We start from the raw sequence: 72,089 nt of genomic DNA, 5'->3' as shown, positions 1-72,089 counted from the left end.
GTCAATGTCATGTCAATCACAAATGTAACAATCCAATCAGAGAACAGATGGGTTTGGCTGCCGAGGGGCGCTTTTTTTGAACTGCAGGTCTTTGAAGGGAATAAATGCCCTTTTACATGCCAACCCAGCGTTTTCTTTCATCACCACGAAGGAAAACAGTCTGTGGTCGTCCGAGTTTGGTGATTTTTATGTCACAGGTCTACGTGTTTAATACAGGGACTTCCACAGCCTTTTCAACAGCGCTGCGGACCGCGGGGTGGGGGCGGGCAGTGTTTTGGAAATGACAGTCTTCATTACAAAGCTTTCTTTGTTATGAATTAGCATACATGTTTTTATTGAACATTTGAAGAACTAGCAAAAAAAACAAACTCTTGTAGAGGACATAAAGTCAGAGATAGAAAAGACAAGGAGCAGGTGCATCTAGTACAGGTAGAGCTGCTGCAAAAACCCATAGAGCCCAGCAGCCAGCGTAACAAATTCTGGATCCTTTGCTTTTAGTTAGCAGTTAGCATTAGCAGTTAGCATTAGCAGCGTATCCTGCATCCGATGTGAAAGGACTTTTATGCTGCGCACTGTGACTCACAGCAATGGTCCTGGGTCAGCCCTGACTTTGTGTTAAACTAATCCTAAAGTAATAATGTTATTTCTAACCACTGATATACCACAACTTTTTCCTTTCAACAGCTACTGAAAGTTAGGGGACCTAGCTGCTATCGGATATTTATATAGCGATCCTCCAGCTTCAAATGGTATCACCCTTCAAGGACCTGCAGTTCAAAAAAGCGCCCCTCCGACAGCCAAACCCATCTGTTCTCTGATTGGATTGTTACATTTGTGATTGACATGACATTGACCAATCAGATGAAGGGAAGAAAAATAGGGTCAAAAATCCGTACTTGTAACTTGCAGGGTTTTTTTTTCTAAGTCCACACACAAATCTTTTTTGCGCACACACAAATCTTTTTTACACATACAAATCTTTTTTACGCACACACAAATCTTTTTTACACATACAAATCTTTTTTACAAGTACAAAATATTTATGACCACATTTTGAGCCCATAATTATGGTCAGCATGCCTCCTGTTCTGTCTCACATTGGAGCACACACACTGGGAACTATTACCCAAGTCCCCGCTGACCGACCCCTTTCCTGGAGAGACAAAAAGGTAAGTCAGATATCTGCAGGACAGCTTTCAGAAGAAGCCAATAGGCTTCACCTCATCAAGAATAAACAAACATTCAAGTCTGCACTGGGCCATAACTGATTATCTGTCATTGTCACACAGAGGTCACATTTAATGGGATATTGGCATGCAGCAGCCCTGATGTCTATGCCCAATAAGGAGAGAGCATTATGCATTATAAAAATGCTACAGAGCTGGGAGGTATGGCATGTCACAGTATAGACTATTGCTCCTATTACAGTGTGTAGTGACAAATGATTCAGTATTGTTTTACAAGTGTGCCAGTGTCATGCAACTGGCCAACATCCAAGTATAGTGCCAAGTATGCATTCACAACTTCAATTATAATCATCATTTGAAGAGAGCACACATGTTACTGCACATGTTACTACTTTTCATATTGTTGAATGGATATACTTTTATTACTGCAGATTTATATATCTGAATTCCACTGCCTGTGTATATAGATAAATATACTGAATATGTGTTGTCCATGGTGTGTGTACACATCCAGTTGTAGAAATTGCAGAGGCCAATGACATCCACCAACCTTTCTGCCATTGTTATGAGACCAATTATGAGACCCATTCCCTTAGATTTCTATTTTTGCCTCTGTGCTCAGCACAGTTGTTGCTGTAGTCTTTCCTGATAGAGAATTAAAGCTCTTGGTAATGTTGTATGGGACAGTTGAATTCCTTTCAGAATAGTAAATGTGTCTTTATAGGTCTAATTGCTTCACATGATAACCAGGTGTCATGTGATCAAGCTGAACACATGAGACACATTCATTTTCAACTCATTCGGTGTAAAATTAAGCTTTACATTCAAGCAGTCATGGGCACTCCTCTCTATTTTCAGTGTTTGCATATTAAGTTTATGCATATACGTATACTTTATGTATTTTAAAGAAAAACTGCAACATTTTTAGCATTTCCATACATCAGATGGTTATTTGATCCAACTCTATGTATATTGTAAATTATGATGATTTTCTCCCTCTGCAGCTATCTGTAGGAAAACTGAGAGGCAGCAGCACTTCAGCAGGCTTTGTTTAAATGAACTGTTGGCCTATTGCAAGAGTAAATATGCAGTAATGTTGAATCAGAACACTGAGTCCAGAGAAGCTACTATAACTTGACTGCAGTTTCTCCACTGGTAGACGCAGTGCAGGGACCTGCCACAGACACTCATGAGAACGTCCATACTGCCCCCTCCTGGTGACTCTTTATATAGCACCACCAACAAAATTCTTGCAGTAAGATAATTCTAATGAATTTGTTGAAGATTTTTCTGTCATTGAATTCAATATTTTTAATGTGGCGCTGTCTTAGACCAGGGATAACCTCTGACTGCAGCAGATCTTAACTAACCATAGATTTTAGATTAACTGGCATTGCTTTTATCAACTTCTAATAGATTTTGGGATCATATCGGAGACTGAATTTCAAACAAAATCCTTGACATGGTAACACATCATGAATCATCTCACCAAGATGATTCATGAAGTCTGACACTGCTCAAACACCTTTGGAAAGCAGATTCTCCATATATAGATGTTCTATTAAGAAGAATATATCTATTATTCCAGACTGGTGTATTATATGTTGTGAAATTATGTTTCTAAGTCAATTTTCAGTAGAGAAGAACCTGTTGATGAACGTTTAATGGACAACCTATTACAGTCACAGCATCATAAAAAGTCCATTCATAACAGCTTTAATAAAATCAGGTGACATGGGCAATTTAGCAGTTTAGCAGCTTCAGTGAACTAGTGAAAAACAGTTCCAAGTGCCTTCATCTGGTTGCCCCCTTGTGGGCAGGCTGGCAACAAATTGGGGTTCAATAGATTAGGAACTGCCAAATCAGATGAAACATAGCTCAAGGGCTTTGAGCTAAGAATGCCTTCAATCTCAACCAGCACTTCTTTGATGACTTGCAAACACAGGGCTGCAGTCAGGGCAGCTTTGACAGACCTGTTTTCATATTTCTGGGAGCCTCCAAAATGAGGAACGCTAGGTGAGTTACAGTGGAATTTTATTTGATCTTCTGCTAGCTGGGTATTTAGGGTAAGATGGAGGGCTTTGAAAGCTTCTTGTAACTCCTGGTCCCCAGCTCTGAAACTGGTGCCCTGGTCGTATAGTAACTTCGATGACTTTCCAGGGCGGGACAAAAATCTCCTCGGGGCTAGGAAACAATGTGGTAAATTAAGGAAGAAAAAGCAGATGAACGCATACTAGGAATTAAAAATGAAACACAATTTAACTAAGAAAAAAACCCCCAAGGGGTTACAATTCAATTTGAATAAATTCACTTTCCTTTTAGCAACAACAATCAAATGACCTCTTATGAGCAAGCACTTGGTGACAGTGGGAAGGACAAACTCCCTTTTAACAGGAAGAAACCTGTTTCTCAGGCTCAGGGGCAGCCATCTGCCATTACTAAATGGCCTGCATTTGTATAGCGCTTTTCTAGTCCATAGGACCCCAAAGCGCTTTACACTACATTCAGTCATCCACCCATTCACACACACATTCACACACTGGCGATAGCAAGCTACATTGTAGCCACAGCTGCCCTGGGGCGCACTGACAGAGGCGAGGCTGCCAGACACAGGTGCCACCGGGCCCTCTGACCACCACCAGTAGGCAAACACGGGGTTAGTATCTTGCCCAAGGATATTTGGCATGCAGCCAGGATGCAGCCTGGGATCGAACCACCGACCTTCTGATTAGTGGCTGACCTGCTCTGCCACCTGAGCTACAGCCACCCCCTAGCAGGGGTTGAGGGGAGGAAGGCAGGACAAAAGACACACTGTGGAAGAGAGATTAACAATGACTAATGACTAAATGCAAAATGGTGTATGAACACAAAGAAAGTGAAAAAAGGTGAGTGAAGAAGAAACACTCAGTGCAGGGAGCCAATAAAAAGAAGCTAGCATGGGAGAAACTTCTCACATTTTTCCTTTTCTCCTATAGGTTCAAATAGTGACGCTGCTTTTGAATTGAATTCTCTCTATCTGTGTTTATGTTTGAATGTGCTGCTGATAAGAGAAGCCAACGGTCAGCATAATTACCCAGGTAACACTGATCCAGGTAATAGCTCTTGCATAACTTCAGCTAATGATTAGAGAGTGCCTCCACAAACAAAATTCTCAACACTCAGTCTTTAACCATTTGTGAATGGTGTACTTTTATAATGGTGTAATTTATCATTTTAACTGAGTTCATTTTTTGCGTCCTTTTTTCCAAATTGATTTTTTTTTCTGGGGTGGGGGGGTGGGTGGGGGGGATTGCTAGAGACATATCAGTTTCCAAAGTCAGCACATTCTCAATCCCAACTCTTGATATACTGATGAATGGTCAGGATGTAGAGTAACAACCAACAAAAGGTGGGATTGTCACAGCCACAAGATTTTCACCTGGAGATCCTTGTTTTGGGCTTTTGTTTAAATTTTAACTTTGATTTTATTTTTTTACCAGTTAGGTAGTTTCAGGATCCAAAACTGGATTTTGGTTCAAATAAACTCCTTCATAACATTTATTGCATTAGAAGGGATTCTTTATCTGTCTCCCTAAGATCTCATTATGTCTATCAGACAGCCCTTCATAGTGAAAAATAAATGACCCAACTCACAGTCTTTTCCTAAACGTAATAATAAAGTGAAAAAACCTCCAGTATCCTGGCTGATAAACTAATGCCACCACTATGCACAGCTACTTTATAAAAAGAGGCCATTAGCTCTTAGTGACCAATAATGTTGTGTCTGGTCCATTAAGCACTGCCAAAAAGAGCACCTTATTCACTTAGAATTAGGCAGTAATTGAGAAAACAGCATCATGTACTAAGTCTGCACTGCAGAACAAGTTGGGAGTAAGACTGCCCTCTGGCTGAGGCTGTTGCAATAAGCTGCTAACTTAATGTTTTTGATCAAAGATATATTAAAATAAAATCTATCAGTTTGAACTCTGTCCTAAATTCTTTTAATTATGACAGCCAAGTAAAATAGACTATTTCTATACAAATAAAAATAAAATTAAGCAATTAAGTGTTTATTTAGAAAAAGTTGTGACTTTTTGAAAGTATCCCACTCTAGTGTATTTGCCCTTACCATTCATTCAAAACCACAGAAATATTTTGATTACAGTATTGTTGGTGGGAACTATGTTTAAATGTCCAGTTACATCCATGGCAGTTAGAAATGAAGGATGACAATGCCACTTACAAAGGTCTGCAAAAAATGTTTTTTCAGAATTATACTGAAGTATGACAGACATTCAAACCCTTTCTGTGATAAACAGCAAAGAGGAGATACAAAGTATGAAAGGAAAAGTAGTAGTGGAAGCTAGGAAAAGAGAGTGTAACATTAGGAATAAGTAGTCCCAGAAAAGAGAAGTGAGCAGGAGGTAAACTGTAAGGTGAGCCAGGTGAAGTGCTTACTGGAGCATTCCAACAGCTCTCCAGCAGGCAGGGATACAGACAAATGTGTGGAGTAGCATTTACTCAAGATAAGATACTGATAGCTGGAACATGAAGCCCTGCCTCTCTGTTTGCCTGGTACGCACTTAAGTCCACGCAGGTGAGGAATATTCACCTATGCTCCTTTAAAGTGTCTGAAGAGCATCTTGCTTTGGCTCCACAGGCATAACTAAATCATATGTAAAATTCTATTAAACAGGATCACTTGGTTCATTTCACTTGATTTTAAAAGGCATACATTTTAAAATGCCTGTCCTGCCCAGCACTTAGAATTATTGTCTGAAGGCCAAGAGAAATGTTCAGCAGATTTATTTTCTCAAGTGGACCATTACGGCTTTCACCATACTGGTCCACTTACTCAGCAGCACACAAGACCAACAATGCAAAATATGTTTAGAGGCAGCAGCCAACCAAAATAGCGTGTGTCTGTGAGTACCCATACAAACAGGTACTCAGGTATGAACACTTGTGTGAGCACCTGTGTGCACACCTGTGGGTGTAAGCTCGCTTGTATTCGCAAGGTTTCTTCATGTAACTGTCTAATAGTAGGTAGGTGTGGGGAGCCATAGCATGAAGCAGGCATGGAGGAGATCCAGGCCCCAGACATCTAGAGGCCCTGAAGAGCACAAGAGCCCAAGCAGGACCACTGGAGGGGCAGTTGTGCCACCTACAAAAAAGCTGAGGAGAGCCAAGGATGGGGGGTCACCTAGCAGCCACTGTGCAAAAGCCACAGGGGACTGCAGCATTGAGTCTGCAGGCTCCACCGGCAGCCAGTTAGAGCAGACTGAGCCCCAGGACCAGAAACCTGAGCCCTCCACAATCGAGAAGGGGCGCGACCGACCCATGGGGGTCTGACCATGCCAAGCAGCCGCTGGGAGTGAGCTAGTACATACCTGAGCACAGAAACAAACATGCATTCCCACCCTCAGGCACACATATACAAATACTCAGCACTCGCCCAACATAGAGACACACAGAAATTGGACTGGTTCTTATATAGTGCTTTTCTACTCTCCTGGAGTACTCAAAGCGCTCTATACAACACGCCACATTCACCCCATTCACACAAGCACTACCATCTACACGGTGAGTGCTTTCTAACTATCATTCATACTCATTCATACTCCGATGGATGCATTGGAGAGTGAGTCAGGGTTAGTATCTTGCACAAGGATATTTGGCATGCAAACTGGGGAGCCAGGGATCGAACCACCAACCTTCCGATCAGCAGCTGACCTGTCAGCTGAAGAGGCCCCCAGTTCCATCGATGCACCAGAGGCCTCCCCCGCCAGGGCTGGGCCCCCGTGCATGCACCCACCCAGGAGCAGTGCAGCTACCAGCCCATGGGTTGAGCCCCCTGAGAAACCTGTCCCTAGGGAATCCCCAGACACCCCAAGCCTTTACCCACCCCCCACATCAACTACGATAATGAAGATGGGACAAAACGCCCCAACCCCACTGGGTGATGGAGCCAATCAAAGGAGCCCAGAGAGATTGGAGAGATGGCACAGAGGCTGTATCAAAACTAATTTAATCTATCAGACGGTCTCTATATTGGATGGAATAAAGATGTTTTTTTCCAGTTCATGAAGACAGTTGGCAATGCATAGGGAGGTGAGAACCATGTGGATTGTATACATCTCTGTAGTGACGTCATCCAAGTCGCCCAACAAGCAATCTAAACGGGAGGCTGGAATGTTACATTTCAGAAACTTTGTCAGAAGGTCTTCACATATCAGGCGCCAAAACCACTGAACAGGTGGACAGGACCAAAGAGATATAATTGTCAGGTGTGTTGCCTTGTCAGTGTGAGCAGTTGTTAGAAGACGTAAAACACATCCTGAACATCAATTGATCAGTGCACTCTGTGTAGTATTTTGTATTGTATTAATTACAGACTGGGATTTCTAATCAATTTAAAGGTTTTAAACATATCTGAGACCAGAAGTTTTGGTCTAAGATAGACAGTGTTGGGCAAGTTACTTTGAAAACGTAATTAATTATAGTTACTAATTACTTCTTCAAAAAAGTAACTGAGTTAGTAACTGTGTTACAAGATTCTAAAAGTAATTAATTACTTGAGAAGTAACTATTGCGTTACTTTAAAAAAATATGTTTAACCCTCTGGGGTCCAGGGTATAATTGGCTTATTTTAATGTTTCCTCTACATTTCACCTTTAAAAACTATTTACTTTGCCTTGTTTGGTATCATTGTTTTCAGCACAATCTCACGTGTCTGAATTCAAAGTAATGTTTTCAGTTTGACATACTGTATTAACACAATTGATCTAAACTAAAAAAAAAAAAAAAAGACAAAAAAACATAAAATTCGAGTAGAAAAAAGTTCTATTTTTTACTCTAACAACCATAAACATGAAAATAAACATTTTATAACTTTAAATGCAAATATAAATTGTCAATTTTAAAATCATATGCATAAGTTTTGCAAACAAAGTTATTTGCAGCCATTTTCCTTTTACCCTTTTTTTATAACCATTTCAAACTATTTACATAACAATCAGCTGTTCTGCATTCAATAGGATGCTACCTAAATTATTTGTGCCACTCCCAAAAACTAATTTCTGTCCTCTATAAAGGAGAACATCACAACCTGATACCTGCAGGTCTGACAGCAGTTGTATCATTGCTCCTGTTTCTACCTGGAGACAGCAGTCGCCTCATTGTTCTGACAAACAACACAAAACTATCCACAACATTACACACTAACTACACAAGACAACACATTAACTACACACTCCAAACACGCTAAACGTCACAAATCTCTCACATCTCAAAACTCGCTCTCTCTTTTTTTGCTTTCTCTCTCTCTCTCTCTCTCTCTCTCTCTCTCTCTCTCCCGTCACTCCTAAAACTTCCCCCTCTTCCAAAACAACCAAATGTTATGTTGCCATATTATTTTTTGATTGGTCGACATGGTGCATTTTTCCACCAACACAAAAGGGCATTTTTTTTGTTTTTTTGTTTTTTATTTTTACTCATAAAGCTGGGCTTACACTGTATGGTTTTCGGCCCATTTTGAGACGATTTTTCAGTCGTGCGACTGTTTTGGTGATCGGACGAGTTTGGCCTTCATCGTGCATCGTGTAGTATACGTGGGGGTAACGAGAAGCGATTAACACCTCACAACCAGCTCCTGATCATCAATCACTTGGTCTTGAGGATGGTTGAAATCCTCACGACCGTTGTGAGGGTGTCACCGCAGCTTCTCACACTGAGCACGCGCAAACACATAAATGTCGGTGAAAAAGACTGAGCAGCACGGCAGTGCAGCGTGTGATCTGGACACAAGCGATGGAGGCACAACTTGTAGAACTTTGGCAAGCTCATCCGAGCCTTTTCGATGTGGCCTCACAAAATTATCACGACCACAACAACCATGAAAATAGTTGGATTTACATTGCTGCTCAATCACAGCTGCCTGATCAGTGTTTTTCATTAGAAATTTAGCAAAGTTGATGGTGGTGGTGTGTCTGTGTGAGTGAAAGACAGAGAGGGAGAACGAGCGACAGAATTTCTGTTATAACCTTCATTTTATGGACGCACAGTGTGAGCACTCAGGTCGCATCAGAGCATCGGGCCGTATAGTGTGAGACCCTGCATCGTGACCTACGAACTTATAACCCCTGCGAGTCAATCGTGCAGTTTGAGCAGAAGCTGAATGCAGAGAGTGCTTGGTAGTGCTGTCCTTAGACACTAAACGTGACGAAACTATTGAGGAAAAAACGCCGCAAATATATTGTTTATCATGACTCTGGTTTTACTTGGCCTATCAACACAATTTAAAAACTGGTATACATCACCTTGTTGCTTTGTCATCTTGAAGGGGTCATGTGATTGGCTTACCACGACTACTTTATTCTTCCTCAGTCAATCAGCAGCACTCATGCAATTGTTTTGCCCCTGAGCTCCAGGTGTTGTGCAAAAAAGTGATCGTCTACCAGACAGTGATTGCCACCCGCGGGAGCGCACGCAGCTGCTGAAAGCTGTAGCGCCCAGATTAGACAGCTACTTCCGTGCAACTGATATAAGATGCGGTAAGTTGAAGACAGCTTCAACCGACTGTTTGTTGAAAAATAGTAACGCGACCGCACCGCATTTTCTTGTTAGTAATGGTAACGCCGTTGTAACAATAGAAATAGTAATTAGTTAGATTACTCATTACTGAAAAAGTAACGCCATAAGGAAATAAGGAGCCTGATGACAACAGTCGTCAGAAACAGTTGCTGGTTGATTTAGACAGCATGACAGTGGTCAAAGAAGTTCTGCTATGGAGAAATGATCAACCCACCTACTAATTCAGCTAGCCCTGAAAACCGATGAAGCATTGGGCTCCTATCTAGCCATCACCAGCAAGAAGAGCCAAAATGGCTATGCCAGGAAAAGGAGTGCTGCTGCAATGAAAACAGAAGTCTAGTGTCTGAGCCCAGATGGAGTTGCCACAGGTATAAAAACACAAACTAATCCTTTACTGCTTCCATAAGGAAAGCAGTAAATCTTGGCTGAAATTGCATTATGCAACAGGACAATGATCACAAGCACACCAAATCTTTAAGTGAATGGCTGAAAAAGAAAAGATTAAAAGTGTTGCAATCGCCCAAAGTCCAGAAAACCTGACTAATCTGCTTTGGTGGGACCTTTGGAGAGCTGTGCATAAACAAATACCTGAAAACCTCAATGAACTGAAGCAATATTGTAAAGAATAGTGCGCCAAAATTTCTATACAAAGATGTCCGAGGTTGTCAAAGTCATACAGAAAATGATTACTTGAAGTTAGTGCTGCTGTGGGTGGTTCGACAGGCTGTTGAATCAAGAGGTGTAATTAGTTTTTCACACACAGGTTCTGAAGTGAGTGGTTTGATTCACAGTAGTGTTTATTAAGTAAATAATGACACTGTGTTATGTGTCTGAGAGTATATTGTGCTTGTTTAGTTGTGCATGTCTATACGGCGGTAGCTTAGGAGGTAGAGCTGCTGATCGGAAGATTGTTGGTTTGATCCCTGGCTCCCCCAGTCTGCATGCTAAATATCCTTCAGCAGGATACTAACCCCAAGTTGCTCTCTGATGCATCTGTCAGAGTGTGAATGTCAGTATAATATATCTATGTTCACAGCGGTTGTCTTTAGGAAATGTGCAACGTACAGAGTGTTTATGGTTTATATAACTACTGTAGTCAGCTACCAAGTCTTGCTGTTGCTGGAAGAAACTAAACATTGAAGTGTGTACCACTTAACTTTTATGTAAGGTCCATCAAACAGGACTTTCCTGTTTCCTATAGGTGGCAAGTCATCACTATTGGTTCACACCCTCAGTGGTTACATGTTGTTAAGTACATCAGTGTAAGCTGTAAAAGATAGCAAAACACATTCTTGACACTTTTATTATGATCTCTTTCTACAGTATTACAGTACAATATCCCTACTGTCATGTTTATGTAAGCACACTGGAGCTTAGAGGGGTAGCAGACGGATACAGAAAATGGGCATCGTATCTCAGTCCCACTTGGGTAAATTGTCCCACCTGTGCAAGTCTTAGGCCACAACAAATCTGTGACTGATTTTTGGTATATGAATTTATTACATTAATACAAACCCAATTCTATACAACTGGCATCCCATTTTTTGCCAATTGTAGATAAAAATAGAATTCACAATAAAGTATAAAACAGATCCAAATTTTAAACTGGTAAAAGTTAGGATGAGCCCTTTTTAGTTATCTCTTTTAGCACCCATTCATAAACAACTGGGAACTAAGGAGAGCAGCTGCTGGACTTTTTGGAGAGGAATGTTGTCCCATTCTTGTGTGATATAGGACTTTAACTGCTGTGTTTTTTATTTTATGGTGGACTCAGTGTTTTTAATTGGTGGAAGGAAGGAATTGCTGGTAGGCTGGACTCTTTTACTATGATGTTGTTGTAACAGATGCAATATGTGATATAGTATTTTCTTTCTGAAATATGAAATATGGAAATGTATCACTGCCAGAAAAAGACATCTGAATGAAGCATATGTTGTTCTTAAAACTTGTATATATATTTTTACCGTATGTACAATTTTTTCATGTGCTACAGATTTGTAGCCCAGTTTATAGTGGATGATTTAGAATTGAGATTCCAAACATTACTACAAAGTGACTGACTCGTTCTATAGACAACTAAAGTTTTCATATTCACTATCCTGTAAGTTGCTGTCCTGTTAACCACAACATCAACATCAAAGAAATATTCATTAGTGACCTTTAGATTCTGCCCACACTGACTGTATAAGAGCTAAAGATTAAACTTCCATTAGTACATGATACAGAAATTCTCTTTTAGCACATACACTCAGAATGGTAATAAATATTTAGTCTTTAAATAGATTTAGAAATTTGATAAACCTGAGAACTAAAATCCACAAAACCTTGAAAGGGGTGTTCGCATTTGTGTAAACTGCAGTAGCTGTTAATGGACAGATGCAAGGATGTGTCCTAGAAGGTATGTTTTATAATAAGACGCAAACTGTTTGATCCTGAAGTTGTGGAGCTGTTTTGCGTATTCTCTTAAAGAATCATGCCATGCCACTCAGAAGCCATCTTAGCAATGCCCCCAGGCACTTGATTCATCTGTTACTTTTGCTTTGTATGATGCATTACCATCACTCAATTATTGGGTTTAATTCCTGTACAGGAGGAAATAATTTGAAAATTTCACTTAATTCTCAACATTCCCACGTTTGTCTCAAAATGCATAATTAAAAAAACATCCTATTATTAGAATTTCTAAATGTAATTCTTATATTATTTTTTTACCTGGGAATGTAAGCAGCTAGAAAAAAAGGGTTTATTTCATTGTCATCTTCCATAGTATTAATTAACTGTTCTCAGCATTTTAACTTTTGTTGTTTCTTTAAAGCAAGTTTTATTCACTCCACTATTTATGAGTAAACAAATTTTATGAGAGCACTGTCTGCTGAGTACTCACAGGCTCATCTGTACATAGACATAAATCAATAACTGTGTTCTCCAACATACGCACTAGCACACATAATCACCATTCAATGCTTGTTTAGCTCATCTCATGTGGCCTGTGTTTGTGCTGTTTGACCTTTGAGATGGGAAAGACAGCCCATGTGGATCAATTCCTCCATTCTGGAGACTACGAGAGCTAATTGTGGGCATAGAAATCCTCACAAATACACGAGCAGAACTGCATTAGCAGCAAAACACCAACACATATCCACACACAAGCCCTGAAAAGCATGTTTTCATTGGATATATGTTTGCCTGCAGCCTGGGTGACAGCTGGCTGGGAGACTCCGTGTTATGCGATTGAACCACAAGTAAATGGTCTGTGTAAATTGGCCTTTTATGGGACTATAGAGGAAGATGTTTCACACCCTATTTAACTCTTCATCATTGTTTGGACAAAAAAGATTCAATCTGCAGGAGATTAAGTAGAGTAATGGCAAGTAACAGCAATTTGTTCAGCATTACAAGGTACCACAGTACTCAGCACAGAGCAGGCAAGCAGCTCTGGAGTTGCGTGAAGTTGAGCAAGCCTTCTAATAGTACAAGGAAATTTAACTTCCTTAACATAAATAAATCTTCTTCTTCCAGTTTATTGAAAACCTTAAAACTGCACATTTACCTGAGAAGGCTTTTTAGTCCACACAACATAGTGAACACTATTGTTGGATGTCAGATAAGGGGAAAGTCAAAGTCCACAATGTTGGAAGAAAAAAAAAGAGGAATACAATATGACAGACACATGCAATACAGGTCACACTAATATATAAATTTCTCATAGGAGGAAAAAAAAATCTTAGCAATAACCAGGACTTCATGATGAAGAGAAGAGGGACTACCAGGTAGGTAGAAAACATTAGAATTATGCTATAAACAAAAGCTAAGAAAGGGATATCCAAGGAAATAATAGCATCCAAAAGAAAACAGAAACCATTTAAAATGGAATAATCCAGCAAGGGAAAACTATACAAGCAAAGATTCAGAACAGCACAAAAATTCTGTCATGGCTGTGTGCAGGCAGGCAGGATGAAGGACCCAAGTGCAGGACTCATGGAGGCAAAAGTAAACTTAAAGAACTCAGCTTTATTGCTGGCAACTCAAAACAGACAACTAACTGGTAAGACTAGGAACAGAACTTGAAACAGAAGACATAGGCAATTTTGAGGGTCCAACATGACAACGAGCAGGGGAAGACGAAGAACATAGGAGACATTTGAAAAAGGGTAAGACAAATTCAAATTCAAATTCAAATTCAAATTTTATTTGTCACGTACACAGTCATACACAGTACGATATGCAGTGAAATGCTTAGACAACTGCTCGTGACCTAAAGAAAAAAAAAAAAGGAAAAGGCTATGAATAAGATAGGAAATAAATATGAAAAATTAAAAAGGGTAAATTTAACTAGGAAGGAATAAAATATAAATTAAGGTTAAAAATGAAATAACTGTACAACAACAAATTAGAATGAAGGGTAAATTTAACTGGGAAAGAATAAGATAAAATATATAAATTAAAGTTGAAAATAAAATAACTGTACAACAAAATACACAATACACAGTATAGAACTATATAAGAATGTATGAAGAAATATAAATAAATATATACACAATAACAGCAGCTGTACAAGTATTAACTGGAAATTAAGAATATAGTGACCAGTGTTGTGCAATCCACATTATGTCTTCTGCAGTGCAAATATGCTTAAAGTGATTTAAGTGATGAAGTGAAAACAATGTCCAGAATGTCCAGTGTGTGTGTAAGAACTGTATGTGTGGGTCAGTACTGTGTGGTGGTGTGATTGAGAGACCGTATCGCCTGCGGGAAGAAGCTCCTCCTCAGTCTCTCTGTGTTGGTCTTCAGGGAGCGGAATCACTTTCCTGACCTCAACAGAGAGAACAGTCTGTTGTTGGGATAGGATGGCAAGGATGATAATAAAAATCAATATTTAAAAGATAAAAAGAAAGAAAACTAAGCATTCTAATCACAGATAATGAACAAAGTGACAAAGTTTTATCTTAACCATTTTACATGTCATTAAAATCAGCAGGCGCTTTGTATATAAGTGATGTTTCTTTGTTGTTCATTACAATTCCCAAGCAAATATTTACTGTAAAACTAAAACCATTAACATGATTTAATTAAATAGCATTGCAATGACAGATTATAATATACCATTACAAGTACTGTCCAGTCTTACTTCTGAGCTTGTTTATTCTACCCCACTGTCCCTGGGCCTGAACCCAGAAGTAGCAGAGTTAGGGTTAGCCAGATAGGGCCTGACAGGCTGTAATGCAACACACAGATAAAGAAGTGGCAGACAGGCAGATAGAAGCCAGTCTCTCATAAGCGCTGGAGATTAGGCTGACTCCTGCTTTACATTCCCCAGTGAGCAGAGCACCAGGAACATGGGCCATCCAGCCCACTAAATCCTTTCTTCCCACTCTGTCTGTGCTCTGGTGGAAATGTTCTGAATCTGAATTGGTAAGAGAAGAGAGCTCACATATTTGTGATGATCTGACCACTGCATAGAACAGATGGAAAGAGAGGAAGTGGCCTGCTGCCAGCAGTCATGCAGAAGGTCTGGCAAATTTTCGTGCCTTGAAACAATGATTAATTTGAAAAGAAAACAACCACGGTGGGAATACACGATTACATACAAATTCAGCTTCTGTGTGACTTATCTGCCATGACACCCTGGCGATCAGAGAATTAATTTCTTGACAGTGAGCATACATTATGCACATATCACATTATAACACCAGGAAAAGTCTTGCTTGTGATCATAGTATCTGTTTTAAAGCTGACTGAATAAGAATTTTCAGCAACATTCGTTCCTGCCAAGACTTCAAAATTATGCATTTTGGAGTACGAATCTCATTATCAAGCAACATCGTCAAGAGATGTAGCACTGAAAGAACTATATTAACAAAGTTACCTTAAGCCTGGTTTAATTATTTTTACTGTCATTAGAAGAAACAATCCCAAGATGAAGGTTGCAAAGTGGCTTGCAGCTAGTCAATTATGTAGAAGGGTATCAGCAAAGCTATCAGTTGCTGGGATTAAGATCAATTTATTTCTGTGTGGGCTGCCTGAACTAATGCTATGGTTAATTAATGAAATGGTGAAGGGGTAATTAGGAGGTTTCAGCCTTTTATTACCCATGTGGTTGCCACTTGCATACATTAGACATTCAATCATTAAATATGAATTAATTATTGGATTTTAGCAGATCATTTGCATTCACTGACCTTAGATTTTCATTCAGTATATATGTGTTTTTATATAAATAGACAGTAGATGCAGTATCAGAACTGGGCAACTTCAATACACATCGGCATGCATTTATGCATCAGCATCAAAGTTTCTACAACTCTACCAAAGAGGAAGAGTACCTACATCTATTAAAGGATTTACTAAAGTATATTTCCTCATTTGGTGTCTTCATGATTGTGGTGGAGAGTACAGTCTAAGATACTGTATCTGTTCAAATTCTCCTAGATGTACGACACATACGCAACTGTCCACTTACTGAGAATGTGGTCAGTGATGACTCATCTGACATATCACTTCATGATGATCAATGCTGCATCATTAACTCTCAAATGTGCATTCACATTTGTAATGAGTGGTTTATGCGGTGCAGTTGCTACTATAATATAAAATGCATCAATATGAAATTGACAAAGAACTATTTCTTCTTGATAGATGGACTCCATTCCTACAAGAAGTACTTCTCTAAACTATACGTTTAAGGAGATAATTCTTCTACACTTATCTCCTTCACTGCAATTCAGAGACACTTGACTTGCAGGTATAATTCACAAATGCACACCTTGTGAACTGGAGAGGAACTGACATTTCACTAATTCAGAAGACCTTTAATTGGCCAGTTATTCTATTTACAAAAAAAAAAAAAAAACACTATGTAAAGATAACTTAATATGTATCACTGATAGAGGAAAACAGAAACAACCCCAGGTCTCATGTCAGCTCTCTAACCAGACTGACAGAGAATCAGATCTCAGTTGAAACAAGTATTCCATTAACTCGTAATGACTTTTTTCTGTATTAATGTTTATGTTTACTTCCTCCAAATGATCAGTATGTTGATTAGAGGCTATTTCTACAACACTGTTCAAAGAAGTCTTACCAATAAATAATGATTCATTTTTAAGTATGATCAATCTATCTTTATTATTGCCTGTGGATTAAACACCACAGGTTTTTATGATAGTGGTAATTAAACCACTACTTTAAAATTCTAACTTAATACTTGATCCAGGCGTCTTAGCTAGTTATAAGCCAGTTTCTAACCAGTCATTATAAAACACCGGAGTGACCATCTGCAGAACAATGGCTTATTTGAAGAGCTTCAGCATTAGTAATAGCATTAGTAAAGGTTACAAATGACCTTCTCACACCTATTAGACCTCAGTGCATCATTCAATACAATATTATTATACAGAATATTACAATATTACACAATATTGTACTACAGAAATCGGAACATACAGTAGATATTAAAGGAACTCTGATGGTTTGAATCATATGAAGCTGGTAGACCTGAGTTCCACAGGCCTTTGACCAATGCTTTTTATGTTATGCACTTCCTTTCCTCATACAACACTTTCAGAGGTTTAAACAAGCGTTAGTAATAATTCAAATTTGGCTGTCTCCCATAGTGTGCCTTTTGTCCTCTCTACCTCTGCTCTCTTTTCGTTCCCCTCACCCCCAGCCGGTCACAACAGTTGTCTGTCCCTCCCGGAACCTCATGGAGGTTTCATCTTCCCACTGGTCTCAAGTGCTTGCATATACGGATTTGATTGCTAACTACTATAAATGCCTTGCAGCAACTGTTATTGTGAAATGGCACTACATGAATCAAATTTAATTAGTGCTGTCAGCATTAATCTCGTTAAAATAACGTTAACGTCATAACCACATTAACACAGCAAATCTCTGTTAGCGAGTTAGCGCGGATCGCCCCGAGCATGGGGCTGCACAGCGTCAACACATTAGCGCGGTTAGCTGTTAACGCGTTAGTGCTGTATGGCATTAATGTCATTTTAACGAGATTAACGTTGAGAGCACTAAATTTAATTTAATTATTCTTGCTGATAGTTTGATCACATCATGTTTTGGCATTCTCCTCCACCAAAAGGAATGTTACCTGGATGTTCTTTGTTGCAGACTATTGCATGAGTATTCCACTCATCAAAGGTGTGCTGTCAGCCATAATTTCTGACCTTATTTTCTAAAGTTTGTCCCTTACCTTAAAGATGAGACTTTAATCAGCAGTGTTGGGACTAACGCGTTATTAAGTAACGCGTTACAGTAACTACGTTATTATTGTGATAACGAGCACGGTAACTAGTTATTATGCCAAAACCGGGAACGCGTTACTCCTTACTGGGATTTAGATAGGCTCGTTATTCGTTACTTGGTGTGGTGGCTATCGCGGAGCTTCCACAGATTCAATAACATTAGCAAGTGGTGGAAGCCAGCAGGTGGATGAAGGAAAAGGGAGGCCACTGGTCCGAGTGTCAGGTGAACTGAACTTCAGGTAAGAAGTTATAACCTGCAGTCCATCTGGGTCAGATATGAACCAAGTTTAGCTGGAGTTTATTTTCGTTATGCTGACTTTTTCGTACTGCGTGCTAGCTAGCATGACGGAGTTTCTATACAGCTGGGTGGGTGCTATGTTACTGATGTTGAACTTTATTTTGTTCATAAGGTTAATTATTAGAGTTGCCAACCATCCTGTAAAAAACAGAATCGTCTCGTATTCAGAGAAAATATTACGCGTTTCGTATTGAGGTGAAAAGGAACACAGTTTGTCCCGGACTTCAGCTAGAATGGAAAAAGACACAAAGCTGGAGTTTTTCTGCGTCTTTACGCTGCACAGCTGCCTCTTCTTCTCTCATTCTCTCCCCCTCCCTCTCCTGTTTCTACTTCAATCATGAAACTGATCAATGATCAGCTGATTGGCTTTTCTCTCTCGTTTATTTATCGCCCACTTTGCGCCAGAAAGAGGAAACCAACGGATGTCGCGGTAAAAACAGCAGCACTTTTAACCTTCCTGCCTTCTTGGGACCTTTTTGTGCCACTGCTATGTGTTAAATGGCTGCCATTTCCACTGTGTTCAGTGGAATATAACCAAACTTGCCACAGGATAGTTTTTACCTGTCAATGTTAATATTCCAGTGTGAATTCCTTAAATCAGCCTAAAATGGCTGAGCAGCAGAAATCCCCACACCCATCACCCTGGGGACCATTTTCTGCCCATTGACTTCCATTATAAACACTATTTTTCAACCCCAAATTATCATCATATGATTTTATTTTTTCTTCTTTTCTTGGATGTCAATGAAGACTCAGGGCCTTGAAGTTTTAATTTTTAAATTGCAAAAAAAATGCAAAAAAAATAATGGCAGGTCAAAATGTATGTTGGTGCCAATCTTTGGTCCATCTAAAGGCCTACTTATAATGACAATCACATATTACTTCAACTGGTTTTTTGTGGAAATATTTAGTTTCGTTTTTTGGTTTTTGGGGCTTATAACACAGGGCGCTCATGTAATAACACTGGGATTTGAAGGGTTAAAACAACGAAAATATAATTAAAACTTTACATGAATATTTCAGGGAGAAGTAGTTTTACAAGGTTGGCTAATTTAAAGTGGAATAAAATATGGATATATGGTCTTTTTATGGCGTGGCTGAGAATGGTCCCTAGGGTGATGGGTGTGAGTTTTTTAAAGGATGGCAGGAGGGTTAAGCTTGATCAGCTGTTGTTAGAATTTATTTAATATTACTTTCTAGTATCAGCTGATGTTGGCTGGAGCCACAGCTGTAAACCTGCTGGTCATGATATCGGTTTGGTTATGTGGTGAGAGGGAAACATGAAGATGAAACCAGGAGATGTCCTTACTGAATCATCAGAGCTGTGATGGAGAAACAGGTTTACCTTTTAGGTCACATGAATGAGTTGAAGGGAAGTTATGAACTGTTTCTGAGAGACAAATAACACCAGGATCCTTTTCTATGTAGCTGACAGCTGGTAACTGTGCAGGGGCGGCTCTAGCAAAGTGTTGCCAGGGGTCCATGCAGAGCATTAAAAGGGAAAGGGGGGCACAAGGAAATACTTTCTTATTCTCATTTAAAATGTCTCACTTTTAAAAAAAAATAATTATCTGAGTCTTACAACAAACAATTGATAGATTGATACATATATACCATCAGAACAGTGTACATCACTGTCACAACAGCGTTTATTTTCATTCAAAGGCTTTATGATTTTTCCTATAATGGTGGGCCGGTCAGTCAAAATGCCCGGGACGATTTTTTTGTCCCAGTCCAGCCCTGTATGCAGCTCATCTGCAGTCTGGTGTTACCTACATCTTCCTGTTCAGAAGGCAGAATTTCTGAGTTCTGAGTACAATCAAAAGCACCACGACTGCAGTTTTTGTGTTGGATGTAAAAAGCAGGCTAGGATAGAATCAGGTGTGGGATTTCTCTCGTGGAAATGTGCACATTATTTTTTCCTTTGGTAGGTGGCACAGTGCACTTGTGGCACGTAAGCAAGCTAGAAGACTGGCAATCTTGCTGGGGATTACGGGGAGTTACGGAAGCAACACATTAACAAGAGAATTCTGAGTAAAACCAAAGTTACTTTCCCTAGTAACTAGTTACTCTGAAAGTAACGAGTAACTTGAAGTAACTGAGTTACTTTTAACTAAGTTACTAATTTAAAGTAACTTACCCAACACTGTTAATCAGTGATATGGAAACAGCAGCTAGTTAAGTGGTAGTTGTGACAGAAGCTCCTAACTTCTTTGCCCCATCAATGAACTCTTTTTCAAAGCCACTCAGATCTCTTTTCATCTTGCCATCTTCATATAAAATCAACAGAGCCTGCCTGGAATTTTTATACATAATACAGATGTGGTTCTCTACCTATTTATTCAGGTTTACGTGGCTCACAGATGTCAAAGAGGGAGGATGAGATACGTGAAGAGGCCGATTATTAATTTATATATAAGAGGAGAACAAATAAATATGAGGTATGTAGAGTCAAAGGTACCAATAATGAAATATATGTATATGAAATATATGTATATGGAGTCAATAGAAAGCAAAGCCAATGAAAACCATGAGGTCTGGATCCTTGGACTCACAGACAGAATAATTACACCATCTTACTAATGCTTTGAGTATGGACCTGTGCCCACAGACTCTCTCTGCTGCTATCTTCGGAAAACCCAGGTATAGCAGAAAGAGGAAGGGCTATATCTGTGTTTCTGTGTGTAGCGACTATGTGTATATAGAAACTACAAGAGTGCAGACCTGCTGGGTACTGGTCTTCCTCCTACAGCCTTAACACATTCTTGTTACTCATTAGTGATTCTCAACTGGCCGTAAGTGTGAATGTGTGTGGTTGACTAGAGTGTACATTTATTCTCCAGATCCACAACACAAGCACACAGAGCAGAATGATTATAACTATACTTCACAATCTGCTGTATCTTCAGACCAGAGCTAAATATCTCAATTCCAGAAGACAAACAAGATGTGAACCTTGGGACTCTTCATCTGCCATCAAGAGGAGAAATGCATCTCTGACCTCCTGCTGAGCTGGAGTCAGCTGTGGCGATAGCACCTATCTGAGCCTCAATCCTGTCTGAGCACCGGCTCCTCTGTCAGCCTTCTTTTACACCATTACCAGCAATATCAGAGCTGTTTTAGCATGCCTCTGTCAATTGTTCATTATAGTTTTAGGGTAGGTCTGAGTCGGTAATGCTTAGTCTATGATGAATGAAGAATTTATCTGAAGTGATCATGCCATCAATTTGCAACACTGACAAGAAATTACTGTCTAAAAACAGACAGACAGCTCACACAAACACACTGTAGCCTGCTTGCTACATAGACAATAAATACCACTGGTAAAATTCTTCACTTATCTTACAGCCATGTGTATGCAAAATGAAGACAGAGGCTAAAACTCCATTCCAGTCCATGGAATGCAGCTGTAAAGGACAGTGGCGTCACATTATAGGGTGATCAAAGTTAAAAGGCATTTCTATGTACACACAAAGCCTCCCCGGTGGATCACCCTATCAGCCAGCCTGTAGAAACATGACCAAAAACTGACAGCAGATATGCAGCCTGTGGTGGGAATGTGGCATATTTGTGAATTCTGTTTTTTGTGGACATAACCATGGACTGACTGGGGGGAGCAGAAAGAAGCTGTGATGGAGCAGGCCCCTCACCAATCACCTCATTCATAAGGCCACTATCTCACTCCTATACTGAGAGATGAGAATTACTCCATGTGTTAAACCGTCTCATTGCCTTCTTTTCATCAAGGGAGAGAGAGTGGTCTTACAGCAGGCAGTGACATATACTTTTACTGTTGGGGAAATCAGATAAATTAATTCTATAGTTTTGTTCAAGATGATGGAAGTCCAATATTTATTTTATTTATAATTCTATTTTGAATTATTTATGTGGAAAAATAGATCAATTTTAAAAAACTACACATTTTAAAATTCTACCTGTCAAAAAACAAAACAAAAATGTAAAAGTCATAAATTTATAAGATTACATTTGTTATTTAATTCAGTTTCATTTTATAGCACTAGTTCATCCAGTTCCCAACAACTTGTAGCTTTTATTGTGAGTTTAAAACTGTTCAAAATTAGAAATGATGATAAGAAAGCTTTTAGCTTTCTGTGGTCACACCCCAGTGTACCTATTTGAATAATTAATAATTTATTCATTAATGATTTTATCATTGCTATTACTAGTTGTAGTGGTAATAATCATAATCATAATCATTTCCACACAATAAAATAAAACTTCACAAAAATCTTTTCTATTAGTTGAAGATGGAGCCAGAGGAAAGATTTCCAGGAACATCAATCGTGTTTTTAAAGCTCCCACAGAGGCTGGGAGATTCTTTTATTAATTATAAAATTACATATTCAAGTTCTAATTTTCCAGTGATTTCACATGATCTATTTAGCTCTGATTTACTTAATGATAAATGTGATCACTCCATACGGTGGAGGTCCTAGAAGTCTGATCCCCAGCTACTGAGGCTAGCTGCAGGAACACTGAATGCCACCTCCCTGGTGGGGAAGGAGCCTTAGTAAGTGAGTAAGTGAGAGATACCAGGTAGAATGAATGAAAGCTGACAAACATGCCCCTCTATTGAGGTATAGCCTTCTAATTTAACCAACAGGTTGTCCACACAGGAAGCGATTCACTTGTCATGCATCACTCTCTGGCAGTTGGTAGCTAGTGGATATTCAAGGCTCCAGTTGATGGGGTAACACTGTAATGGATTTACCACCCTGTTATTTCTCAATCAACCATATCTTTTACTGCCATTGATAGTCATTCCAATCACTGGCCTCAAAATTAAAGAAAGCTTAACTCGAATGTCGGAGCCCAAAAGCATTTAGAGTAATACACTGATATGCAATTAATGTTTTAATTTTATCATTTTGTTTCCAGTCTTGTTTTTTTAATGTGTTTGCCACATTTACTTTCCTAGCCTTTTGCCACATTGCACAGAATTTCAACTGAAATAATATTTTAAAACAAATTAACTGGAGATTAATGGTTAAACCTTTGCTTATTCAAAAAAAAAAAATCACAGTGACAATTAGTTGTTATCAGTACCATGAAATGGCCATATATTTTATTTTATTTTATATTTGACATTATGTAATAAATGCCATCTAGCTTGTTAATCTATTAACATTACCATTAAAGCGTTTAGTATGACAGTGTTAAACTGGCATTAATACTTATCTAGAGAAATTCTCAGCTTCTGCAACTATTTAAACATCTCATATATTTTCTAACATAACTTCTGAAGTACGATCATGTTAAACGTATAGTTGTGTTAACATAAATGCTGCTGTTATTATAATAGAGCAAACCAATACAAGTCTCTTCTCTATGACACCAGTCTTGCTGCTTGTTTCTCTCTTATTGTTAAATATAACATTTTTCCTCTACAAATCCTGCTTTAAAATTATTTCTACTCATATGCACTACCTGGTGGTGAAATCCATGCAGCACAGCCCCACATATTTATAATGCCTATATAATTTATACTACTTCAGGGGAGGTGCAGGAGGAGCAGCAGTGGTATCCTGCAAAGTTGTAATGACAGTAGAAGACACTTAACCCACCCAACAGGGAGCCACCTGACTCCACTATCTACCACTGAGTTAGTGGAAAGAAGTGTTCATGATGAATTAAAACAAATAACTAAGGAACAAAAATGAATGCTTCAATAACTAAATCACGCTATTTTTATCTTAGCTGTGGGGGAAATGAACCTGTCACCTCCACTAGCAGCTTAGCTAACAAAGCAGCCTGGTCGGTCCACGTCTGCTGCCAGTGGTGACTAATTCGAGTGTGTGCAGCCAAAAGTCAGAGCTGGGACATCGGCAGTTTACTTGTTACTGTGTGCAAAAGCTAGTAATTACAGTAATAACACTTCATGATCAGTCAACTTGGTCCTGGGTTTTGTTGTAAAAATAAATATAGAGGAATTTTGCAGTACACCAGTAAAGCTGTGTCTGACAAAATGACTGTCAAGTTATGAATGCTAAGTTATGAAATTTAGACTAAAAGAAATTTAGTCAAGCACTAAGGGGTACTGGTGTAAATTATTAATTATTGTGTTATTGTGTATTTTATTGTATTTTTCCTATAGGCTGGTTTTATTGTTCTTCGTGTTTGTTTTTAAAATGAAGGTTTTTTTTTATGTTTTTTTAATCTTAAAAATACTCATTTTGATTTTATATATATATATATATATATATATATATATATATATATATATAGATAGATAGATAGATAGATAGATAGATAGATAGATAGATAGATAGATAGATAGATAGATATCATATTTTTATTTTTATGTCAAATTATTTATAACATAATGTTAACAAATAGCAGTTGAAGTTGTTCCCTGTGAGTTTTTTCCTAGGGCCCCAACAGACCTTTTGAAAAAGGATGTCTTTCAAAGAAAGCATGTGCTGCATGTAGAAGGACGACACATTTTTGTTCTATTAACATACTTATATTACACAATGCTACAAATCCTGAAGCCTACATCTCTGCAGCATTCATTTCTTTACAGCATACATGCTTGATATATTTAAGACATTGATTAGTTTTTTTTTTCCTTTGGTAGTGACATTCACTTTTTCTATTCATGCAAGTTGGTTGACATTTCTGTGATAATGCCTCATTTGCATTTTAACTATATATACTGAAATATATTGAAAAATATTCTTAATTTAAGGTGTTCAGGTTTTGTTGTGATACGTGTTGGCTAAATTGTTTACAACTAAATACTAGAATAGTATTTTACAATACTTATTGGTGAGCGAAATGCAGTTGGGGTAATCCTGGAAGCAACATAACATAAACAAATCATGTCTGAGTGAAAGTAATCAACTATGGACATATTCTGTATAATACTTTCATCTGTTGGTTAAAGGTTTTCCTCTTTTAACCTGAAGTGAATGAATTTTTGACCCTGAAATGTCATGACCATAGATTCTCAATCAGAATAAGCAGCCTAAAATGTTAAACTGACTATCTTTAAGCCACTTTTCACTTTTGCCTTGTGATGCAGTCACCATCATGCTGGAAAATGAAGAGAATTTCACATAATTGTCCCTAGATGACTGGAAGATGTTAGTCTTTGAGGAAACATCTGTATGATCAAGAAGCAGCCAGATAAGCCAAGGCCCACAGAATGTTTTGAACACCGATAAGGAAAAGGAGAGGGACCAGATGCTGATAACCTGCATGCTAGAGGGGTGCTGTTATGAGAAAGAAGACTCATCATTATATTGCTGACTCTTTACATGAATGCAATTTATTTGCCAAGACGTTTTTGAAAGTTGTGAAATAATTACTAAATTGGATAAAGATGATAACAGATAACTTTTATCACTAATGAAATAATATCTTAGATGAGGTAAATGAAAATTACATATACAACAAATTTACCTAAAAGTGGTGGAGAATACATTTGGAGGAGGAGCTGTTCTAAGAAGAAGCAGGAGAGAGGAGGGCCCTGTCTTGATCAGACATATTTTGCTGGATTGAGGTATTACCTGCAATTACCTGAATGCTGTTTGACTGAAAGTGTGAGTTCCTTAGCTTTTAGCGCATTTATTTGATAATCTCACGGTACTTAATAAATTTCACTTCACTTCACTTGGGTTGTTTATGTTATTTTACAATCATTAAAGTGAATGTATGCTGTGATATAAGAAGTCGTTTAGCGAAAAAAAAGCAGCATCAACTCTATCCTACCACAGCTGAAGAGGACTCTCCCACAGTGTTGATCACAGTGTCTATATCACCCTCTTCTTAAACAGCAAACATGAACCGAATAATGATGTAATGGTGATGGGTTATATTTGATAAGACGTGACCAGCTTATAAATGTGATCTGAGGCCGAGCTTAGACTTGTGCAGAACTCACTCTATTTAAAGCGAGCGCTGTTTGGCTGCTGCTCAAGGAACCCATTCTTTTCTTTTTCTTCTGTTTTCTTCTTAAAGGAAATTAGCTTTTGAAACTACCGATAAAGTGAAAACATTATCTTAGTCCTGCATTATTCATTCGATATAAAACACTGAATGAATGATCTTTCTTTGTCCTGCGCTTCTAAAATGGTCCCATTATCCTTTATTTCGTTGAATATTTAAAATGAGAAAATATGCTCTCAGCAGGCGACAGACATTGAGTTTGAGGATGAGATGTCGACACCAAATGCTCTGTCATTAGAAGACGAAAGGAAGGAGACCACTCCACTCCACTGCTGCTCTGCGCAGATCGACGGATGTAGAAGACCAGAGGAAGGATTAATTAATAGACACCAGACAGAAGTCTGTTACGGTCTCAGCCCTTAATGTTTTTAGACGGCCGAAAAGATGCTGATCAAATTAAAGCATATCCATACAGGAGACGGAGAAAAGACGCCCTTTGAAAATATTTACTTTTGATTTTGATGTAACAAGCTTTGGTTTCTAAATTGAAAACATAGTTGTTAATTACAAGCTGTCAAATACAATATATTTTTCTCTTTATTTGCTGTATGTTACATTTTCATTATGAGTTTAACTGAATTAGCCCCGTGTTATTCCCAACCTGTTGTTGATTTTGCATTGTTTTGTTTTAATTTGATATATATTATTTACCAGTTTACCCCGCACAGTTACTACCTGTTCTAAAAATGAAACGTTCATGGATGTTTTTATTATTATTATTATTATTATTATTATTATTATTATTATTATTATTATTATTGCAGTGAAATGTAAATTATACAAATAACGGAATTAACTTCCGTATATTTCTCTGTATATTTTGTATTTTTAACCTGCTATTTTTTTTTTAGTCAAAGGTTAATTGACGCTTAAATCACCAATAATTCCCATTGGTTTCTGTGAGCTACCAGCTACGCCTAAAGTGATTGTTTTATATACAGTAGGTTATTGTTCTAGTTCTATTTCTTTCTCTTTTTCCAATGGACAGGTAAACGTAATAGTTTTAATCTAAAAAAGTACCTTTCAGTTTCATTCTGCACTTTTATACCTTGAGGAGCTGATTTAATTGTTATGAAAATGGAAACCTTGGGAGCAGTAAGACGGGTATTTTTTTTATTTGTTTCAAATGTGGAAAACCTTAAAACATGATTTTCCAGGTGAATTTAAAAAAAAAAGTCGTGCATTAAATTCCCCTGTAGAATGAAGCGTAAAGGCAATGGTCGTGAATACTGCTGTGTATAAAGCGCCAATGGAGCCTCCATATCCTTCGTCCTATCAAACAGAACAGGGTTTTATTAGTTTACACTTTAGAAGTCCTCAATTCTCAGGTTTGAGCTCTCCTGCCCTGTCCTACCCAGGGGTCCTCCCTCCTTAGCGCCTTCCTTCCCTCCCCTCCGCCGTTCCCACCCAGGTCTACATCAGATCGCCGATCTGTGTCACGTGTTTTACTCCCGTACAAATTTTCCAGTAGGAGAGCGAATAGACGCACACTCATAACAGCAATTATCAGCGACAGTACCTATCTCCAGATATACGCAGAGGAAGAAGAGCGCTCCAGTGATCCCGGACTCCCCTTCCCCCTCCCCCTGGAAAAAAATCATTTTACTTTTGCTTACATTTATCTTCCACCACTTGTGAGCAACTTTAACGCACTAAAACCGAGCTATTTGGAGAGGCTCGGCTGAGCTCCATCGTCTGTCTGCGTGGGTACGGAGGGAGAAAGTTTGCCTACTGCGCTTGTCTGCTGAAATTTTTGACTGGTAAAAGACCAGACTGCTTTATCACCCGACCGTCCTTATCTGGTGAGATAATGCACTGAGAGCCCTTGGAAAGAAACTGCGTTCCTCTTGTACACGGCGCAGAACCATTATCAACGTTTTATGTGTTTTGATTTACTATTGATAGAAAGTATATGCATCACAGATATGGAAGGGGAGCTCGCTATCTTTTGTGGTGTTTGATTGAGTTTCCGTTTCTGATTTAATGAGCCAACTGCGGAGGCGCAGGATGTGTGGGGTTGCTGATAGTCGCCTCCGAGTGTGCAGATATCCTTGATCATTAATGTCATTCTATTCCATTCCATGTCTCAAGGTGATATAGGTGAAATATGTCTGACGCGGATTGTCGAACTTTCCTTTTGGCATGGCTCATTGATTGGGGAAAAATAGGTTTTATTTTTGCGCAATAAAGCTTAAGGCTGGGTGGGTGGATCAGTTGCCCATGAAACCTTTCCAGTGTTTTTTTCAGCTATCTTCTTTCTCTGTACATTTATAACAATGCAGGATTCACATCAAGGCACAAAAGTTCCTCAGGAGAGTGTGGATGAGATTTGTGGACATCTCTGCAGTCCTGCGACTGGCTGAGGAAGCCCTCCCCGTGTTTTTCCAGTTTTCCGCCAGGAAGTAGATTTTAAAGAGAGAAAAATGTATCAAAGCCTGGCCTTTTCTTCCAATCAGTCCCATTACACGCATGACACCGGGAATTACATCCATCCCTCGGCCAGCTCTCCCGTCTACGTCCCTTCCACCAGAGTTCCTGCCATGCTGCCCACCCTGCCCTACCTGCAAACCTGCGACTCGCCCCATCAGTCTCACGGCCTCAGTGGTCATCACGGCTGGCCCCAGGCCGGCACAGACGGCTCTTCCTTCACGCCCAGCAGCCCCCATCCCTCACATGGATTCTCCTACTCGCACAGCCCGCCCGTGAGCACCAACACCGGGCGAGATGCAACCTACCAGAGCCCGCTGGTTCTCGGAAACGGAGCTCGCTCTGACCAGTACGGAGGCGCTCTGGTGCGCTCAGTCGGAGGTTCCTACTCCAACCCGTACGCCTACATGAGCCCCGAGATGGCGACATCCTCCTGGACGCCGGGACATTTCGAAAGCGGGGTGATAAGCCTGCAGGGCCGACAAGGTGGTCTGTCGGGGAGAAGATCCAGTCTGGGTAAGCACATAAATCAAGTTTCTAAAACTATTGCGAAATCCCGGTTCCCTCTGATTTACTGGAATTTTTAAAATTATTTTTTTTTAACGAAGTATGAAAGACTGACAGTAAATATATTTTTATTCATAAAATAATTTTTCATAATTTGATCATTTTTAATATGTTTTCAACGGGGGGGTTGATGTTTTCTGTTTTTTTTGTAGCCACAAGATCATATTACCGCTTGAAAACACTCGTAAGCTAAATTGTTGCATTTTCCTTCCAAATATTAAGAACATAATAACAATCACGTCAGTCTATGCTTGCTTTATGTCTTCTAATTATTGGTTGCTTAATGTCCAAATGTCAGCATCAATAAGACGAATTGAATATTCTGAACATTTTGTTCGTGAAAACGGTGTTGTTGTTGCTCCACAATCATTGTTATTGTTTTTAACATGGCAGAGGTTCTTTTTAAACCTCATTTACCGGTTGTAAAGGCCAGGCAGTTATTTATTACAGCGGCTGACAGAGAGGCCTGTAAACATAATGCTTGTGTCATGCGGTCGGTGATTGAATCAAAGTCCCCTAACAATCCCACATTAGATTTAAACAATACACATTCATCAAGAAGAGAGTGACGCTAAAGAGGGATCAATTAAAATGTTAATTTAATTCCCTGGTTTAATCACGACCTTCACACGGGGAGAGAAAAGCCCAGTGAAAAGGGCCACTGCCGTGACAATAAGAGCGGTTATCACCTTGATCAGACAGTCGAAACGTCTCTAAGTGTAGCCGTCAGCATTTATTTGGAGGCCACGTGTTGGATCGGGGAGAGAGGAGTGTTTGAAGTTCATGATTTAGAAGAGTTTGATGGTTTGACACCACTTAAAAATGTTAACAGATAAATGAAACCCAATTTAACTCTTTAGTGTATTGTTGGTTTAATTAAAGAGTCCATTATTATAGAAAGGATCAACAGTGAGTTCAAATGGGTTTATCTTTTCATTAGGTAAACATGATAATTGAACATAAATGTTCATACAAGGATCTCTTGCAGTATTCTTAGTGGTAAAGTATTAATATCTTTATAAACGAATGGGGGATCTCTGGCCCACATTTGTTAGTGGGCCCTTTTTTTAGGTCCCAAGATTGACATGGATATTTTACATATCAGGCATTTAAATTTGTGCACAAAGGAAAACAAAACTAGTCGGTCTTTATGGCCTTAAATACTTGGGCAGAGTTTATGGTCAGAACAGTCTTGATAGTTAAAATGTGTTAACAATAAAGTTTCCATCGCCCCTATAAAGAAATAAAAAAAACATTTATTGGTGCAGTTTTGCTTCTTTCCTGCTTTCTTTTAATTTGATTGACGGGGACGAAACAAGCTTTGATGTTTTGTGATTCTGCATTCAAATATTTCAAAAACGATTAAATAATCACTGGGTAGAGCTAAAGTTTAATGCCATAGCAATGAAGCGCACAGCCGATTACTTATTATAAGTGCATTAACCGAATCAACATTTGGGGACTTGAACGCATAAATTATTTTAATTTGAACAAAAAAGAAACGTTTTCAGCCAAGGGGATAAGTCTAACCATGAGGCTATTCAACTTATGGGACGTTAACTTTTTTTACAGAGTTCATTTATCTCATCATGGCTAGTTTTATCATTTTACTACTCATAGATCACTATAAACGCTGCTAACTCACTTTCTAAGCGCATGTATTTTTTATGTAACATATGTGTTTAGTTTAAGGGTTTTCATGTTCTAAAGCAATCTAGTGTTTTGTGTTTTGATCTCAAATCCAAATTTTCATGTCATTATTTCCAACCCTAAGCATTGGAGATGATGATTATCTTTAGGCTGACTGTGAAGATTAATTTGGACCGTTTACGGAAACATAAACCCATTAATTATTCTCAGTCATCTTAAATATGAATAACTAGTATTTCAGAAAATCTTTCGGTTAATATTATTCATGTAAAGTGTTTGGTAATTAAAACGCAATGACCCTTTTCAGTTTTACTCGCCCTTTATTTTGTGATGAATTCTTTTCTTCCGAAACGATGAGAAATACAATCACAAGTTCAAAGGGTGAGTCCGGGACAGCTTTGTCCCGACGGACGTGGTCTACTTCAGGTCTGGCTCGCTCTTTCTGTCTCTCTTTCTCTGGTTTATCGATGGAGGGATTAGGTATTTGAGCAATTAATGCCAGGAGTCCGTAGTGTGTCAGAGAGTGATGAATGTGGAGGTTGAGGTGATGGCGGGGTGGGGGGTGGCCGCTGAAAATGCTACCCCCCAAACAGATTCCTCTATTTGATTCATTCGCATGCGTTTGAGCGCCCTTCATCATACGGACTGGGATGGGGGGTGGGGGTTGCGTGGTGGCGGGTTACATTCCTCCCTGGCTATTCATCAGGCACTGGACCGTAGCCACGACAGCGCCACGCACGCCCGCGTACGCTGTAAAAGTTCAGAAGAAAGTGTTGTAATAAGGCATGTAGTCTTTTGAATGTATTCATCTAAGGGTACCAGAGAGACCAAAACGTCGTGAAACCACGGAGATAAGAAGTGTTAGAGATTGTCAGAGATTGGTCACGTTGGACAAACTGGAAGTGAACACGAGTACCATGTAAACGTTTAGGCCTAAATAATCTCCTAAACTCAAATGAAATAAACTGGCCAACAGCCATGAAATAATCATGTAATGTGCAGAGTTATGGTATATGTGTACATGCATTCAGTCTAATGTGCGTTTTCCCTGTCTGTGTTCAGACCTGATAGACGACATGCCCACGGAGGGCAGGGAGTGCGTCAACTGTGGCTCCGTGTCGACCCCGCTGTGGCGCAGAGACGGGACCGGGCACTACTTGTGTAACGCCTGCGGCCTCTATCACAAGATGAACGGCATCAACAGGCCCCTCATCAAGCCGCAGAAACGGCTGGTAAGACTCGCCGATAGATCGAAAAAACATAGTATAACTATGTAGCCTATATTACACTTGGGCGATACCGAGTCAGCCTACCTCATGATTTGCATTTTTCAAACCACTCTGCCATTCAACAGACTCCAAATAGTTTATTTATCGATTCCTTTTAGCTGAATTTATCGTCTGGTGTAATTTAAACTATAAAATCATTTGGAAATCATCAGTAAATGTAATCCTCATTAATATTCAAATATTCAATAATTTAAAAAATACATAAACTATTACTATGAGGGGGCCTTTCCGATTTTTTTTTCAATGGATTGTACACACACATGGATTGTGTGTTGCACTTTAATGTTGCAAAAGGAGAGCAGAGTCAGCAAAAGAATCAAAGCAATGGTCTTGAAAATAAAAGACTATTATTCATTCTAACAAGAAATAAAAAAAAAAATATAGACTTTTTCAACTACCTTAATTTACCAGCAGATAATCAAAAAGCATAAAGATGCAAATTCATATTTCATCTCTGACACACTTATATTTTTACCACAAAGTTAAACAACTATACATTTTTCTAGTACTGTAAGCTGTTGTGTTCCATTTTTTTTCTCCAGAGGCTCATTTCTAGACATCTTTTTGAAATTATTTTGTCCTTAAAATCTTCGAACAGGCATAACATCTCCTCCATCAAACTGGGGTAACTGCATGCAACAATTATCATTTAAGTGCCTGCAACCATATTTGACTGTAATATAATGAGAATAAACACTCTGTTGTGAAACTTTCTCTCATGGCTTACTCATCAAATGGAAATTACATTGCACATTATTGCTTTTATAGCTTTTGACAAGCTGGTTACAAACTGAACCTGCAGTTATGTTAAGACTGTTTTTCTTCAGTCTACAGTTTAAAACCAACCATGTTCTATTTATACTGATACAGCAAATCATCACTCTGGGGGAAGCTGGGATAAAGAAAAAGAAAATTTTTGCTTTAAAATTGTTCAGTTTGTTTTTGTAATCTGATATTATATTTTTTTAAAAACAGTTATTCCAGTGACACTTCATTAATAAAAATGAAAGTATCTTAATGCACAATTATGAAAAGAAATCCAAAATAAGCAAAGACTTGATAACAATGAGGAGAAAACAGGGGACGACTGAAGCAGCTAAGCAGGGATTCAGATAACACCCATGCTTTCCTTAAATGGCCAAGTTATATTGTTATTAGTGTATAAAGTTAAATGTTGAAATGAATTACTGGTAATCAGCAAGATAAGCAAAAATGCATCACTGTCAAAGTATTAAATCTCCAATAAGACACTTATTGAACACTTTACTTTTCTCATGTGACTTAGGTCTTTATGCCCAGATTCTTTGGTAGATCTAATACATCTTGTTTCTTGTTTCAACCTCCTGAGACCCGAACTCTTCCTCGGCATGCATTTTTAATTTCTCTTTGATATTTGGTCACATTGGGGCCTGATGAAAGTAAAAACAAAGAATTACCAGATTTTTTTAACCTTATTTTTGTTTTTAAGAAAAATGAGAGCCACATATTTGTTTACAATTTTGACAGAACAGTAGCAGTATAATGTTCTCGTAAGTGGATATCAGGCCCATGTAGACCAAAACTGAGTATTTTGGTCTAAATAACCCAAAATGTGATGTCCACATATGTGGACGCTAGGTCCTGGGAGGTTAAAGGAGATATTAATTAGTAATAATTCAGAAAATGTGAACGGCAATGTTAGTGCATGGAGGCTTCAAAGGCTCTGTATTTCCCAGGAACTTCCAGCTCCAAAGCAACTGTGACTGTCAGCTACTCAACAAACTATTTCCACAACAAGGCTTTTTTTTTACTGTTTTTTATTTGTCCTGTGCTGACCTTGCCCTTGATTCGAGCTGTTTTTAGACAAGTTTCTGCTTAGCAACGGGATTTTCTGCTGCTGCTTTTGTTTCGCCCCAAACCAAACAGATATTCACACATGAAAGAATTATTTATGTTGCCTTTACATGTTGCCCAGCTAATGAGTTATTATTTTCTCTTTTGCATGGGCCTGGGGGCATTCATCATTGTTATACCAAACATACCAGCATCCTGCAATTCATTGGAAAAGTTGAGGGAACAGCTTAACGCCAATTTCTCAAACCTTACTTCAAGATGTGATCTGTGATTTCAGACAGTTGATAATTTACCATTCAAATATGTCCTCCTGCAGCAGACCACATCACGCCGGGCCGGCTTGTGCTGCACTAACTGCCATACCAGCACCACCACACTGTGGAGACGCAACGCTGAGGGAGAACCTGTCTGTAATGCCTGTGGCCTCTACATGAAGCTACATGGGGTAGGCCATGCTAAAAGGCTCTTTCAGCAAGCTTCTTGCTCCAGCAGGGAGCAGCTCATTATTTGCACAGCGTAAAACCTCTCCAAGGGCACTGTGGTCACTGTTATCAGAGTGTGGGAGGAGAGGTTGTGTGGGTTGTCATGACACTGTAGCCTCTGTTGTATTAGGGCCTGGGAGGTAGACTGAACTTATTTGTGTTGCTGTATTCCTTCCAGGTGCCCAGACCTCTCGCAATGAAGAAAGAGAGCATTCAGACAAGGAAGCGGAAACCCAAGATGCCCAAGAATAAAACATCCACAGGTAGGTCAAACAGACACTAAAATATGTAGGATGTTGTGTAGAAGAAAAAGCTGGTTAATGAAAGCAGTGTCAGTCATGTGAGTAGCTACTAACAAGAAATGAAATAAGCAAGAAAAACAAAAAGATTATGCCAGAATTGTTTGAGAATCTGCCTTCTCTAACCCTTTCTGGGTTAAAACTTTTTCAGAATCTGCAAACCATTCTGAAAAGTATCTCAGTGTATTAACATAATAATAGCTCATATTATCATCCTGCTGATTCTTCAGGATCTATCACCTCTGACACCGGCTCCCCAACCTCCCTGTCAGTCTCAGAGCACGCTTCCACTATTAAGAGTGAACCCAACATGGCCCCGTCACCCTATGCTGGACAGACTGTCACATCTGCCACTCAGGTAAAAGGTTTTCCATGCAAATTCTATGTTTGACTGTGTAGAAACTAAATTGAGCAGCAATTATTTAAACAACTGCTCAACAGATTTTAGTTTTGGCTATTCTTTTGTGTTTTTTTAATGCATCTATTTTTTCTTTTTAAACTCTCCTTGCACATAAGATAAGATAAGATAAGATAACCTTTATTAGTCCCACACGTGGGAAATTTGTTTTGTCACAGCAGGAGTGGACAGTGCAAAAGTTATGAGGCAAAAATTAGAATACAATAAGAATAAATACAGTACACAACTGTACAGAATAGAATAAAATAAAATACTATATACAGTAGAATAAAATAAAATAAATATACAATAAGATAAAAATAGAATACAAATACAAATACTATATACAACTGAGTAAAAATACAACGATGACAGAAAGGATTATTGCACTTAGTATTATTGCATATGTATGGATGTGTGTGCTTGATCAGTTAGTCTTTATTATGGAGTCTGACAGCAGTGGGGAGGAAAGACCTGCGAAATCTCTCCGTCCCACACCGTGGGTGCCGCAGTCTCCCACTGAAGGAGCTGCTCAGTGCTGTCACAGTCTGCTGCATGGGGTGGGAGATGTTGTCCATCAGGGATGACAGCTTAGCCGCCGTTCTCCTGTCACTCACCACCTCCACTGGGTCCAGAGGGCATCCTAGAACAGAGCTGGCCCTTCGGATCACCCTGTTCAGTCTCTTCCTGTCCCCAGCAGAGATGCTGCCGCCCCAGCAGACCACGCCATAAAAGATAGCAGAAGCCACAACAGAGTCATAGAAGGTCTTCAGGAGTGGGCCCTCCACTCCAAACGACCTGAGTCTCCGCAGCAGGTACAGCCTGCTCTGCCCTTTCCTGTAGAGGGCGTCTGAGTTATGAGTCCAGTCCAGTCTATTGTTCAGATGAACACCAAGGTACCTGTAGATGTCCACAGCCTCAATGTCCATACCTTGGATGTTCAGTGGTTGCAGTGGAGAATGCTTGTGCCTGCGGAAGTCTACCACCAGTTCCTTGGTTTTACTGGCGTTGATCTGGAGGTAGTTCAGCTGGCACCAGTCCACAAAGTCTTGGGTTAGACCTCTGTACTCCTTGTCGGCTAGTAAGTGGCACATGAAATTTGCTGAAGCATCTGTGAAAAATATCTGTCTAGATGTCTCTCCCATATCCCTCTGCCAATGGCTTGTCAATATTTGGAATTTCTCAAGCTGTTAAAGGTCCTTCAGAAATGTCTGACCTTTATGAAAATGCTCTTTTCAGCTTGATTCTAACATGCTAAAACCACATCAATAAGAGCAATGGTGCAAAAGTGATTGTAGGAAGTAACCATGTTTAAGACGTTAAGCTCTGTCATACTCACAAAAAGAGATGTGAAAGAAGAGGTGACTAAAAATTCCAGGTCGTGAGCATATAAATGTTTTAAGTCTGAAGGATTTTGCTTGCTCTTCTACTCCCAAACCTTCACGGGTTTCTTTTTGGAGTTTAATCCACTGGATCCGAATTAACTTGTCAATGAAGGTGATGATATAGAGCCTAATGTGCTATAATCACATGCATTCATCGACATGACTCCATTCATTCAGTTACTTTAAGGAAATGTTCTGCCTAGATTGCTTAAAGCAGAGGTTCCCAAAGTGTGGGGCCCGCCATTGCAGGAGGGGCGCATATGAAAAGGAAAAAAAAGAACGCTTGGACACTGCTAGCATAATGGACAGGTTTTTGACGGGCTTCCACACAAACGCAAAGCAGGAGATGAAGCATCGCCTAAAATGTTTCCAAACCAACTTCCTTCCAAGCCAAAGACTAGAAAATATGGTAAAGCATATCTTCCCATTGGCTTCACCTGCACAAGTGCCAAGGTTGGTCCCTGCGACAGAATTACTTCCGCCTGCGCGGGGAGCACGCGCTGGGCTCTCCAAACCACGGACAGACAGTATCCCAGATTCTTGATTTTTAGTTCACAAACACTTCTTGTAATGACTAACTACTCCTGACATTTTGGAGATGTTTGCTCTTTATACAGTAACGTTACAGTGGGATACAAATAACATCAGGCTGATCCTGCCACAGTTTGTTCCCCCTGTCTAAATCAGGACAAACAGTATCCCACAGCTGTTTATGTTTTTAAACCCATTTTGCACAGAGAGGCATTTTTTTGAAAAATGTATTGATAGCAATGTTGAACATTATTACACAGGAAAAAAACAACTACATGTAAAATAATCACACCATGACGCCCCTGCCTTTCTAAATGGAGGGACAGTAACTGCGTGTGTATATGTAAGCGTGTAAAAACTGCAGGTAGATTAACAGTATTTTGTCTCTATCTGCCATTGTAGAAATTCATCTCATGTAAACAATAACGTGACGCACAGCGTAACGTGAAAAAAGGCACATACCTTGCGTGACGAACTCTGTATTCCTCGTCCACACGTAAACGCAAATACGGAGTTAAAAAAAATTTGCGTTTTTCGGTGATTTCAAAAGCCGTTTATGTGTGGACGAAAGGCCCAAACGCATAGAAAAACAGCATTTTCAAAAATACCCGTGTAGGTGTGGGCGTAGTGTAAAAGAGTTAGTAGGCTAATTTATTTCATTGCTACCTGTAATTTATTGCAGTTTACTTTTATTCATGTAATTGTTTACTAAATGTTTGTGGTGTGAAATAACCCGCAATGGAGTTTGAAAACAATATATGGGTGTGTGTGGCTGGAGGATGTGTTTGTGCTGGGGGGGCAGGTGGGTGGGATTAGGTGTTGTGGGGTCACGAAGATTTTTCTTGTAAAACAAAGGGGGGCCTAACGAAAAAAGTTTGGGAACCACTGGCTTAAAGAAACATTAGATTTCAATCAATAAATTTAAAGGGGTGGAAAGAGCATGTCTGCAATTGACTAACATCGTTACTTCCGGGGATACTAGCACTACCCAGTCCAATCAGTCAGCTAGCCAGTTACATCCATAGAATTTACTAGTATTTTTCTTTAATAAAATAATGTTGTGTTGATTATGGTGGTTTGTTTAGTAGTAATTTAAACATGTAAGGTTTATTATATATTCCACATTCATTTTATATGAAGTATAATAAATGAATCCTTTTTGTTTTGATGAATATCGCTTACAACTCATAAAAAGAGTGACATGCCGAAGAACTGATGGTGTTTAAAGTGCAGTGTGACGTTTTCAGTCTTTCTTGATTTGTTGGTTGATGTTGGTGGTTGTTAGTTGAAATTGGACACAGCCACAATATTTTAGACACTTGCTTTAGAACATGTCCCATCTGCAGACACTGTAGAAGCTTTATCCCAACTTTCTTTTCCACAAGGAACCAGCACCTGCCCACAGTGCCAAAACTATTTCCCAATGGTTTGTTTGCCTATGCTCAATTGGCCAACCAACTCCCCTGACCTTAACCACAAATCACTGGTATTGTCAAGAGGAAGATGAATACCAAAAGTAAAATTCAAAAGTAAAGATGGCTGCTCCCAAGGCAGTCTGGGCTTAATTAATATCCAAGCAATTCCACAAGTTGATTGCCTCTTTTCCACATTGCTCTGATAGAAAGCATAGGAAAGGAGCCTTGAACAGAGGTTGAATATTTCTGTAATTTTTGGTGTAAATCCTTTTTTTGATTCATCTTCTGAAATATTCTGGTAATTTGAGATACTGTGTTTCTGATTTTTGAATAGTTTTAATCATCAAAATTCAAAACAAAAGGCTGAAATATATAAATATATGAAACTTTGCCTTTTTTAATGAAGTTCTAAATACAGGAACTTTGACAATGTTGACATTTTTTGACATGCAGTAGCATATAAAGATAGGTGAAATTTCTGGGTATGAAAAGTGAACACAATGCCTTCAACCTACAATTCAATTCAATTCAATTTTATTTATATAGCGCCAAATCACAACAAAAGTCGCCTCAAGGCGCTTCATAGATACAGAGAAAAACCCAACAATCATATGACCCCCTATGAGCAAGCACTTTGACGACAGTGGGAAGGAAAAACTCCCTTTTAACAGGAAGAAACCTCCGGCAGAACCAGGCTCAGGGAGGGGCGGTCATCTGCTGTGATTGGTTGGGGTGAGAGAAGGAAGACAGGATAAAATACATGCTGTGGAAGAGAACCAGAGATTAATAACAAGTATGATTCAATGCAGAGAGGTCTATTAATACATAGTGAGTGAGAAAGGTGACTGGAAAGGAAAAACTCAATGCATCATGGGAATCCCCGGCAGCCTACGTCTATTGCAGCATAACTAAGGGAGGATTCAGGGTCACCTGGTCCAGCCCTAACTATATGCTTTAGCAAAAAGGAAAGTTTTAAGCCTAATCTTAAAAGTAGAGATAGTGTCTGTCTCCCGAATCCAAACTGGAAGCTGGTTCCACAGAAGAGGGGCCTGAAAACTGAAGGCTCTCCCTCCCATTCTACTTTTAAATACCGGTACTCTAGGAAAAAACAAGTAGGCCTGCAGAGCGAGAGCGAAGTGCTCTAATAGGGTGATATGGTACTACAAGGTCATTAAGATAAGATGGGGCCTGATTATTTAAGACCTTGTATGTGAGGAGCAGGATTTTGAATTCAATTCTGGATTTAACAGGAAGCCAATGAAGGGAAGCCAAAACAGGAGAAATATGCTCTCTCTTTCTAGTCCCTGTCAGGACTCTTGCAGCAGCATTTTGGATTAGCTGAAGGCTTTTCAGTGAGTTTTTTGGACACCCTGATAATAATGAATTACAGTAGTCCAGCCTGGAAGTAATAAATGCATGAACTAGTTTTTCAGCGTCACTCTGAGACAGGATATTTCTAATTTTAGAGATGTTGCGCAAATGGAAGAACGCAGTCTTACATATTTGTTTAATATGTGCATTGAAGGACATGTCCTGGTCAAAAATGACTCCAAGGTTCCTCACAGTGTTACTGGAGGCCAAGGTAATGCCATCCAGAGTAAGAATCTGGTTAGATACCATATTTCTAAGCTTTTCAGGGCCAAGTACAATAACCTCAGTTTTATCTGAATTAAGAAGCAAAAAGTTAGCGGCCATCCAGGTCTTTATGTCTTTAAGACATTCCTGCAGTTTAACTAATTGGTGTGTGTTATCTGGCTTCATGGACAGATAGAGCTGGGTGTCATCTGCATAGCAGTGAGAATGTATGCTATGTCTTCTAATGATGCTGCCTAAGGGAAGCATGTATAATGTAAACAGAATTGGTCCTAGCACTGAACCCTGTGGAACTCCATAATTAACCTCAATGTGTGAAGAGGACTCTCCATTTACATGCACAAAGTGGAGTCTATTAGATAGATATGATACAAACCACTGCAGCACAGTACCTGTAATACCTACAAGCATGTTCTAATCGCTCTAATAGGATATTATGGTCAACAGTATCGAACGCTGCACTAAGGTCTAGCAGGACAAGCACAGAGATGAGTCCACTGTCAGAGGCCATAAGAAGATCATTTGTAACCTTCACTAAAGCTGTTTCTGTGCTGTGATGAACTGAAACCTGACTGAAACTCTTCAAATAAGCCATTCCTCTGCAGATGATCTGTTAGCTGTTTGACAACTATTCTTTCAAGGATTTTTGATATGAAAGGAAGGTTGGAGATTGGCCTATAATTAGCTAAGACTGCTGGGTCTAGAGATGGCTTTTTGAGTAAAGGTTTAACTAGAGCCAGCTTGAAGGCCTGTGGTACATAGCCACAGGCCTTCAAGCTCTCTGCTGACCATTCCAATGGTCAGCAGAGAGCGACTTCTCTGGTTGCAAATACACATCTGGTTGTATAGAAATCTATGGGAAAACTGACTGCCCTTATTAGACCTCACCAAACACTTTGTTGATAGGTTTGTGTGTGAAATGACTAGTTTCCGGTAATTTTGAGCAAAATATGATGCTCATTTTGTAAAAAACAAAAAAAAGGTTTAGTAATTTTTTGAATGTCTTTTATTCCTGTAGACTGCTTCTCAGTTGGACAGCACAGCCTCAGGACACGTGGACATTAAATATGAGGATTTTCCATTTACTCCAACCTCCTTGGCTCCACAGAATTCCTGGTGTGCGCTGTCTCAAGCATGAACAAGCTCTGCCACAAGGGCAATACTGACCCGACTTGACTGATCAGTAAGGTTATCCCACCATCCTGAAACTTCTCCTTAACAACTCTGAAGCTGTGGAGGGCCAACATAGTGGGTCATAACCAGACAGTTATGACCCACTGTTATCAAGAGGGACTGTACAATTTCATTCTAAGGACATCTAATGTATTTTCTATATTATATATTGTAACACACTGGCTATGTAATGGAAGCATAAACGGCTCTCCTGGACTGCATTTTTGAAGGATGCATGTGAGCTTTCCAAAGACTCTGGACTGGCCCTGGCTTTTCTAAGCTCATATCTAGCAACTTCATTTCCTCAGAGGGACAACAACTACTACCTATTGCTAAAAGATATTGCTGTTTTTGGTAATAATCTACACAGCAAACCAATGCAAGGATGATTGAGTTTGATTTTATGAGCTTTAACTCCTTTAGCCCCCTTTTTTATGACTTCCATCCAACTTCGTGTGGGTCATTCGTTGCTTCAGTCTGAAATTGTCAGAGGGGAAAGCAAAGTTTGTTGTTAATGGTTATGCACAAAACAACTTGGTTAGTTTTGGTCAAGATCATATTTTTTATTGCTTAAAAAATGCTCCAGACTTTGTTTCTCGGGTGCCAAGTTCCACCTCTTCTATAGGTAAGAAACACCTGGCACATTTTATATGCAGTTATTCATATAGCTATTAATGCTACTAAAGTTTAAAACCTAAGGGTCATAGCAACTTGCAAAGACTACTCATAACAGTTTCATTCATGTTCCTTACTGTCACTAATGTGATAAAATGTCATGGTTTTCTATAAGGTTTTCAAGAACATGTTTTCATGTTGTTGTCACTGCAAGAAAGAAATCCAGAAAATGCCTTTATGGCTGTTGAACATGTCTCATTCCCTTGTAGATAATTAACTTTTATAGGCACATTATTTGTGTTGAGATAAGGACTGTTAAAAGTCATTGTAGACACTAAAACCAGCCAGTTATGACCCACTGTTCTCCATGTAGAATGGCTTTTGTGCTCTATGTCTCTAAGTGGTGATGCTTAGATTATGGTAGATTTATTTTTACAAGAAACAGAAGAGATAAAATGCATCCTGCAAGAGTTATTTGAAAACCAGGAGCAGTCATTTTAATTCTGACATGATGACATATCAGAATTTTTACCATTTTACTGCTCTAAAATTTGATCTTAATGAAAGTGCAATTTTTTTTTTCTTCAAAAATCGAAGACAAAACAAAGTGTGAAATTGTTGTAAACATTATTATCTAAATTTATTATCTGTGTTTTGTTAATATGTAAGGAACTATTATTTTGTTAGGAGTTGTTTTGGGTCTTTGAATCTGTTAAATTTAATAAAACTGATTCAAATTTTGAAAATCTGATGAATGGAATGATTTTTGAATGAATCTTTATTGTACAAGCGAACTGCCTGCTCAGCATCACTCCAGTTTTATTCATGTAGGTGAATATTCTGAAAATGTTTTCAACACTTTTAACTATCAATCATATTGGCGAAACTGTTCACCAACTAAAACATTTAATTAAAATAATTGAACCTACTCTATTTTACCTACTTAATGAAAGTGTTACTACTTACAGATGTATTATTTTTAGTCGCAGTTCAGCCTGTTAGCCATTACTTTTATTTCTTACCATTATTATTTCCAGCTATTTCAACAGTCAATCTCAATACTTGTAGATATTTTTACTTTTTTATAAACATCAATTTTTGGGTCAGTATTTCAGGCTGTGGTCCATATTAATAAAGTAATGTGTGTAAAGTAAGTGTTAGTAAAACTGAAGCAGAAATTGGGAAGTTTAAGCTGTTTTAATCTGATTTGACTTTATTTTTTTCCTTTTATTGTTACAATGACCATCAAAAGAAAAGTTATTTTGAAACATTTTGCCCATTAACCATCCACTGAACTGCCAAGAGGTATTTTATGGCCAGGGATTTTATACCACATTGCAAGATTTAATTTTAGCAAAGAGCACTCCACACTTTAGGTATACATGTCAATTTTTTTTACTGCCTTGCAATACTTGTTGTAGGCAGTTGTGTGTATTTGTGCAGGTATTAGTCTACAGTGGGCCTATGCAGACACACACATGCTCCTGTGCAGTCCTCTAAAAACCCAACATCGTGAAACTGTGTGTAAGCTGATTGGCTGAAAGTAGACTGGAACAGAGACGGAAACCAACCAACAATGGAAGAAAGAAAAAAAGAAAAACAAACAAACAAACACAAAAATACAGCATGAAAAGCACAGACAGTGGCTTCAGTGGACACTTCATTGTTTTTAAACACTGTTTCCCTTCAGCTCTTCTCCAGGCCTGCCTGAAGGGCCAACGGCAACCTGAGGAACAGCATCCCAAAGACTAATTGTACCACATACTTTAGACACTGCCTCCATCTGGCAAGAGATGTTCTCTGCAGGTAAAAGAGCCTGTCCATAGCTCCCTACTGTCTGCCAATGCAGTGCCAACAGAGAACCATATTCAACACATAAGCTGGATCACCAGTGCAGTGAATTGCTCATTATAAAAGGTGTCAGAAAACTGAGAGTTGGTTTACAGCTATATTGCTTTGATTATTTCTTATGATCTTTATAAATGCACACACAAATGTGGATTGCTCTAGTTTTAATAATCTATAACTTTATTTATTTCTGCCAGCTCATGTGAACTTCATTCATACGGACTTGCAACAGAAAGTCAGGTTAATGTTTATTTTAAATTTTTCCCATACTGGGATCACAACAGTCTTTCTTCCAAAGGGCAAAGGTGATAATTGTTAACCATATCATATGTTTTATGATTACTTTTTATTTATTTTTTTATTTAACTTTTTCAATTCAATTTTTTTTGACATTTCATGCCCCATGCTAACTTCTAAATACATGGACTTTAAAACTATCAGGTAACTTTCTCTTGATTCAGATCCCTGGTCCACTGTCATTGTGCATTTCTAATAATACTGCTTGCCTTGGTGATTAGGCTTTACTGTATACTTTCATGTATATGCTTGCATTAATACTTAATTTTGTGTATATAAGCAGGGTGTGTTCCCCTGTTAGTTGCTTAAGCCAGCACTGTCGACCAAAGGTTGCATTCCAACTCCACTTTATGATAGCTGGGTCAGAATTAGCTGCACAGTCTCGGAAATTACAGACATGTCAGCAACAAGGCTGCTGCTTTACTGCTGTCGTGGCGACATCCAGGCACCACCAGCAATGCCCAGCTTTATGACTGTTGGCCAAGATTTTGCTGTCTTATCTGTTGCCGGGAGAGGCCTGTTACAGTGTGATGCGAAGATGCAGACACATGAATTCTAAGTGTGGGAGGAAGAAGAATAAATTGGGTGCTTAAAATGAATTCCAGGAGATTTTGAGAACAGGAGGGCATTCTACCCACAGAAAGTGGCAATTTTGCTTGTTTTGAAGTGTTGTTACTTTATTCTCTTATATATAAAAATGTAATTTATTATTGTGTAATTTCACCTTAAAGGAGTGTTGAATAACATTTTAACTTCATGTTGTCCAAATACATTCTGAAACTGTAAACTAATTGATTTCTAGAGTTAGTTTAGCACAGTCGAGCTTCTGTACTAAAAGAGGATATTAATAGGTTTAAGAATTTTTATAGATTTTTAAAAAAAAAATCTAGGTGCTCTTCTAACAGCAGATGAACAGAACTGGATAGCAAATAAATATGAGTTGTGCAAGATGACTAATTTGTTAAACTGAGTCTTTTTGCATCTCAGTCAAAGTTGGTGTATAATTTAATGCATTAGAGTATAAAGTCACAATGGTCTGTTGTTTGATGAAAGTACCAGCACAGGAATATTACCTCAAGCCTCACATTTAAAGCTTCAGATATTGTGTGAACGATAGAGGGTTACTTGCCATTATTATGCCGAGTTCCTCTTGAAGTTGGAATTCATTATAATTTTCAACTGGAACCTGGGAAAGTCAGGACTGTCATGACATGGCAGTAAAACTGTAAACTCATACCCTGTACTAGGGCTGGGCGATATGACCCAAAATTCATATCTCGATATTTTTTAGCTGGATGGCGATATAAGATATATATCTCGATATATTTTTTTAAAGCAATAAAGTAAGAACAAAAAGAGAGTTCTTAGTCAAAGCTGTGTCCCAGATGTCACACAGGCACTTTTATTAACATAGAGCAGATGTACATAAAATTTACTCAAAAATAAATTATGAGCATTTATTAAATAATAATGCTCCATAAATAAAAGAAAACAATGTTGTTTTTGTGCATAACAAAAAGCTCACAAATGTGCAGTCAAAATGTAAACTAAAAGACGCTGAGCACAATAACAAAGACAGATTTCACAGCTGCTCTGTTCCCAACTTGTACTGCTTGACTTGACAGCCTGGAGTTTGTAATCTGCTTCGCAACCACGTCTCTTAACAGATGACATTTATGGTCCTTATACACAGTAGGGTAATATTACGTTGAAGCACAGTACGTATCACTCCGCGAGGCTCAGCCGTAATGCTCCGACAATCCATCAAGCGGTGCAGCTCCGTAGCTTACCAAAGTCGTACTAAAACATTTTTTGACAGATTGCTGAGCGCCGTGTACCACATAAAATCGGTTCGCGGCCATCAAGCACAACCAGAATTCATACATAAGGCGCGCTGTCAACTTTTGAGAAAATGAAAGGGTTTTAGTCCGTGCAGCACCTCTGGGCTGCATGGCGTTAGCGTGGTTAGCTCGTTAGCGTGGTTAGCTAGCTAACACGTTGACGCCGTCCAGCCCCACGCACAGGGCGATGCGCAGTAACTCGTTAACGGAGATTTGCCGTGTCCATCTTGTCGCTTCCTGCAGGTGAAGCGATGGGGGAGGAGGGGGAGTTGTGTTCAGTGAAGGAGAGGCGAGGCCGAGTAACGTTGCGTAAAGACGAAAGTGGACGAAAGAGAGGCAAACTTGCGGCTCCGCAAGTATAATTATAACGTAACATAGACTATATCGATATAAAGGATATGGTCACATCTTATATCTCGTATAAAAATATATCGATATTTTTTTAAAACTCGATATATCGCCCAGCTCTACCCTGTACTACCACTAGGGTTGCCAACCGTCCCTTAAAATACGGAATCGTCCCGTATTTCGAAACAAAAGTACACGTCCCGTATTGAGCTAATAAGGGACGCACTTTGTCCCGTAATACAGTGAGAATCAAAAGTAGTCTATAACTTTTAATGGAATTAACGCTTTGTTTGAAAACATAATTCCCAGCCCCTCTCCTGCTTTGTGACCAATGAGCTGACAGCACACTTACGAGTATGACAATTCAGATTACCGCTCATCTCATTGGTCAAGGAAAGGTCGCTTACGGAGAAAATACCGGAAGACAACAGATGACCACAACAAGAAGCATGGCCAACAGGGAAACAAACGCCGACACTGCGGTGCAAGTCTCGGACGACAGTACACCTAAAGCTGGGCAAACATTGTGCGATTTTTTCAGTCACGTTATTCAGCTCCTGCTCAAACTGCACGATTGACTCGCAGGGGTTAGAAGTTGGTAGGTCACGATGCAGGTCTCACACTATACCGCCCGATGCTCTGATGCGACCTGAGTGCTCACACTGTGCCTCCATAAAATGAAGGTTATAACAGAAAATCTGTCGCGCTCTCTCTCTCCGTCTTTCACTCACACAGACACGCACACCACCACCATCAACTTTGCTAAATTGCTAATGAAAAACATTGATCGGGCAGCTGTGATTGAGCAGCAGTGTAGATCCAACTATTTTCACGGTTGTTGTGTCGTGATAATTTCTGAGGCCACATCGAAAAGGCTCGGATGAGCTTTCCAAAGTTCTACAAGTTGTACCTCCATCGCTTGTGTCCAGATCACACGCTGCACAGCCGTGCTGCTCCGTCTTTTTCGCCGACATTTGTGTTTGCGCGTGAGCAGTGTGACAAACTGCGGTGACACCCTCCCGACCAAGCGATTGATGATCGGGAGCTGGTCGTGAGGTGTTAATCGCGTCTCGTTACCCCACGTATACTACACGATACACGACGCACGATGAAGGCCAAAATCGGGCCGATCGCCAAAACGGTCGCACGACTCAAAAATCGGCTCAAAATGGGCCAAAAATCGCACAGTGTAAGCCCAGCATTACACTCACACAGACACACACACCACCACCATCAACTTTGCTAAATTGCTAATGAAAAACATTGATCGGGCAGCTGTGACTGAGCAGCAATGTAAATCCAACTATTTTCACGGTTGTGTGCCTCCATCGCTTGTGTCCAGATCACACGCTGCACAGCAGTGCTGCTCCATCTTTTACACCAACGTTTACGTGTTTGCGCGCGAGCAGTGTGAGCGGCTGTGGTGAGACCCTCACGAGCGATTGATGATCGGGAGTTGGTCGTGAGGTGTTAATCACTTCTCGTTACCCCACGTATACTACACGAGGCACGATGAAGGCCAAAATCGGTCCGATCACTCAAAAATCGGCTCAAAATGGGCCTAAAACCGCACAGTGTAAGCCCAGCATTAGAGCAGCAATGTTTGTTCAGAGAAAGGGAAAAATGGGAAAAGGAAAACACCTGGCTGGAAAAAGTTAATATGGGCATGTGCAGTGAATATCAGTGCTATGTGGCCAGAAGTGTGATAATATAATTTATTTTGTGTAATAAACAACTGTAAGGATAGATGATTACAACAAATAGATGACTAATACATAAAAGTAATACATAGATGAATAATGATGATGAGTTAAGATGCGTAATCATGGGAACAAGCGGGTTTACAAACAGGAGCAGCTGATTAGCATTAAGCCAATTGTACTAAATGCACTAAATGTGCACTGTTACAAGAATGTTTTTCTTTCTATTGTTTTCTATTATTTTAAGTTAAGCAGGACAGAGTTCTTTTAAAGAAAGATTTTCTTATATTCTCAAAAGTTAAGCATGACAGGCTTCTGTGTTAATGTTGTCATTTTGAGCTAAAAATAAATGGCTAAATGATCATTTGTTTCACATGTGTTCATATCACAAAGAATACACATCTACTTAAATCAAATTCAAGTCAAATGGTTAAAAAAATAATTTCACACACAAAAAAAGAGCTAGAAAATTCACCACACTGGGAAGGGTGAAGACAACTGGGTCGCCCGGCCCTGGCCACGAGGTGTCCCTTATTTATTTTTCAGGGAGTTGGCAACCCTAACTACCACTGCTGTCTATTTACAACTCTCTAAATAATATTGTGCTTTTGAAGCACAACAGGCATTGCACTTTATTGCAAGTAATGAATGCCTCTACTTTGCTAGGGAGTAAAACAAAGGCTTTCTTATAGCACTACTGGAATGCAGTCATCAGCATTTTGTAAATTCAAGTATATTTACTCAGCCATAAGATACGCAACCCTTCTGTTCTGTTCAAGATGGTAAAATAAGTTTTGGAGCACTATAGGGTCATCTTAAATTAATATTAGGATAATATCAGAAATTATAGGCTAAAGACGTAACCTTTTTTAAAAGCTGTCTAGTACAACACAGTACACTTGGTATTCCATCTTTAGGATGGATATTTGAGGGTTTATATTGAAAGACCTCATTTTTCCCGAACTGCAGTGTGAGTGAAATAGATATAATCTCAAAGTCAATACTTGGACTCCCCTCATACCCACATAATCCCAAAACAAACACACACACAGTGCTACCAGCACCACCTCCTTTCTTCCACTGACACCTAAGTACTAAAGAGACAGCTTCACCACATAAAAACAATCCCCGTTTACACTCAATTGTCTGTGAATTGAGGGGCTTCATTACAACAGTATCAGAGTAAAACCACAGGAGTGTGACTGGAGGATGAGGGGTAAAGATGTTTGAGGAACCCCTCATCTGTGACATCGACCTTCCACTGCAGTGCCTCTTGGTTTTAGTAAGTTTTTGTTTTATTCCCTGTAAGGAGGAGTTGTAAATTACAAATGCCTGTAGAAGGAAATGTGTTTTTCAGAATATCTCACACAGTGAACAACAATATCACGTGTTTCCATCCGAATACATTAAAAAAAAAATTTTTTTAAAGCTTCTAAAAATACTTACATCTCTCAAATACTTTTCAGACTGCCATGAAGAATCTTCGTGGTTGTGGTACATCTGGTGGTACTACCTGAAGTTTCTTTTTGCACAATCATCAGGTCATGTGGAAATCTTATATTTCTGAACAAATGCTCCTAAAACTAATTGTACAAGAATTACATTCAAACCATGAAATTCTCCCTGCTGCTGCCTAAATGGATGAATCTTCCCCAAAAATGCAACAGCAAGTTTGATCCAGAAAATTTTGAATTTTGTGTTATTTTTTTGCAATCCAGTTTTTAGTCTTGAATAAAAATGGAGAGGCTTCTTTTATGATATCAAGAGAATTCTACTAAAGCTAGAAGCTTGCTTCTAATTCCTCATATCTTCCACACACTATTCATTTTTGTAAAGTCTCCAAATATATAGTGTTTCCTTCTGCTTTTTTTTCCTCAGATGTAGTCTAATTTAATGCTTTTAGGTTAAATAATCTAATGTGTTCATTTCACCTGACAGCCAGTGCTGACAAAGAAACCTTGGGTTTGATTTGAAACTGCAAGCATCAAGGCTGGGGTCATAGTGATGTCAAGGCAATGATGACTGCTCAGTTTCTGTAACAATTTTTAAGTTTCGTGTGTCGGAGCTCCCCGTAACCTGACTCATTATTCAAAACAGCGGTTTCCTTTTTAACTCTTTGGATGCTTTTAAGAGTTCTACGTTTCCTCTTCCTTCATCAGCTTGGCACCGTTCTGTCTTCCTGGTCGGCTCTGTGACAGCTAAGAGTGTGTCTGTGTGTGTGTGTGTGTGTGTGTGTGTGTGTGTGTGTGTGTGTGTGTGTGTGTGTGTGTGTGTGTGTGTGTTGCAGCTCAGTTCCTGGACAGACATGGGGGAAATGGCCACAGACCGTTCAGTTGCTGCCTTTAACTAACGGGATATTCTCTTCTGCACTACTTTAAAGTCCATTTGTGTTACTTGTGTGTGTGTGAGTGTATGTGGGTGTGTACGAGACAGGGAATCTGAGAATAGCACACACATTTATTGAACTAATTTCCGGCCTTTAAATCGAAATTTCTGCCAGCTGTCTTGTCAGTGGTTTGCCCAGAGGTCCTATTTTTTCTTCACTGTGACAGGACCAAAAAGCTGTACGTGTATGTGTATTTGTGTTTCACTTGAATATCTCATGTAATCTAAAACTTTTCCCTTGCCAAAGCCTGACGTTCTCCTTGTGGGATGTGTTTTTTCACATAACTGTAATTACTGGCTGTGGAGCCCTTTCCACTGTTTCCTCAGTACAAAATTGAGACAGCGTAATGCCAAGAGGCCTGTCACTCAAACACAATGGTCTCAGATCTACAACAAGCAAACCACAAACTCAGTTTCACAAAGTTTTAATACAGTGTTGCTTAATACTTGCCACAAATACTTTTTGGAAACACTGGCTATAGATAATGTTTTGGTGGACCTCTTCTTTCTCTTTTTCTTTTTTTTTTAAATGTTGGTCGACTGATAGTTGCTAATTCAAACTTAAATTATTTACATCTGATGAAAATTTTAACACAACATGGTATAGTTCATATTAAATCATTTATATTTAGCTTACATTAAAAGCAAAGATAAATAAGGTGATATTTTGTGGTAATTTTGAAACTTGCCACATGACATTTAATATACGGTTAAGGTTATTCTCAGCAAATGTATCGGTGGCCCTGTACTTTTGTCCATAGTGTAAATAAAGATTACTGAAACATGTGCAAATCAAAACTGCTCTGATCAAGTTCAAGGATCAACACATGGAGTGGAGATCCTTTTTGTACTTAATAGTACTTTCTCCCTGAAGGAAAGCCAGCTATAGGTATTGTTTGTGTCTTGGCCAAGTTCTGCAGAGAATCTGTGAGTTCATTTGACCCAGGGAGCATTTAAATAGACAAACATAATTGTATAGTCAGAAGCCAGAGGAAACCAGATAAAATATAGATAAAATGATAGTGTATCTGTACAACAAAACGATGACTATAGTAAGAATACAGTATTTTGGTAGGTTCTACGGCTGATTTGTTAATTGCTGTTGTAGAAAGAAATCCTCCTGTTTTCTGGCTCTGTCTCTGAAGTGGCAGGTTACACTGTCATGCTGGTGTGGTAGAAAACGTTTGAGGGGGGCTAGCTGCATGTCATCGCATGATTTGTTTCACCCCAGAAACCCCCATTCTTTTGTGATTTATTGTTCTGTTCACTGATGAGCTCCCAGCAGAGTCACATCTGTTTCTACTAACCAATGATCAGCATTCATGAATATTAACTAATTACAGGTACGCTTTTACAACCAAAGTCATTGAAATGTATTTATCTGACATAATATCAATTACTGTGCATGTGTAAGGCTGAATAAAGACTACTATTGTTCACAGAGGAACACGTCCTCAAGTGGTTAAAGGTCACACAATGAGCAGGGCAAAGGTTATAATACAACAAGGGCCCCATAAACCAAAGTACATGTTATCTAGGGAGAAGTGCACAGGAGAAAAACACACTGTTTTTTTTTCTCCTTACAATTGAAAGTAACATTGTAATCTCTACTCATACTTCAAAGAATATGTACTTGTGCAAAAATAAATCATCCCACCTCCTTGATTTATATTTCATTTGCTGGCAGACAAAGCGAAGTAATTTAGTAAATTAAGATTTCAACTTCTTTTAAAGAATTGGTGTTTAGCAGAGACTACCATTTACTTCAGCTCTGTGTGACTTGTGCTTTGAGAGCATGGATGTGTCTGATTTGTCACCATTGTTCCACTCTGCTATAGAGGCAGGTGAAAGAAGCATTGTTTTTCAGAAGGCTCCTCATTCCTCACCTCTCTGTGGCTCCCTCCCCCTCATTAGGAATCAGGTCAGAATCAGGTACTCATAACCATGGAGACTAATGACAGAATTTCCACACTGTAATCACTTGCACCAACAGTTACTAACCCATGAGCAAATACTATTGAATTACTATTGAAATACTGAAAACCATATCACAAAGCTCTAGCTCTGCATTGTTATTCCGCAGTTATGGTCAACACATTTATAACCATTTATACTCACGCTTTAACCCATTACTGACACTGGAATAGGAACAGCCAAAATCAAACCAGCAAGGCAAGAAACTGCACCGGATGCATGTGTGAGGTTACAAAAATTGCCAAAATGACAACAAACATGCCAAAGCAAATGGTGGCATGCCCCAAAAGATTATATTATAAGTGTTGTGCACACCAGATTTGCAGAGATGGCAGTGGCAAGCATATGCTGCATGTTAGAGTCCTTCCAATTCCAGCTGCACAGCACTGTTGTGTAATTGTTGTACATTTGTATGTTGGTTAGGTTGGTATGGTAAGATAAAACAATGAGGTCATAGGATTCAGAATCAGAATACTTTATTAATCCCGGGGGATTAATAACATTTTAAATAATAACCCAGAAAGAACATTTAGTGTATGGTAAGTGAAGGACCTTGCTCATATAACATTGTGGACATTAGAACAATCCTCATTTTGGGAAATATGTACCAACCTAGATGCAATGTCGTGGATTTCCTTTATATAAGAGCAAATTTCTCAAAAGAAAAAAATAAATATGAGCTTTGACTAGAATTAAAAAGAGCTCTTTTAAACTGGATTAACATCTACAAAAGGCCCACGTGATGAAAGCACTGAAAGCAAACACTAATCACATAGCCCTACCTACGTATAACTCAATAGCCCAACCCTAACAAGCCAATACTAAATTGTTCAGTTATTTCAAGGGTCAAATTGAGCCCACTTCAGTGATACATGCTTTATTCACACTTTTATCTAGAGCCAACACCATTCAACTTGCACAACAGGAATACAGCACAGACCTGTAAGCAGAGCGCTTACATACTGGTAAATGTTTTATCATGTGTCTGATGACCTTGTTCCTTGGATAGCTGAGTGAGAAAGAAAGCCTTACTGAGCAGGCACACATGCACATGGATTTATTTTCTCTGTGCAAAAACCATAAATCACACAATCTACTGATATTATTAGCTCTTAACTCAGACAGGGCCTATTCACAGACATTATCTTCCATTTTTAGGCAGAAAAACACAAAACATGACAACAGCCAAGAACGAGAAGGGCCTAAAATAAGACAGGAAAACAACAGGGTGATGGATTACACGGAGACACCTGAGAACGATGACTTCCGTGACTGTGGGTTTGATTGTTTCCTTGAGGAAAAAAAAAGGTTACAGGAAGAGGGGAGGAGGGGTCACAAAAATCTAGCCTTGAAGGGGAAATCTGTAGAGAAAACTTCCTCTATTTGTGCACTTACATATAATACATTAATGCTTTCCACTCATGCAATTACTCTAAAGTTGGTCCCAAACAACTGCCTGACACCTAGCACCATTGCTCTGTAGCACCCCATATCATTCCATATCACTTCATTGCACAAACCAGCTCCTAACATCCATAACTAAAGCACCTGGCACAGACATCTATCCCTAGCTGAAAACTATGTCTAAACTATATACACTGCTGTGATATTTATTGTTATTTGGCACCAGCAGCTCTGAGTAAAACTGTCTATGAGCTGGAGTCATTTTGCAAACTTTGATTCCTTGTGTAGATTTCAGAGGTGAATGGGATTTTATGTATGAAGATGACAAGACTAGTGTGCCTCGGTGCTGACCTTTTCATTCTTGCTGTCTCTTTAAGGTTGTTGAAAGGTTTGGAGCTGCCTGCTCTGTGATGTATCAGGCATTAGAAAGATCTCAAGCAAATAGCTGCACAGCTAAGAATGCTTCGCTGTTTTCATACATACACTGCAACATAAAACAAGAGAAAAGGCTAAAATAAAACCTCAGAAACTGCAAGATATTGCTCTCCATTAAAGTCTCAAACATTTTAGCATTGTGCTTTTCAACACCTTTTTCGAAGGTGTTCAAGCAGATGAATAAAATGGGTGTTCTGAACATAAACTTTGCTTCTTCCCTTGGTAGATGTTGAAAGTTTCGTCTGCTGGTGTAAGATTTGTTTGTGCCTATGTGACAATATTAAGGCCCAGAAAAATTACAATATTTAATCAAAAATAAATATAGTAGAGCATGGCTGTTTTGCAAGGGTGTGAACTAAACCCTTTACACAATCCTTTATCAGGCAAGGGACCTATATATTTACCTATATCTATATTTTATATTCTACAAAAATCAATAACTTGTACAAAAGATGCAGTCTGAAAGAAACACGACACCTCGAGGTGCTGTCAGGGAAAAATCTACTCAGGCAGCATCATACAGTATCTGCCACCACACATTCACTCTGGCTACAAGTTTCGGCCGCATTAGGGCCTGCCCGCCCCTTCACTCTGGATCTCTGGAAATGAAGAATTTGATCAACCATCTCTCTCATCCTGCTTTTCAGCTGGACACTGACTTGGTCACCTTTCCTGGGGCTTATTTCCCTTAGGTTGGAAAGTAAGCCATTATATTAACTCACTGCTCAAATTTTGAGCCAAACTGCCTTTCATTCAGAAGTTAATCTCCCTCTCCCTCTGTTTCAGTGATTCCCACATCAGAGACTACATTTTCCACATTTCCAGTTTTATTTTCCTGTGTTCAATAAAGCATTGTTAACTGCTAGTCAGTTGTCCCTTGATTCTGCTTTTGGGTCTACTTCTATGTGTTGGCCTTTAGGCCTCTAACAGTACAGACTGGCCTAAAAGAATGGGACCCAGCAGACCCAATGCAGAATGTGATCTCCAAACTAGTCTCACTGGGAATCCATTTCATTTTTCACATTTGCTTCACCTGACACTCCTCTGATCCTCTGCTATTCATGGTTGGAAAAGCACGATCCACATATTGATTAATAAACTTGCAATAAAAAAGCAAGTTGGAGTCTCTTCTGTTTGGCAAATTGCTTACAATCACTGCTCCTCTGACTCATTGCCACTGGTCAACCAACCCTCGGACCTATCCTCCTTTCCAGAGGACCATAACCTGATAGAAGTTTTCAGAAAAGATTAAGCTATGTTACTTCTTCCCCACAGGCCCATTGTGCCATTGACCTCCTTCCCGGAGCCCTACTACCCTAGGGCCGCCACTACAACTTGTCATGGCCTGAGAGGGAGGCAATGAAGATGTACATTCAAGAGCCACTGGCAGCTGGCATTATTTGCCTCTGTGTAGGTGCAGGTTTCTTTTTTGTGATAAAGAAAGATAAGACACTATGGCCATGCATAGATGACCAAGCATGCAGAGGATTAAACGACATCACAGTTAAAATACCCCCTACTTCTCATCAATTCAACTATTGAAATCTCTCCATAGGGCAAACATTTTCACCAAGCTTGACCTCTGCAACACATCAGGGAGGAGGATGAATAGAAGATGGTGTTTAATATCCCGTTGGGTCATTTTGAATATCCATGATTCCTTTTGGACTTACCAATGCCCGGGAGGTCCTCCAAGCACTTGTGAACAATGTGTTGAGATACTTCTTGAACATTTTTGTCTTTGTGTCAAAAATCCCTACATGAACACCAGATGCATGTTCACACAGAGTGCTACAATGCCACCTGTTTAGGCTGCATAATCATCACTTATCCACTCAGGCTACATGCTTTGGCCCATCCGACTCACCTGCCTGCCCTCCTGTCCGCCACTTCATTCTGGATCTCTGGACCACTCTGCTTTTGGGTTCACTTCCACGTATCTGCCTTTCTGCCTCAGACAGTATAGTGTATAGAGTAAGTATGGAAATGGAAATGAATGAAAAAAGTTTGCTGAGAAGGTGAAAGGAATATCTTTGTGGATCTAGAGAAAGCATCTAATAGGGTGCCAAGAAAGGAACTTTGGTACTGCACAAGGAAGTCAGGAGTGGCAGAGAATTATTTGAGGGTAGTTCAGGACATGTATGGAGACAGCAGCACAGTGATTAGGTGTATGATAGGAGTACAGATGGGTTTAAGGTGAGACTGTGAATGCTTTAGGGATCAGCTCTGAGCCTCCTCTTATTTGCAATGGTAATGGACGTGTTGACAGATGGGGTCAGGCAGGAGTCTTCATGGATTATGATATTTGCCAATGGCATTGTGATCTCTAGTGAGAGTAAGGGGTAGATGAAAGAGAGCCTGGAGAGGTGGAAGTATGTTCTGGAGAAAAAAGCTAAGAGAGTCAGTAAAGGAATACAGAATATGTGAGTATGAGAGGGATACAGGTGTAACAGTGATGAGATGGTAAGGGTAGATGAGTTTAAATACCCGGGGGTATTGGAAAGCGGAGAGAGAGTGGAGGCAGGGTAAAATGGGTGGAGCCAAATGCCAGGGTAATTTGTGGCTATAGTGAAAGGGAATATTTACAAAGTCATGTGATCTGATATGATTGTTTGGAGATGGTGTCAGTAAGAAAAAGGCAGGAGGCCAAATTGGAAATGGAAGTGCTGAAGATGTTAAGATCTTCAAAGATAGAAAGACAAGGTTGAAATGGTTTAGACATGTGCTGAGGAGGAATAATAAATCAGAATCAATTCAATTTTATTTATACAGCACCAAATAACAACAACAGTCGCCTCAAGGGGCTTTATATTGTAAAGTAGGCCCTACAATAATACATACACAATCAGAGTACTTTATTAATCCCAGGGGAAATTACATAGTAACAGCTGCTCCAAGACAGTAAGAACAGTAACTAACTAAACTAAACTAAATAATACACTATATTACAAAGTTGCAAAATATAACAAAATAGTTCTAATAAATACAAGTAACTGTATTTATAAATATCCCATATACACAAAATTCAAGATATATAGTTGTATAGAAGTTGTACAGAAAATATGCATGTGCTTACATGTCTGCATTTACAGACATGTAAGCGCAGGCATGATTATGCTTTTTTTTTTTTACCCCTGCAAGACTGAAGTTATATGTTTTTAAAACTTGATGAGGATGGTTGCTATCGGTATTTTACCCTTGGGAGTGCAGTAGGGTAAAGAGAAATCACTTTCCCTGTTTGTGTATGTGTGTGTGTGCCTAGCTGGCTCTCCATCTGTCATAAGCCCATGGTGGAGAGGAGACTACTTGGAGCCCAGAAAGCAGAGGTCAAGTCCAGGCTTACACAATCCCTGCTGCCCTCCTCCCACTTTCCTCTCTCCTCTCTCCATCACCTCTCAGATGAGGGACAAACACGTGGGGGTGGGGGGCTGAGTTAACAGGGGAGTCAAGGGAGGTGGGATGGAATGGAAGAGAAGAGCTGAAAGCAGGAGGAGATCTATGAACAGAGGGAGCAATAAAAAAGGAGCGAGAGGGGAGTCTTGAGAAATAGGTTTGAAGATTACTCTTGGTGAAAGGAACAGATGTATGAAGTCAGAGAAGTGGGGAGATAGATGTGGAGACTGGAGAACTGATGAGGAAAATTCAGAAAGGAAAAGCAATATGAAAAAGGACCACAAATGTCTTTCATTTATTAAAGGAAGAAAAAGAAGAAAGGAAATGAGAAAATACTGAGGTCATTTCTATGCTTTCACCAAGGGAGGTGCTGTATCATATAGATACACCAAGTGCTCAGATTCAGACCATGCAACAGGTTACAAAGGAGGAGAAGCTAGCAGCTGGAGCAGTTAAATGATTCTGAGTGTCACTGGGGAACTTGCTAGGTGTGCTCCACATGATGCTAAGGTGGATGGAAGTTACTGATGCGGTTACTTGGTGGTAAAGAACCATATAACCACTTTACACAACTGTCTGATAAGGTGGAGCAAAAATAGAACATCCCAGGTAGAAAATATATTTCAGTTTTAGTTTGTGATGCTATTGTGCAGCTCCTTTACTTATTGTTAAGCTAAATTGTTATGTTTTAAACTTTTAATAGCCTTGGGCAGGGAAAACACAGTGCAGGCTATTTTCTACTTCTACTTCATTATGCTGTGTCACTGCTACTGCTCTATAATGCTGCCTCTGCTGGCACCTTGTTTCATAACAGTCACACTTCTAATGAAGTAATGTGTCATCAATGATGGATGGAATTTACTTATACTTACAAATGCTGCTGCCTCCCAGCTGCAAGCATTGATAAAATTCTGCTCAGTATTTTTCTTCTATGTCGTCAAAAAAAACATTGTCACAAATATTCTTGGAATATCATCTTATAATTTTGAGACTATATCATCCATTCTTACTTTTGACCTCAAATTCATCTGAGATAGTAAAGATAAACTCATCTAGTTATTTCACTGCTCATAGTAATGGAGATTTACATTTCTAAAAACAAACCAATTTCTTTTGTTTTCAATCAAATATTCCTAAAAGATAAGGTAAGATTTGTCAGCTTCCAAAAGTGAGTCAAAATAAACGATAGCATTTGTGTATGTAATAATAAAATCCATGTAGGTTAGAGTTACTGTGAAGTTCACTGATGAGTTTCACAACTGACCATCAGTTTTTAGTGTGTTTCTATCATGTAGCTTTACTTTGTTGTAAGTTGCGGTGTCTTGAGCTCTCAGGGCCAACATAAAAATCGCATTTTATCCACTGAGTAGACACACACACATTTATATTTATATTACCCACCTAAACATTGCTTCAGACTGAGCATTCCACCTTTCGGGCAGTTGCTGTCTATGACAGCTGTGTCTTCACAAAGTCACGGGAATGGCTCAAGGAATACAACACAGCCTAAGGTGTTGGCCCAACCTCCAAACACCCCAGATCCCAATTATACTGATTGTCTACTGTATGCAACAGGACATGGTATTCACTGCAAACGTCCCACCCTAGATATCTAAGAATGATCCCAAAGGTCCTGTGTCCATGAGCAAAAAGGTCAAAGATCTTTTGGTCATATGAAAGAATAATGAATAATATTAGGTAAGTGGTTTATGATGTGGCTAACTGCCTTTTAAGTGAAAAACTTACTGTAAAAGATAAATAATTTTTTTTTAGAATCTAGACAATTCAAGTTTAAATTGATGACAATTTAATGATGGGATTACACCCACCACTATGCCAAAAAGTAAAATTTAGACCATACATTTATGTCATGTCTCTTTAAAGATTTATTTTATTTTATTTATCACATTAAAAAAAATGCTATGACTATCCTACTTTAGACTTTCTTCAATTCTTTCATGTCCTTTTCTTCATGTATCTTTGATCTCAGCTTATTTCATTTATTTATTTATAGAATTATACTGTTAATATTAGATATTGACAGTAAAATCTGGGGGTTGAACCAGAGGATTGAAAGATAGAAAAATGGGTATTTAAAATAGATACGGGTACAACAATGATGAGCTTAAAAGAAAGGGTAAAGTGTAAAGAGAGAGAGAGTGGGAGACAGAGAGAGAGGTGCAGAGTGATGGGTGCCAGGTACAAACCTGTAGAGTGGGCATAACAAGCGTTCTCAGAGCACCACCTCGAAGTCGATGGCAGGGTGGCGTCACAGATGGCCAGCAAAGAGGCTCCAAGGGTCTGCTGGAATTTTTAACAAATACTCTCTCTCACACACACACACACATGCTGACACTCATGGATGCAGTCTCACACACATTCTATCACCTCTTGTTTGGCCTGCAGGTCACTGACTCATCAGAGATGGAGTTCTGCCTGATCTCCAGGACTGGTTTTGTGGGGGGTTTTCTCCTGATAGCACGCTCCACTGTGGCTGTTTTCGGCCTTGGAAGCTAACATAACTACTTTAATTTTCCACACCTTTATAAAAGGAAAAAAATTGAAAACAAAAAGATTCTAATGGAACTTAAAAAAAAAAGATAAGGTTATTCTAAAGCTGTATGTAGAATGCCAGGGGCCTGGCTTTGAGACTTATACAAATATAATACTTACAGGAGAAAAAGTGATTCACGAAATGAATAGTGGTTAAGTTATTCACCATATATGTGAAAGATCCCCAGTTAAAGACGGGGAGGAGAAAAAAAGCAATGTATTGCACATTTTCATGAAAGTAATGCAGCACATTATTTAATTATGTCTTGAAAAATTTTTTACACTACTTGTTGCATACTTTTGCATTACTTACTTACTTTAAGCCTTTTCTTAAAACTTTATGTTAATGGTAATTATGTGACAGTGCAATAGTTTTTTTTAAGAATGACACAAGAAACATTAACATTACGTTAACATTCCGAACAAGAAAATGCGGTGTGGTCGCGTTACTATTTTTCAACAAGCAGATGGTTGAAGCTGTCTTCAACTTATCGCATCTTATATCAGTTGCACGGAAGTAGCTGTAAGTAGTCTGGGCGTTACAGCTTTCAGCAGCTCCGCGCACTCCCGCGGGCAGTAATCACTGTCTGGCACAACACCTGGAGCTCAGGGGGGCAAAACAATCGCACGAGTGCTGCTGTTTGACTGAGGAAGAATAAAGTAGTCGTGGTAAGCCAATCACATGACCACTTCAAGGTGATAAAGCAACAAGGTGACATATACCAGTTTTTAATTTGTGTTGATAGGCCACGTAAAACCAGAGTCATGATAAACAATACAGTGGGGCAAAAAAGTATTTAGTCAGCCACCGATTGTGCAAGTTCCCCCACCTAAAATGTTGACAGAGGTCAGTAATTTGCACCAGAGGTACACTTCAACTGTGAGAGACAGATGTGAAAAAAAAATCCATGAATTCACATGGTAGGATTTGTAAAGAATTTATTCGTAAATTAGGGTGGAAAATAAGTATTTGGTCACCTCAAACAAGGAAAATCTCTGGCTCTCACAGACCTGTAACGTCTTCTGTAAGAAGCTTTTCTGTCCCCCACTCGTTACCTGTATGAATGGCACCTGTTTGAACTCATCATCTGTATAAAAGACACCTGTCCACAGCCTCAAACAGTCACACTCCAAACTCCGCCATGGCCAAGACCAAAGAGCTTTCGAAGGACACCAGGAAAAGTATTGTAGACCTGCACCAGACTGGGAAGAGTGAATCTACAATAGGCAAGCAGCTTGGTGTGAAAAAATCAACTGTGGGAGCAATCATCAGAAAATGGAAGACATACAAGACCACTGATAATCTCCCTTGATCTGGGGCTCCACGCAAGATCTCATCCCGTGGGGTCAAAATGATCATGAGAACGGTGAGCAAAGATCCCAGAACCACACGGGGGGACCTGGTGAATGACCTGCAGGGAGCTGGGACCAAAGTAACAAAGGTCACCATCAGTAACACACTACAACGGCAGGGAATCAAATCCCGCAGTGCCAGACGTGTTCCGCTGCTGAAGCCAGTGCATGTCCAGGCCCGTCTGAATTTTGCCAGAGAGCACATGGATGATACAGCAGAGGATTGGGAGAATGTCATGTGGTCAGATGAAACCAAAGTAGAACTTTTTGATATAAACTCAACTCGTTGTGTTTGGAGGAAGAAGAATACTGAGTTGCATCCCAAGAACACCATACCTACTGTGAAGCATGGGGGTGGAAACATCATGCTATGGGGTTGTTTTTCTGCCAAGGGGACAGGACGACTGATCCGTGTTAAGGACAGAATGAATGGGGCCATGTATCGTGAGATTTTGAGCCAAAACCTCCTTCCATCAGTGAAGATGAAACGAGGCTGGGTCTTCCAACATGACAATGATCTAAAACACACCGCCCGGGCAACAAAGGAGTGGCTCCGTAAGAAGCATTTGAAAGTCCTGGAGTGGCCTAGCCAGTCTCCAGACCTCAACCCCATAGAAAATCTGTGGCGGGAGTTGAAAGTCCGTGTTGCTCGGCGACAGCCCCAAAACATCACTGCTCTCGAGAAGATCTGCATGGAGGAATGGGCCAAAATACCAGCTACTGTGTGTGCAAACCTGGTAAAGACCTATAGTAAACGTTTGACCTCTGTTATTGCCAACAAAGGTTATGTTACGAAGTATTGAGTTGTATTTTTGTTATTGACCAAATACTTATTTTCCACCCTGATTTACGAATAAATTCTTTACAAATCCTACCATGTGGATTCATGGATTTTTTTTTTCACATTCTGTCTCTCACAGTTGAAGTGTACCTCTGGTGCAAATTACTGACCTCTGTCATCATTTTAGGTGGGGGAACTTGCACAATCGGTGGCTGACTAAATACTTTTTTGCCCCACTGTATATACGCGTGTTTTTTCCTGAATACTTTCGCCACGTTTAGTATCTAAGGACAGCGCTAGCAGCACTCTCTGCATATGACCAAAAAATAAATAAATAAATGAATAAAAACAGCCCTTTCGTGTTGGTGGGAAAATACACCATGTCAACCAATCAAAAATAAGATGGCAACATGACATTTGGTTGTTTAGGAAGAGGTGAAAGTTTTAGGAGTGACCGAGAGAGAGAGAGAGAGAGAGAGACAGCAGAAAAAGAGAAAGAGCGAGTTTTGAGATTTGAGAGGTTTGTGATGTTTAGCGTGTTTGGAGTGTGTAGTTAATGTGTTGTCTTGTGTAGTTAGCGTGCAGTAAAGCACTTCTGGATGGATGCAAACTGCATTTCGTTGCCCTGTACCTGTGCATGTGCAATGACAATAAAGTTGAATTCCAATTCACTAATTCAGTGTTGTGGATAGTTTTGTGTTGTGTGTCAGAACAATGAGGTGACTGTTGTCTCCAGGTAGAAAACAGGAATCATGCACCTGCTGTCAGACCTGCAGGTATCAGGCTTGTGATATTCTCCTTTATAGAGGACAGAAATTTTTGAAGTGGCACAAATAATTTGTGTGACATCTTACTGAATGCAGAAAACCTGATTGTTATGCAAATAGTTTGAAATGGTTACAAAAAAGGGTAAAAGGTAAATGGCTCCAAATAACTTTGTTGTTTGCAAAACTTATGCATATGCATACAATTTATATTTGCATTTAAAGTTATGAAATATATAATTCATTAAACATGTTTGTGGTTGTTTTTCTATTGATATTTTTTGTCTGATTTTAGAGCAATTATGTTAATACAGTATGCTAAAATGGAAACATAACTGGAAATTCAGACACGTGAGGTTGTGCTGAAAAGGATTACACCAAACAAGGCAAAGTAAATAGTTTTTAAAAGTGAAATGTAGAGGAAATATCAAACGTAGTTAAAAATTGCCAATTATACCCTGGACCACAGAGGGTTAAACATCTTTTTCAAAGTAACGCAATAGTTACTTTTCAAGTAATTAATTACTTTTAGAATCTTTTAACTTAGTTACTTACACAGTTACTTTTTTTGAAGAAGTAACTAGTAACTATAATTAATTACTTTTTCAAAGTAACTTGCCCAACACTGGTTGTTGGCAGTATTATTATTACTGCAGTTGTTTCTGTCTGTAATATAATTTCTGTAATGTAATTTCTGTAAGCGTGTCTTTGTCCTGTCTTCCTCCCCTCACCCCCAATTGGTCGCAGCAGATGGTCACTCCCTGACCATCTGCTGCTCCCTGAGCCTGGTTCTGCTGAAAGTTTCTTCCTGTTTAAAAGGGAGTTTTTCCTTCCCACTGGCGACAAAGCACTTGCTCATAGGTGTCATATGTCGTATGGGGTTTTCTCTGTTTTCTCTGTATTATTGTAGGGTCTTTACCTTACAATATAAAGCACGTTGAGGCAGCTGATGTTATGATTTTAAAAAACACCACACAGGAAACTGTAGCAAATTTGAATCACCACACTGGACCTCTCTAATGTTTCATGTGTTGTTGGTCCTTTGTGGAGTGTTTTCAGTTGAGCTATTTGACAAATAACAAGCTAGCACAGCCTCTCTAAGAAGTGTCTCACTATGTCCCAAGTATTTGTAACAGACACAGAGCATCATATCCATGGTTAACATACAACAAACTGAGTAGAGCTAGGTTGGTAACAAGAAAAGAGGTTCGGACTTAATTTAAGCCTGGGATGGAAACTGATAGGAGCATTGCAGAATGAAATGTATATTGGACCTTGTTTTATAAGAGGGGCTACCAAGTCCGTCCAGAATGAAATTTTCATTGTGTTTTTGATAGATGGTTTTAAAACAACTGAAAAAATTGGCATTTTTATAGGTTTCAATTGGAGTAAAATACCTTTTATAAGTATCAAGGTGATCACAGCACCAAAAGCCACTTTATGATGCCGGCATTTCTATTTCAAACATGCAGCAATAGAGAATTTTCAAGGAGTGAACATCAGATAGCATTCATCTCAACCTGCTGTGTCCTACACACTCGTGTTTTCTGTTGTGCACCACATAGTTAACATCTATTTATTGTTTGGAAAAAGGCACCTTTAAGGGAACGTGTCCTAGTACACCAGTAAGAACACTGTGTAAATCTACATGAACGTGTGCAAACAGAAGAAGTGGAAGTCAGACACATTGTCAGAGTTGCAAACATGGCTGCAAACTCTTGTCTTGCTTCATCACTTTTTTCTCTTTCCTTTGTCTGCTCCAGGCTACACAAGGTTGAGGTATTACCTTATGTGTATTCTCTGCTCCTCTCGTGCTTTGAAGATACATCAGTGGAGTTAAGCTGAGCACTGTGTGCTGCCAGCAGCTTCGACATGCACTGTGTTTGATCTTCTGACGAAGCTCCACTTGGTGAAGTCATCCCCTCTGCCACTGCGCTGCACCTAAGCGCTGCACTAAATAATGATCATTATGACTGTCGTAAACTGCTGCATGTCGGGTTCTCTCTCATCCTTCTCTATTATCTCTCCCTTCCCCTCAGCTCTGTGTTCTGCCAGCTGCCAGAATCAAATTCTGTTCACCTCAGAGTATGAGACTCCTTGTAGATCACTCATGTTGATGTTTTCATCTTCCGATTTGCTTGCTGTGCATCTCATTCAATTCACATCTGTCTTGTTCCAGTGTTTGTTGATTTCCTTTTGTTTTAATCTTCATTTTCCCCAATTCCTCACTGCACATTTTGGACTAAGTAAGTCCCTGTTGTCATTTTAACTTGATCCCCTGGACACTCTTTCTCCATTCCTTTTACCTTCATCTGTTTCTCTCTCCCCCGCCTTTTGACAGCTGCCTTGTTTCCTCCGTCTCTCTCCTCTCTCTCTCTCTCTAACTTCTCAGTCTCTACCTTCATCAGTCTTTCTGGCTCATCTGTTTCTGTCTGAGCTTCTGAATGTGCACTCTGGATAACCCGCAGAGCAGCCTCCCCTCCGTTTCCTGCACCGAGATGCACGCTATTTATTTCATTGATTTTCAGGAGGGAAAGAATGCGCAGACCAACGACTGACTGTCTGCAGTGGGTTTAGCCAAGTGTAGCCGATGGGTTACTCAGGGAGGGAGAGAGAGGGAGATGCTAAAAACTAGCTCTGCAGATTTGTTGTGCAATCATTTCTAAATGTTTTGGGTCATATCTGTTTAATATGAAAGAAAATGAACAAGAGATTTGACCCAGAATCTTCTCTTTTGTGACATACTGTGTTTTTTTTAACTTGTTTTTGTCGTGATTTGTTTGATTAGATGACGTGGTAGTTCCTGCTTTTGTTTTTTTGATCCTACTGCTTTTCTCGGTTTGCTCATCCTTCATTTGGGATCAAAAGTTCACAGAAATGGTTTAATGGGTGATCAGTCCTTGTAGTGAGTTGTTTCTGGTAATGATGAGTAAATCTCAGGGCTTGTCAGACCCAGGTCAGATTTTTGCAACTCTGGGTAACAGTTATTACCTCTGCCGAGAAGGTTATATTTTTGTTAGTGGTTGTGCATTTGCGTGTCACTCTTTCTGCCTGCAAAGATGATAGCTGGAAAAGTTTTGGATGAGTTCTAAAAAACTTTGCAGGAGTGTATAGTAGGGTCATGTTAACAGTCCATTAAAATTTGGCTTATATCCATCAAGGTTTTAAAAGTCAGCTTTGCGATTTATTGGTGAAAAAAAACTAAACTGACAAAAGGCCTTACAATTGTGATTCTTATAAGAGTGGTGTGTGCTTTCAGCATATAAAGATTTGAAATATTGTATCACATTTGGTCTCTGACCTCTCCTTTAAGGTAGATAGATGGAACTGAAGGCCAAAGTGATAATAATGCTATACAGAGGTATTTATTAAAACTATGTTTCTTACTGACATTGTTTGTTTAGGAATATGGGGAATGTCATACATATTTGGACCTTTGACCTCCTCTTCAGGTCAAATAAGGTCAAACTTTCATAAAAAGATCTTTTATCTTTTAAACTATGGTTACAATTTGCTTCCTTTGTTTGTATTGGCAATATTTGAGAAATAATACAGCTACATTGGGATTCTACCTATCACATTTCTGCCTTTCTTTCAGGTTGACCCCAAAAGAGTTGAGTTGTTGGTGCCTTCTTATTTTTAAGATTTCCAGCTTCTGTTTGTGTTTAAGCCACAGGCTATATATAAAAAATGGTTGAGCACAACATGATGTCACCAATTGCTTTCTGGACTCTGTATTATGAAACTTCAATTTATGGGAGCCAGAGAAGGTGGCTTGATAAGCTATCGCATAAGGCTAATGAATGTGGTTAGCAAACACATACTTAGACTGTACAACAACACATGTGCCTGCTAATGAATGATAACATAACACACTAATAAAATGCTAGGACTTCACTCACAAAACTCCAGGTTCTTTACTCAGCTGTGCTGCAGTACCTGAGGCCAGCCAGAAAAAGAAACAATGATAATGATCCACTCGGTGAGCTTGCTGAGGTGAAGGGGAATAAAACAAAAACAAAGAAACCAGCAGAGGTTTGCAGTCAGTTCTTCTTCTGCTTCAAATACACCTTGGACAGAATCTACTAAACACATCCACCAACAAAGAAATGTGACCCATTCATAGATATACACAGAACATTTTTTATACATCTTCTTTATACCACATGCAGAAAGATAATCACCACCACCTCCTCCTCTTCCTCTTCCTCTCAGCTGACACACAAACAAAGGCTTATTGCACCATTCTTTTCATTCATCAGCTAAACATACAGATAACAGGCCAACTTTACAGCAGCCCGGAGAAGAGGCTCAAAGAAGAAATAAATAGTTCTGGTCAAATGGACCAGAACAAGAGTTCTGTGCAACAGTTGTGTCAGATGGTGTCTTCTAATCCTTAAGACTTAAGCAGAAACATGAATCAACAGTAAACAATAACAGTGGTGTCACATTTCTAACTATAAGGATAAATTCAAATGCAAGTCAGTCCATTATGCATATTTGGGCACAAGTCATCCAGATTAAATATTAAGTGAAAACATGGGTTATTACAATGATAAACTAAAGCCAAATTAAAATTTAAAACTACATGTAGGTAACATTTTAGTCAATTAAGTGAAGTAATATTGTACACTTACAGATGGAACTAAAATAGCTATTTTGGACAAATTGTGTAACACATGACCAGTATTGGTTCATATGTTTGACTGGAGTGAGTCAGGTGTTTATATTTCATATATTTTTCTGAATTTTCTAAATCTGCTATTGACAGGTACCATTTTCTGCCACTCAACTGGGCAACGGGTAACAGAGGCAGAGAGATGCCTCAACCCCCTCTGAAAGCTCTTTTTAATGCAGAGGACTTTTACTGTTTAATCAGAGCCTCTCCTGAATTTCCTCCTAAAACTATCAATGAGTAAGTGTATAAATGTGATTTAACAGATCCCTATCAAGAAGAAAAATCACAGAGGGAAGTTACACTTTTTTCTGGAAGACAGTTATGGTTCTGTTATGCTATGATGGTGTCATCTGTTTGCATTGGTATTTGACACTGGACAGTATTTGCCACTCTACAGAGTGGGGGTTCCAACCTTTTCAACGTGGTCTTGTGCAGCCCCTCATAAGCCCAACAGCACATAGCTTGTTTATGTATAGGCGAATGCTGACTGGATGACGATTGTGCTGGAACTGGAAAGTTAGCAGCAGCAGAAGTCACCACTACTGAGAGAAGTCTGAAAAAGGCATCAGAGAAGAAGAAAAAACAGCATGTGAGTATTGTTTTTATAATCTGCCACTGCACTGCCAATAGGCAACCATGTAGAGCCCATTACAAAGGCCTCACTCTGGACCATGGCCGGGGTGAGAGGTTTGAAGGTAGGCACCTACTAGCCAGTCCTTAGCCTATGAGAGTTGGTTCATCATCCACATGAAGACCTGCAGCAATGTAGTGCTTTGTGCAGTCAGAGGTAGAGTCCAGTCCCTGGTTTGTGGAAAGCATTCCTGTCGTACACATTTACACACAGCAGTTATCGCAGTCAGCTGCAGCAGATTGTCTATTCCTCTCCTTTGAAGCAATGGAATGGAAAGAAAGGGAAGAAGAACGCGTGATATTTTTCTAGCAGGAATTCTCAAAAAAGTTGGGAGCCAGTCTTTTGGGGGAGTTTCTTGACTGATTTGCTATTTTTCTAACTAATAAATTAGTTAAATGTGCATGATTTTTAATGGATATTCTAGAGGACCAATGTAAGTACATACACATTTGAACATAACAGAAATTTTGTTGCTGAGCTAATAATGTCCAGGAGTTTGTAAATTAAATTACATTTATCATCAAAGTGAGTGAGTGCACATTTAGACAAGTTACTTCCCAAACGAAAGACATTGAAGTAGCCTGATATCAGACAGAACTGTCAGCTGGTACTTGGACTCCTGGAGCTGGGGAAACATAAAAGAAAGTGTGTGTATGTTGACTCAGCATGGATGATATTTTTTTTTTAAATGAACAGGATGCAGCAGATGAAGTGTGATGCACAAGATTTCCTGGTGAGGACCACCAAGACCTTCTACCGAATGTGTCCCTCTCACTCTTTAAACCAAACCCATCACAGTTAGCCACAAATCTTCTTGTGATGCTATCAAAATAAGTAACTAAGTTCCAAGATTTATTTATTTTCTGCTTTTGGATGTTCACTTATCACTTGTTGTGTACTAACCAGCTGTTTATTGATCTCTCTTGAGCGAACACAGACAGCAAGGAGTATTTCACTGAACAAGCAAATAAATTCAGTGCCAGTGTTTTGCTACACAGAGAGACATTGTTTATAGTGCATGAATTTATTTTGGAGCAGAGGAAAACTTTGAGGAAGGAGTTCCATTGAAAGAATCATGTTCAAATCAAATTTAGTTAAAGATGTGCGCTTCAGTTCCACTTCAGTATGACCTTCCTCTAGATTATTCAATGATTTGTTCTGTCAACTGTCTGTGAAAAGAAATTGTAACCATGAACCTTGTTAAAGATAAATATATACTATAAGATTTAGTGTTTGACAATTGATTAAAATATTATATAACCACAACACGACAGGATGGAGACAACTCGACGTGTGTGTGTGTGGGTGTGTTTGTGTGTGTGTTCATGCTGGGATTCCTCATGCCTGGCTTATTGTCCTGAGCCCTGTAAGACAAAGGGTTAAGTAAATGTTTGGGGAAGATAAGGCCACTCACCCTGACAGGCAGCAGGCCCCGCTGCCCAGAGGGATCCAGACCCAAATACATCACACAAACACATTTGTACAGACTTGCTCTCTGTATGCGCTTTCACACATTCTGTTACAATTATCCATCCCTCGTTTTCTGTCTTTAACACGCACACATTTATATTGGACTCGTGGAATTACTATTTTCCTTTCAGCCACTAAATCAGCCAGTGAGTGTTTGACGTTTGACGTGCAGCACCGTATAAGCCAGCACCTCCACTTTTGAACTTGGTGAAAGTGCTGCATGTCTGGCAAACACAAAATGCTAATTCCTACTTCACTTGTCCCACTGTGAGGGTTTTAGCGTTGGCAGAGAGAGCCTTATGTCACAGCTATCTGATAATGTCTGCAATGGTGCTGTGGGCTTACAGAGAAGAGGAAGATTTGAATTACTGAGCATGCCATCTTATAGCAACACAATTTAATTTTCAGCTTTATAACTGAGCTGCTCATCCTTTCTGCTAATGGTTCATGACATGTTCATGTTTATGGCAGCAAAACATTGTGTGGTGGGAATCTTTTAGTCCTGGAGTGTTTCGCTGCTGCACCAAAATGGTTCCTCCCAAGAAGAAGAAGCACTCCCTATTTCAGGGACATTCTCTGTGCATCTTTCTGAAGCAGCATTAATGCCAAGGCAGGATAAGGAGTCCTAATATCCAGTACCAGTCAAAACATTAAAGCTTTGACTAATCTCTTCTGACTTTCAGGGCCTTTCCTTAACAATTACCCACTGAACATTTAAAGAAGGACTTCAGCTGATTTTTAGTGATGACTTAAATCTGCGTTGTAAGTATAATGGAGGAAAATGTCCTACACTATAGGATATGTGTGCAAAAGTCTTGAGCCATCCCTCAACTCTTTATTCTTTATATTAAAACAAACATTTATATTAAAATGTTTCATATGTATAAATACTGCTCAAAAACATTAGAGGAGCACTTTGAAAACACATCAGATCTCACTGGGTAAAAAATCATGCTGAAAATCTATACTGATATAGACTGGGCGTGTTTGGAACAAAAAGGTGCCATCTGTCCTGTTTGTAGCAACTGAAAATAAAATAAATTCATAATTATAATAAAGGTAAATCAAATGGACCAATATGGCAAGGCCATGATGATCCACTTGGTAAAATAAATCCGCTTGGCATCTTTCTTGGCTTTAAGACAACAATTCTGATGGCTAAAGATCCAAACGGGACACAAAAAAGAAAAAGAAAAAAAAAAAAGGTGCCACATCATTTGATGGACAAGTAAATTATCAACATACAGAGGGCTCAATTTAAGACACCCTGAAAATCAAAGTGAAAAAAAATTATACAGCAGCTTAGTGCATTTTGCCAAAACTGGACTGCAGCAATGTAATGCACCAATTCAAAATGATACTCAGGAGTTTGTGAGCTTGTATGCCTTCTTGACAACATAAGGGAATGATCGAAATGAGACAACAGCTGGTGTCCTGGAGGATCGCCTCCCAGACCTGGATCAGGGCATCACTGAAGTCCTGGACAGGTGGTCCTTCAGACTTGGCAACAAAGGATATACCGAAGCATAATGTCCCAGAAGTGGTCTACTAGATTTGGGTCAGGCGAGCATGAGCTCAGTCAATGGTATTATTGATGTATTGTCGTACACCATGAGGAACCCAGGACCCACTGCACAAGTGTAGGCTCTGACAGTGGGCCGAAGAATTTCATCCTAATACCTAATGGCAGTCAGGGTGCTATTCCCTGTTCCCTCTATGGATATACCTCCCCGGACCATCCCTGACGCACCACCAAATCCATCATGCTGAACAATCTTACGGGTAGCATAACATTCTTCACATCTTCTCTAGACCGTTTCACGAGTGTCACATGTGCTCAGGATGGATTTGCTCCTATCTGTGAAGTACAGGGGACCAGTGGTGGATCTGCCAATTCTAGTATTCTATGACAAATGCCAGTTGGGTTCCATGCTGCTGGGCAGTGAGCACAGGCCCGTTTCTGTTTGTTTCATCAGGCATATTCACATCAGTGGAGATCATTTTATAGTGCAGTGGCAGTGGTGGTCCTGTTCAACATTCCACAAAGGAGCAGACATTGGTAGTACTGATGGTTTGAGTCCACTCCCTATCTGTCTCTTGAAACCTCCTCCATGCTCTTGAAACTGTGCTGGAAGAGACAGAACAGCACATCAATATACCAGAAGTTTAACTGAAATGATGCTATACTCTGAATAAAAGTGTAGATTTAATTTTTTGAGCAGTGTATAAACTATGTCTGCAGCACTTGTTTAATGACTAAAAAAGTGATACATATTTTGTAAATGTGTTAAATGAA

General features: G+C 39.3%; 1 protein-coding gene across 1 annotated transcript; it reads left to right on the top strand.

The window, feature by feature from the left end:
• Nucleotides 1-27,763: 27,763 nt before the first annotated feature.
• gata5 (GATA binding protein 5) lies at nucleotides 27,764-42,659 on the top strand. The gene is made up of 7 exons (XM_085449378.1): nucleotides 27,764-28,084; nucleotides 28,565-29,225; nucleotides 31,989-32,158; nucleotides 34,365-34,493; nucleotides 34,709-34,793; nucleotides 35,060-35,187; nucleotides 41,169-42,659. Exons 2-7 carry the CDS (start codon nucleotides 28,706-28,708, stop codon nucleotides 41,286-41,288), a joined length of 1,152 nt encoding a protein of 383 aa, XP_085305504.1. The 5' UTR covers nucleotides 27,764-28,084; nucleotides 28,565-28,705; the 3' UTR covers nucleotides 41,289-42,659.
• Nucleotides 42,660-72,089: the final 29,430 nt, after the last annotated feature.

The sequence above is a fragment of the Copadichromis virginalis genome, linkage group LG23, assembly GCF_057382275.1.
Source record: "Copadichromis virginalis isolate Kocher_CV1m ecotype Utaka linkage group LG23, C_Virginalis_male_GT1.1, whole genome shotgun sequence".
NCBI lineage: Eukaryota > Metazoa > Chordata > Actinopteri > Cichliformes > Cichlidae > Copadichromis > Copadichromis virginalis.
Note: the sequence above shows the minus strand (reverse complement) of the source record. Positions and strands in the feature narration are given on the sequence as shown.

Bases quoted from the DNA above. Each gene is read 5' to 3' on its own strand.
- gata5 (XM_085449378.1), top strand. From the start codon at position 28,706: ATGTATCAAAGCCTGGCCTTTTCTTCCAATCAGTCCCATTACACGCAT. The intron at 34,794-35,059 runs GTAGGTCAAACA...CTGATTCTTCAG, and splicing joins CAAGAATAAAACATCCACAG to GATCTATCACCTCTGACACC. The intron at 35,188-41,168 runs GTAAAAGGTTTT...TTATTCCTGTAG, and splicing joins CTGTCACATCTGCCACTCAG to ACTGCTTCTCAGTTGGACAG.